The sequence below is a fragment of the Lissotriton vulgaris genome, chromosome 11 (assembly GCF_964263255.1).
Source record: "Lissotriton vulgaris chromosome 11, aLisVul1.2, whole genome shotgun sequence".
Classification (NCBI taxonomy): Eukaryota; Metazoa; Chordata; class Amphibia; order Caudata; family Salamandridae; genus Lissotriton; species Lissotriton vulgaris.
Genome location: NC_141699.1, coordinates 142919945 through 142992033, shown reverse-complemented (window position 1 = coordinate 142992033; position 72089 = coordinate 142919945). Strand labels below are relative to the sequence as shown.

At 45.7% G+C, this 72089-nt stretch overlaps 1 protein-coding gene across 1 annotated transcript; it reads right to left on the bottom strand.

Annotated features, from left to right (window-relative positions):
- Positions 1-18668: 18668 nt before the first annotated feature.
- Positions 18669-56116, bottom strand: LOC147679404 (hydroxycarboxylic acid receptor 2-like). The gene is made up of 4 exons (XM_086944719.1): positions 56026-56116; positions 29779-29824; positions 28813-28857; positions 18669-19609 (listed from the first exon to the last, which is right to left on the bottom strand). Exon 4 carries the CDS (start codon positions 19602-19604, stop codon positions 18669-18671), a length of 936 nt encoding a protein of 311 aa, XP_086800845.1. The 5' UTR covers positions 19605-19609; positions 28813-28857; positions 29779-29824; positions 56026-56116.
- Positions 56117-72089: the final 15973 nt, after the last annotated feature.

Here is a 72089-nt window from a genome sequence, read left to right as displayed (position 1 = left end):
GTGAGACGGATGGACTCATGAGCATGAGACCGGATCCTGAATCGACGCCCGTGACCCGGCAACCAGCCTGCCTTTCAATAGATGTCTCGGCGGTGTGTTTTGACCCGGCGCTGGAAGCAGTGTTTGCCCCTATTGAAGTGGATCTACCTGACTGTATTGTGCCTGGTCACCCTATGGAACCGTTGGAAACCCTGATTGTGTATCCCTTGGAACATTTACATGCCGTCCCCATTTTGGAACCTTCTACTTTCTATCCTTTGCTGCTTCGGACCGTGTCGATTCCCCTCCCCTGCCGGTCTTTCAAGATGGCGGATGGGGTAAAGCTTGGCTTCGGAGGCAGGGAGGGTCAACATTGGTACCAGCCATCTACATCGGGACTTGCCGTTCTTTTCCCATCTGTGTACTCCTGTTCGATGGACTTTGGCAATACTTTGTGGGAAGTGCTTTCCTTACTTGAAGACTTCAGTGAATTTGATCGACGGGGCCAGGGTTGAGATTCTTCTCCGAGTCTCTTATTGTGGTCCTATGTTTAACGGGATTGTTTTTATTGACCTAACGGAGTCCGGTGCGGGTTGAATACGACGGGGGAAGGAGACCAGGAGTCTGTAGAACTATGCCCTCCTCCATATTCCCTCATTGTGTGGGGTTCTTTGCCTTTTCCTTTCTTTCCCTTTCTACTATATTTCGGGTTCTGGTTACTGGGCGACAGGCACGCTGCGAGGGGTTGGCCGTAGTCATCAGCAGGGGTGCAGGGTGGGGGGGTGTGGGGGTGGGTGTTTCGTTTTTATTTTTGTTCTATGGCCTCTTTTCTTCCTTCTTTTCCCTTGCCTTTTCTTCTTTTTCCTTTTCCGGGTTAGTGTAGTGGGTTCGGCTTTCCTTACATCCTTGTTTCTACATCTGTACCTTGACTTTTCTGAGGTTTTGGTGCTGTGGGGCGGACAATATTGATGGCGTAGACGGATAATAATGTGCTACTTATCCTGATGTCGTATGTCTTAACGCCGCTGACCTATATGATAGCGAACTTATTTTGGACATGTTGTTCTTTTACTCGCCCCCTTTTGTGATCCGAGACACTGTACGACACCTGATCATTTCAACTTTTATATGTAAAATGAAAACCTCCTATCCTGTTTCCGAATCGAACTGCCTTTGCGACCAATGCGCTTTGTGGATAGAGTTCCTGTGCTCCCCAGGGAGGCTGGGTCTGAAGTTGGATTGCAATAACGTACTGAAATGCTTAGCGGCCAGCCCTGGGGGTTGTAGGCCCGTGTTTGTATTTGATTGCAATTGCTGAATAAAGGTTTTCAAAAAAAAAAAAAAAGCTCATCTGTAAAAGAATACGTAAATGAACACCAACAACAAGTTGGTGGTAATTTGCGATTTCTTAGTGTAAATTCGCAAAACCTGAATGCTTCATACATAGCATTTAAGGAATCGCAATTTGCGATTCCTTAAATGCTGACGCAAACTTAAGGAATCGCAAATTTTGCGATTCCTTAAGTTTACGATGCGATTTTAATGATACATCGCATGTTCCAATTTTTTTGTCGCAAACGCTGCTATTTTGCGATTTGCAGCGTTTGCGGCAAAAAAAACGTTTGATACATTGGAAAGGCGGGAATCTTAATCTAGAATTTGTATCAGAACTCTAGAATCCCGTCACAGGTCAATTAGATCTTTTTACCTGTCATAGAGTGTAGAAGGTAATCTTTTTCAACAAGTCAATTCGAACCACTTCCATCTCCTTCCCCAAAGAACCACTGACAAAAGGTCAAGTTTGAAAATTTATTATAAAGCCAAAAGCAGTTGTGTATATAAACACCTCAGTAAAAGGTTCAGCAAATACACAGGTACTAGTACAAACATAATCCTACGGAAAAGTCTCAAGCGACTGAGAAAAAACACTAATATAATTTCCAAGACCACCAGGCTTGCAAGAATTGCTATGATTTGGGTCTTGGTAGGCATGGAAGAAAAGAAGAAATACATCAAGATAAGTCTGTCCCTACACTATACTAAGTGTCATCCCTACAACCAGGTTCTCTCCTAACAAAGGTGTCAGCCGTGGTGACTTCCAAAGAAGTTCACTCACATATTTGGACTTAGCCTCTTGAGCTCATCTCGCACAGTAGCTCTCTCTGCCTACCCAGCATCTTTCTTCGCCCTCGTGCGCTTCTACTCTGTTCTCCTCCCGGGGTGCTGTCCCTAATACGAAACCCACAATTCGGATGACACGCCCCAAGGGACGCCCCTCTCAAATTATTAGTTTTCAAAGGGTCTTCATCATGATGTCTTCATCCTTGTTCGTTGAAAAACGGCCTTGGGTCCCACAGTCGTCTCCTCTTGAAGTTGCTTCCCTAAAATTCCACAGCCACTCCTCCGGGTCTGTAACTACCATCCTAACTCTCATACACAATGGGCCCTTCTCTACTATCTTTGGTTAACCTTACACCTGCAAAGGAACCCACATAAATCGATTCGCGGCCACATGCTACTTGCAATTAATTCCTTCTAGGAAAAAGGCAGTTCCATGATTTAATGTTAGCAGAAACATTCCTAGCTCGGCCTACACAATCCGCTATCCCCACCTGGGCCTCTGCACGTTCGAGATGTCACCCCCTAACATTGGCAAACACTTCTACTCGTTAGGCCTACATCATTATAGCAAAAGGAAGAATACATTTTCCAACTAAACGCTTCTATGTTGTTACATGAATAAAATAATGAATTACTAAACATGCATTAAAATACATCAATGCCCTTTAAGCATCCTTTAACTGGATTAGCATTACTTCACAAATACATTTCTAAGTTAACATGGCATTTGTATTTCAAAGAAACGCTTTACGTTATAATAATGTAAATTCTGTTACATGGTTTCACAGTTGTGCCACACTTAAACATGAATATAATCCTCTATATATGCGAGTGCAGATTACTTGTAAATATGATGCACCCCTACAATTTCTAACACAGTTTTGCGCTTTCTCAGTCCCCCCTTTGATTACCTGTGTCATCACCACCATCCCACACTCCTTTAGGGTCGGGACCGGTCTAAACAGCACTCGTTGCAACATTTCCTCGCCTGAGCACTTCTAAAGCTCTTAAGCTTCGGTATTGATTGTCCTGCAACTCCTCCATTCTCTGTTTCTGTGCCCTCACTGATCTATCCAACCTATTGGACCTTTAGCACTTGTACAATCTCAACAAACCCCATATTCCAACCACACAGGCCACTATGATGAGGAGGGGCTCCAAAATGTATTCAAGAAAACTCCTTCCCAGGTTTGCAAACCAATTTCCAACACCTCCAAAACCCTTGCCAACCTTTTCCCATGTGTTTTCTTGTGTCAAATCGTTAATCTCATAGTGGATTGCAGTAATGTTGCGTATATACTTCTTCAGATCTTTAGAATTGTCAGGAATATACGTACAACATTCCTGGACCTTCAAAAGTTTACAGACTCCGCCCTCTTTTGCTAATAGGACGTCTAAGGCAAGGCGGTTTTGTAAAACCATCGCTCGTATCGACAACATCTCACCATGTATCAACACCAGTGATTTTGCCGTACTCATTGATAATTCATCCACCACCGTTGCTAATCTACGTATCTTTACATCATTTAAGATCACTCCCAACATTGGTATCGCAGCTCCGAACACATCTCCCACTATTGCACCGGCACTTTCTCCTCTCTTTACTCTTGTCAACTTGCCACCCTCGACTTGAGCAAAATCCTCAGTGTGATATATCTTGGGAAAGATAATCGCCAGGTAACATGTCCCATACCACTTATCGGCAACCTCACGTATGCATTTCTTCCACAAACAAAATACACCGTAGGGATCACTTGCACCACACTCTTCAGAAAGTCTTTGGTATAATATTCTAATTTGAAAGTGTGTTCACAAGTTGTCTCACCCACATACACATTTTCGTAGTATGTCTTTGGCCAACTTCCCCTTCTGTACAACGTCTAAGGCTATCGGACCATAACTTCCCTTTGACTTGTGTCCAAGCTCTTCATCCGTCCAATCTACCTTACCCTGACCTGACGTCTGTAACTGCTTCTGTTTTTGGTATCTGTCCTCAACCTGTTGTACAAACTTCTTCTCTACCTCTGACAATGAGCAGGTCAAGTTGTGTCGGTGTGCATATGAGGTATCTATTGTTTTCGTTGGAATGTAAAAATATCTAAGTCTATCCTCAGATTTATAATAATCCCACTTGTTCAGGTGCTTATAATTTGGGACTTCTGGTAACACAGCATCATAATTCGAAAAGAAATATTCAAAATGAGATCTCCCGTAAAATATGCTAAGCAGCAAACTACATGAAATTCCATATGTTAATGGCAGGTGATGGTATCTAATACCCTCGTCTACTGAAGCTGGCAATTGCATACACACATAACAATCTTTCGCATCCATCGCATCAATGTACTCATACAACAATTTAGCGTAAGCATTTTTCCCAAAGTTTCCTTTGGACAGATCAGCATGTAATCTACGGCTTTCTTCAGCTAGCAAAGCTTTCTCTGCTCCTATGTTTACCTCCTTGTGGCTAGGGGTGGTAGGTGTAGGTGTTCCCTTGACCTCCACTTTCTGCTCTTGTGGTGCTAAATAAGAAACTAAGACTACTATAAATATAAAGAAAATCACTAACCCTAATAGTGTACCTATAATACATTTTGCCCTACGAGGCGGGTTCCCAGCCTCCATGGTCTCAGACAGTATGATTCGATTCTAGCAGCAACACAAAGTCTCAGCAATACAAAGTCTCTTGCTTGGCTTTATGAATTTCTCGAACCACACCTAGAAGCAGAGATTCCCTTTCAATTCTTCATTTCCATTTTATATTCAGGCGACCCTACCCTTCTCCGTCCTCTAAGGGATGTCCCTAAATTTCTTCTTCTTCCACTCGGCTCTAAATAACTTGAGCAGCTATTTACAAAGTCTTTATTGCGCATCAATGATAAGATTTTCTCCAAGTGCACAAATTACGTAGTCCAAGAGTTCCATGTGAAGGACTATTGATTCATAAGCAGGTATTTCAGGGCCAAATGTAGGAAAGGTCAATCTATTTAAGATCAAATCATTTATCTTGCTTAGGAGAGGGGGGCTAGGAACAGTGATTGTCAGTAAGCCTTCGATTTCCAGTCCAGGCACCAACAATATCACTTCCAACTTATAGTTCGGGGCTGTATCGGTCACCAGCACCGACCTCACCCTCCCGGATCTCAGTACACCTGGCATTTGTCAAAGGGTAGGTCCACTCCGGAGTGGCGTATCTTCTGCAAGGTACTCTCACCCTCCTTGATCTCCTTGGACCCTTTTCCTCTGACTCCTGGCCTTCTCCTTCCGGGTCTGATTCTTCAGATACAGGTGCAAGATCTCTTTCAGAGGTCTGCCTCACATTCAGCCTTTTTCGTCTTTCAGGCCAACTTGCCTCTGTACCTTTCACTCCTCTGTTCCTTGTCGGCACAACCTGCTCATCCCTGCCTTCAGCTCTTTCAGAGTTGAGATCACCTTCACAGCAGCTTTCCCATTCAGTGGCAGATTCAGTGTCACTGCCGCTGTGATCTCCTTCAGCTCTGTCGGATGGGTTACCAGCCTCTTCAGACGCCCCCACAGGTTGACTTGTCCCCTCTTGTGGATCTTCCTCCACAGCTGGATTTTCTTAAACGAGAGGAGCGGTTTCTTCCAGGGGCGCTGGGACTCTTCGGGTGTGGGAAGCGTGGATCCAGTTTGGCAGTCCACCACACTTCACAGCAGTATTCTTCACCAGGATGACTTGGAATGGCCCTCTCCAGCGGACGTCCAGACAGCTCTTCCTCACGTGCTTCCGCACGAGAACCCAGTCTCCGGGACACAGGTCGTGACAGAGGTCTCTAGAAGTCGGGATTTCTTCTGTCTGCACCTGATGGGACACAGAATGGATGACGTCAGATAGTCCTATGCAGTATTCAAGAATCAGATCATCTGTGATATTCAGCAAGGCTGCTGAGGGGACTTATGGCAATCTCATAGCTCTTCCCATTAGCACCTCATGGGGTGAAAGTCCTGTTCTCCTGTCTGGGGTACTACGCATGCTCATCAACACCAACGGCAAAGCATCTGGCCATTTCAGGGATGTGGAGGAACACACTTTCGTGCCTTGAGAGTTCCATTTATTTGTTCCACTATGCCAGAAGCCTCCGGCCGATAGCTACAATGCAACCTCTGATCAATGTTTAATGCAGAACAGAGCATCTTCACAACTTCACTGTTGAAATGTGTTCCTCTATCCGATTCCAAAGAGGTCGGGACCCCGAATCTAGGTACTAACTCCCTCAACAACAATTTAGCTACCTTGAGTGTATCGCACCTACGAGTGGGATATGCCTCGACCCATCTGGAGAACACACACACATTCACCAAGACATATCTAAGGCTGTTACACTTTGGCATCTCGATGAAATCCAATTGCATTCTGTTGAAAGGCCCTCCAGACCTCCCCACATGACTTAATGTAACTGGTGTCCTCTTTCCAACATTCATCTGTTGACATGTAACACACCTCTGACACACCGCTTCTGCCGCCGTTCTGAACTTGGGATTATACCAAGTCTGCCTGAACACTCGTATCATAGCATCTCTTCCCAAATGCACAGAGCCATGTATTTGTTGAGCCATCGGGCTCACTAGTTCATTCGGCAACACAGCTCTCCCATCTGCCGAAATCCACAAATCCAGATCCCCTTTGGTACAGCCAGAAGTCACCCACACTCTTTTCTCAAAATCTGACGCTTGTTCCTGCATCTTCCTCAATTCATCCCAAGTATCTGCCACTTCAAGTACCATGTTTAGCTCGGTCCCTCTGTGTATTCCCTCAACAACCTGGTCAGTAAAGGAGTAAGCTTGCTCGGCACAATAACGTGCTACCTCATCCACATATCTGTTACCCAGGGACACAAAATCAGCACCTTTACTATGTGCTGTGCATTTCACCACTGCAATTTCTGCTGGTCCCTGCAGATCTTCCAGCAGTAACCTGACAAATTCTCCATTCCTGATAGGGGAACCTGATGATGTCATGTAACCCCTCTGAGACCATAACTGACCGAAGTCATGAACCACACCGAATCCATATCTGCTGTTGGTGTATATGGTGACTCGAATTTTGTTGGCTGCCAAACAGGCACGCGTCAACGCAACTATCTAAGCCACCTGTGCGGAGTGTACTCCTTCTAGGCAGGCGGCTTCGATTATCCCATGGATCGTGCAAACGGCAAAAGCCGCTCGCAACTGTCCAGCATTGTCTTTTATACATGAGCCATCTACAAAGAGAATTTCATCTGGGTCTTCCAAAGGCTCATCAACAATGTCTGGTCTTGGTTTGGTACAAAGTTCAGTCACTTCAAGGCAGTCATGGTCTTCACAATCATCATCTAAAACATTTGGCAATGGCATCAACGTAGCAGGGTTCAAAACTGAGCACCTCTTTAGGGTCACATTTTCTGCGGCAAATATAACCTGCTCGTAACGTGTGAGCCTGTTGTTAGTCAGGTGCTGCGTTTTGGTCCTCGTCATTAACAATTCTACTGAATGTGGAACTTGTACCACCAATGGATGCCCCATTACAATGCTCTCACAACGCTCAATGCTGACACCTGTTGCAGCAACGGATTTGAGACATCCGGGCAACGCTGCGGCTACTGGATCTAAGGTAGCCGAGAAATATGCAACTGGTCTACGGGCCCCTCCGTGATCTTGGGTCAAAACTGCTAACGCGCAACCCTCTCGCTCGCAGCAGAACAATGAAAACAATTTGGTGTAATCAGGCATTCTCAGGGCCGGAGCATGACATAAGTCTTCTCTCAACACTAGGAAAGCCATCATGCAGTCTGTGTCCCATGGTACCGATCACTCACGTACTTGAGCGTCAGTTTCTGTAAAGGCTTCGCTTTTAGTGAGAAATTTGCAATCCACTGGCGACAGTAGCCAACCATTCCCAGGAACATTCTAACCTCCCTTTGTGTGGTAGGCACCATCATTTTCATTATTGCCTCTATTCTGTCAGGGGACACTTTTCGTATTCCCTTCTCTATTCTGTGTCCCAAATACTGTACTTCAGGAAGACAGTATTGTAGCTTGCTAGGAGATACCGTGTGACCATTTTCAGCCAGATGGTTTAACAAAGCAATGGTGTCTATTCTACAGGCATCTTCTCTCTCTGACGCAACAATGAGGTCGTCTATGTACTGTACAAGAACCGAGTTCTGGGGCAGTACTAGACTTTCAAGATTCTTCTTCAATAATTGATTAAAGATCGATGGACTTTCTGTATACCCCTGTGGGATACGACACCATGTTAATACACGGTTTTCCAGCTTAAAAGCGAAAAGAAATTGGCTCTCCTCATGTAACGGTATTGAGAAAAATGCCTGACATAAATCAATCACGGTGAACCACTCAGCCTGTGCTGGAATCTGAAACAGTATCACTGATGGATTCGGTACCACTGGACAGCATGGAATAACAATGTCATTCACTTTTCGTAAATCCTGCACAATCCTGTACTTCCCGCTAGGCTTTTGCAAGCCCATAATCGGAGAGTTACACGGACTGCCCATTATTTCTTTTAGGATTCCCTGTTTAATCATGGACTCAATCACAGGTTTTATTCCCGCGATTGTTTCTGGGGTCAGCTTGTACTGGGGTGTTCTCGGAAATTCCGCATCGTGTCTTACTTGTATTTTGACTGGTTCTAGGCCCTTGATCAATCCAATGTCTTCTCCTGTAAAATCCCAAACCTCCTGTCTGACTGTCTCCCTCAAGTCCCAGGGGAGTTCCTCCACTGTTAGTGCAGGATACAATTCTATGCACAGACGTGTGTTTGCAACCTTAAAGGCAGCATCATCATCATTTGTCTCCAACTCTACTCCCTTGGGTGTACAATAGATGGTGCAGTTGAGTTTACACAACAGGTCCCTTCCTAGCAGACACACAGGACTAGAATCACATACCACAAATTGATGGTTGTCCCTGAAGTTTCCTATTTTCACTGGAACTGGCTCGGTCAGTGGATTCGTCATTTTCCTATTTGCTACACCCACAACTTGAATGGTCTGTCCTGACAGAGGCAGGTTAGGGACCACTGCGGACCGTACAGTAGAACGAGTCGCACCCGTATCCACCAGAAAGGTAGTGGGGTGTCCGGCTACATCTGCTTCTACAAAAGGTCCTCTCTGATCTATCTCTAATGCTGCTCCTAAGGTGCATTCCTCCTCTCCATCCAGACATCTTCCTGTCACTGGGTTAAAGGCATAATACTCGTCTCCGTCTATCAGAAGAGGCATCTGTTGGTATATCTTGTTCCCTGCTCCGATCTTCGGTGGCTGGGCATCGGGAGCTCTAGGAGCGGAAATCCCCCCTTTGGCCACCTTGAGCTTGACCACTGTTGATTTCGGAACTTGGGGAGCCTGGCTCTCCTCTTCCTCCTCCTGTACTTGATTTTCCGGGTTATGGGGACACTCGCGTCTCCAGTGCCCGATCTCGTGACACTGATGGCACCTTGTTGTCTTTTTCAGAGTCGCCAGATCCACCCTTGGCCTTGGGCCATCCTCACTGTCCCTTTTCTGGCTGTTCGATCTTCTCCCCAATGTTCCACTTCCTGATTGACCCTGTCCTCCCGATTGCATTTGGACTAGCATCAGCTTATCTTTAAGCTTCTTAGTCTTAGAATCTATCTCATCACTGCAGTACCTCGCGTACCTCAGGATCTCGTCTAGAGGCTTGTTCTGCCAACAGATCAAATGTTGCTGTATCATTAGACAGATCTCGGGCCTCAGTCTCAAAACAAACTTGGACACAAACTGTCCCATGTCCTTTGGATCCATCACATCCAGGCCACTACACTGCTTGAATATCTGTAACAGTCTCTCATAGTATTCATGAACAGTCTCTTTCGGTTCTTGTCTAGTTCGGTCTATTTTTACCCAATCTATGTCTTGTGGTGGCACCTTGGTTTTTAACCACGTAATCACTTGCTCATATTTTACCATCACTCTTGGTGAAGGTCCATTAGTATGTGCATCCCGTTCTGGCTCCTCTGTGGGCCACTCGACACTAACCTTGCATGCTACCCACAGATCTCCCGGAACCACAATGTCAAACAGAGTGTTCAGATCAACCCACAGTACCTTTGAGATTTTGACAAACCTCTCTACCTGCTTGTACCATTCTACTGGGTTTTCCCTCAATTTTGGAAATGTGTTCGTAAAGGCAGCCAAATCTCCCCTACTCCAGGGTACATGTACATATCCTCCGTGGGCAACCTCTCTCAAGGGGTATGCTTCTGCATGCATTAGCCCTGTTCGTGGAGAAGTCTCTATAGTGCTCCGCCTAACACTCTTCTTTTTGGACCACCTTTCCTCCCACTTATCCAATTGTATCCATGTTCGGATACCCACTACTAGTTCTCTGATGTGGGTTTTCAATCCGATCACTCTCTTTTCGTCTAGATCCTGATCTGTATACTGCAGCCTATGGCCACCCTGTAACGCCTTTGTCCTGGTCAAATCCACTGAATATTTGTTCGCTAATTCCGTTAACTTCTCGTGAGCTGCTCTAGCTCGACGAGTAACATCCTTCGCTACGAACAGCAATTCATCTGGTTCATAAAGTTCTATTCTCTCCAAAGGGATTGCACCTTCCACTATCTCTTCTACTTCTGACTTCAGTCTTAGCACATCTATTCTCCTTGCCTTTATCACCGCTCTCAATGTGCCTTGACTAGAAGTTTCGCTTGGGTCTTTCCCTTTACATTCTTGACTCACTCGTCTGTCTTCCTCAGGGGAGTTATGGGGAACACTTCCTCTCTCCCATCTTTCGCAGTCCCACTCTTGTCTTCTTTCTGCTGTTCCAGGGGTAAACGTACCCCTATTTTCCTCACTCCCACGGTCCCCCTCCTGTCTATTTCCATTAAACCTGCATTGGGATCCTTCCCTATTCTCGGAACCCCAATGTCTACTATCGTCTCTTGACCTGTCGCTCTGAGTATCCGCGACTGTCTCCCAAGTTCTCAAATCTGGCCTTAGTTCCCTAATCGACCGGGGCCGTGGTCCTCTCAGATCCATCGGTCCTCTTAAGCCCCCCCTGTTCTCTTGAGGAATTCGCTGATGCTGCCAAAGGGGTGCTCCGTTCTATCGGTCTGGACCATTGATTCCACTCGTCTGCCACATTACTCCTACCTTCGCTGGTATTTCTTTCCCTGTCCATCTGTGGCAGACCCTCGGTTTGTGTTTGCTCTGGATTGTATACTGACACTATCGGACCTATGGTAACAGGTACCGTAAGGGCATCTGGTAACCTCTGAGCATTGGCCCCCTCTTCACAGTGTACCTTCTGTACAGTGAATCTTCCCACTACTCTTGCTTCCGGGGCCAGTTGAGGTACCTCACTTTCCACTGAGACGGCCCTGTTCCCTACCGGACCTAAGTCACTCTCTCTTAGGATGCTACCGTCCACTGTCGATGTTCCCCTTTCTGTTGGTAGTGGTGAGTTCCCTTCTATTTCTGGATTATACGGAGGTGGTCTGTCCGACAACAGCCTTTCTATCAGACTATCTTCTGTTTCACTGTCATCGTCTTCTGTATTCTTTTTCTGCGCTTCCTTTTCACTAACCAACAATGGGTACAACCTATCCCCTTCTATGGTCTGTACTCTCCATCTCTTGGCCAGTGCGTCCCACCTCGCGTCCTGCACCGCCCTAACTGATCTGTTCACTCTTTCTTGTATTCTGTCCCTATTCTTCTCGTGGGCTGCCCTGATCCACGCATTCAAAGCCTCAAACTGTGTTGGTCTAGGCAAAGGTCGCAGAGAAGACATAATCGCTTTTAGCTGGTACAACACCTCTAATCTGAATGTCCCGTACTTAGGAAACGTCAGTTCCTCATTCCCCTCATTCATCTTACACCAGTTCTCAAGCCACAATATAGTAAGTAACCCAACGTTCGTAGCCATGTAATGAGCTGGCGTATCCTCGGGTGGAGCCTCTTCCCCACCCCGAGGTTCTAGCCTCTTCTCTCCAGAAAAACAACTTCGCAATCCTTTTAAACATTTCATGATGATACCCACAACAATTTCTTGTTTACAACTTTCGTCCGTTTCCCAATGACATTCCACCAATCCCAGCGCCGCTTCACTCTGGCCGTTTTATCCTAGCGCGGCTCTTCGCTAACGTCACTCACTTCCCGCTAACCGCCCTATCTCAGCGCGGCTTCACGCTAACCGTCCTATCCCAGCTCGGCGCTTCCTGACGTCACTCTCCTCCGTTTGCAGCAGTTCCCCTCCTTTCTCTGCTCGTTTCTCGGTCATGCATGCATCCCAATCATACAAATTGAAATGATCACTTCCGACCAAGCAACCACTTCTCTGACTGTACGCCCACAGTCTGACTGTAATTGTCACCGACTGGCAAATGTCTGTCCAATTAAAGAGCAAACAATCGCCTCTCTGATAGATTTCATACACACGGTAACTTCCGACCAGCGTCTGTTACCCACGCATTCACACATTCATTCCCCCTATCTCGGTCCTACGGGCAATCAATGGTACCTCATGATCCCCTTTCAATGGTCGACAATTACTGTGGGTGTTCGATACACCCGAACCACTTAAACTCTCCTTGAGCTTAAGATTTTCACCGGTTGCGGGCGCTCACAACCTGATCTCCTTTCACACTACAGGCACTCAACTCCGCTAGACAATACAATACGACAACACAATACACACCGCAATCTAACACGCATGACCCTTTTTATACTCATACTCTTACGACCTGCTGCTTTCTGCCGCACCGTCACTTTCAGTCATCTTCCGTGGATCGCCATCCTCCGTCCGCTGCTCTATGGACGCACATCTTCGGATCTCTATGGGCCTTGGGGAAATCTTAACCTATGTGGATTACCTTCACTCCAGAAGATAAACCATCCTACTCTGCTACCAACTGGAAAGGCGGGAATCTTAATCTAGAATTTGTATCAGAACTCTAGAATCCCGTCACAGGTCAATTAGATCTTTTTACCTGTCATAGAGTGTAGAAGGTAATCTTTTTCTACAAGTCAATTCGAACCACTTCCATCTCCTTCCCCAAAGAACCACTGACAAAAGGTCAAGTTTGAAAATTTATTATAAAGCCAAAAGCAGTTGTGTATATAAACACCTCAGTAAAAGGTTCAGCAAATACACAGGTTCTAGTACAAACATAATCCTACGGAAAAGTCTCAAGCGACTGAGAAACAACACTAATATAATTTCCAAGACCACCAGGCTTGCAAGAATCGCTATGATTTGGGTCTTGGTAGGCATGGAAGAAAAGAAGAAATACATCAAGATAAGTCTGTCCCTACACTATACTAAGTGCCATCCCTACAACCAGGTTCTCTCCTAACAAAGGTGTCAGACGTGGTGACTTCCAAAGAAGTTCCCTCACATATTTGGACTTAGCCTCTTGAGCTCATCTCGCACAGTAGCTCTCTCTGCCTACCCAGCATCTTTCTTCGCCCTCGTGCGCTTCTACTCTGCTCTCCTCCCGGGGTGCTGTCCCTAATACGAAACCCACAATTCGGATGACACGCCCTAAGGGACGCCCCTCTCAAAGTATTAGTTTTCAAAGGGTCTTCATCATGATGTCTTCATCCTTGTTCGTTGAGAAACTGCCTTGGGTCCCACAGTCGTCTCCTCTTGAAGTTGCTTCCCTAAAATTCCACAGCCACTCCTCCGGGTCTGTAACTACCATCCTAACTCTCATACACAATGGGCCCTTCTCTACTATCTTTGGTTAACCTTGCACCTGCAAAGGAACGCACATAAATCAATTCGCGGCCACATGCTACTTGCAATTAATTCCTTCTAGGAAAAAGGCAGTTCCATGATTTAATGTTAGCAGAAACATTCCTAGCTCGGCCTACACAATCCGCTATCCCCACCTGGGCCTCTGCACGTTCGAGATGTCACCCCCTAACATTGGCAAACACTTCTACTCGTTAGGCCTACATCATTATAGCAAAAGGAAGAATACATTTTCCAACTAAACGCTTCTATGTTGTTACATGAATAAAATAATGAATTACTAAACATGCATTAAAATACATCAATGCCCTTTAAGCATCCTTTAACTGGATTAGCATTACTTCACAAATACATTTCTAAGTTAACATGGCATTTGTATTTCAAAGAAACGCTTTACGTTATAATAATGTAAATTCTGTTACATGGTTTCACAGTTGTGTCACACTTAAACATGATTATTATCCTCTATATATGCGAGTGCAGATTACTTGTAAATATGATGCACCCCTACAATTTCTAACACAGTTTTGCGCTCTCTCAATACATATCCCCCCAAATCATTTTGTGGTGGCCTGTCTTATACTATTTGTGATACAATTTAAAAATAATGACGCATTCACAGTGCTTTTTGTTGCAGGGAGGGATCTTGCAGTACTATAAATACACAACTCATCATTCCTCATTGCACCAATCAGGATTCAGTATTTTGGCCCTCTGAACACACATACAGACATTTGCAGTGATCGCATTAACCAACTCTGGATTCATAATGTAAGACTGCATTTCCCACAGATTAGTTTAACTTGCATTTATTTTGCTTTGAAAGCTTGTGCAGTTTTATATGCAGTTACCTGAAGGTGAAAAAAAACAAGACAGAATATTTGGCTCTTTTTAGTTAAGTCTTTGACCCCTCCACCATGGCATGGATTACAGTTCCCCCACTTTTTCTAAGCGCTTCAACCCTGTATGTAAATGAATGCAGCCTGAAAACTTGACAAATAAAGTTTTTCTTCCAGACCATCTTCTTTTACAAGTACTGACAGAGGCATATGCATCTTACTGGTAATGCATCCATAAATCTCAGGGGGTGCACCCCATAATTTGAAGGCCTCCTGCTTTAGAGGTTTTCTTTGAAATGTACCTAGAAATCCATCCACATACAGCGCTTTGTTGGACTTCAAGTCTCTGATCACCCGTCTCACTTCCTCAGTTGTAATAGAGGCCTCTACTGCCTATGTCTGTGAATAGTGGGCTCCGGAGATGTCTCGAAGGAGTGCTGCCTTGTACCGTTCATTATATATTACACCCTCAGGGTCTGCTTGCTTGCCTGTCACTCTTATTGAACTTTGCCATGGGTCTAGTTGTCAACAGTTGCTGTGCCTTTCCCACATTGTCTTGAAATCTTCACCTTAATGACAGCAGTGTCTTTAAAGCCTTACTGACCAGGATCACATTCAGTCATTCCCTAGTACTCACCATGGTCTTTCCTAGCCCAGAACATATGAAGATTGTTGCTCCCTGCTTCAGCTCCTTGTGCATGCTTTCGTACAGATGAACTCTTTTCCATTTGCATTTACTGCCATTGAAATCAACTTCCATCTCAGAACTACTTCATGGCTTACAGTCACCTTCATCCCACCCTCTGCCTCACTGTGTTCCAGGTATTCCCTAATAATCAATCTTATTTCAGCCCTGTTGGCCCTATGCTGTGGAAGGTACCCCCATTTTTCACCATTGATACACTGGATCTCCTCTAGGCTTTCAGTCAAGATGATGGCCAGCAGAAGATGTGTGTTAAAAAATTGTGATCGACCCAACTGAAGCCCCGGCTGTTTTACCCCACTGTTCTTTTCAACACAACAATGTGGTCAGTTCTTGAGCATGATCAATGGACATAGGAATAAAATGTGTAATCTTTCTCCACCAGGTGTGCCTCCTTCCAGACGTCTGTTACTCTGTAACCTGACTGTTTCCCTAAATTCAGTGGACCTCACCCTTGTTAAAGCCATGCTACCAATACACTAAATAATATTCTGCCTGAGAAATACTTTGAAAAGCGGAAAATAAACTCGCCTTTTGAAAGTGCTCAAAAAGAGTCACATATGAGCTAGACAGAAGTACTACTCACTACAGGCCAAATTAGGATTAAGTGAGATTTTTTTAATATCATAGAGTGCATTAATAATTCACAATCAATAGAAAAAGAGCAAATGTATCCTTATTTTTATTATGGATATCAAAACAATCACTACATAATAATAGAGCAGTTAATGAAAAACAGCACCAAGATCACACAAATATATCAATATATCTGATCCCACCCATCCATACATACGACATTCATACCTCAAGCAATATACACACACTAAAAATGAAAACAAAGAATCAGAAACTCTGAAAAGACCATCCCTTAGGTGAATTCAGAGAAAATCCTTACAGTGTGAAATTCATATATACAATAATACATTGATCTCAAGGTCTTCAATTAGTATACACATCAGAAAGAATTTCTTGACATGCAATCATGTTTCTAAATGGATGCAGGTCTCCCAGGAGGAAGTATAATTACTATTACTGATAAATTGATTCTATTTTTGTTGGTGTCTCCACAACATGTGTCGACGCGCGTTCAGGTAATGACCTATGGTAGGGTCGGACCTTCTTCAGGGAGCTAAAAACAAGGGGGGGATCAGGAGGTCTTGCCGGCCAACAATGAAAAATGTCTATCCATCTGGGGGACTAGGAAAATGAGCGAATGGGAGGGCTTCCCTGATGAAGCCGAGGTAACGCTGAAATGGCCCAAACTGGAGGGTTTCCTAGAACAGCTCTTAAGAGAGGTTCCTAGGGTCGTGGTCTACTTTGCAGGGATATGTAGGCGATATTTGGAATAAACAGAGTCGGATGTCAAGCCCTCAGGGAGGGAGAAAGGTAATATCTCGTTCTGTCCCACTGACTGGGTGGGAAAGGTACCGTACATAGAGAATAAGACCTCAGTGGTCTGTATCGGTAAAGTGAAACAGGCGCGCGGCTCCTGCCAACGGAGGCGCAATGCTGCCGAAGCGAAGTGACCCAACTGAGTCCCCAGCTTTTTTACCCCACAGTTTTTTTCAACACAACAATTTGATCAGTTCTTGAGTGGACATAGGAATAAAATGTGTAATCTTTCTCCACCAGGTGTGCCTCCCTCTAGACGTCTATTACTCTGTAACCTGATTGTTTCCCTAAATTCAGTGGCCTCACCCTTGTTAAAGCCATGCTACCCCTCAACTATCTAGGAGTGGTCCATTCCTTGGTTTAAATCGCCTACCAAAACTATCTTGGTTCTGCAAATCCTGCAATTGTGCATTACTACCACAGAGGGAACAAATGCTGTTCATGAATGGGTGCCTAAATTACTACAAAATTCATCACCAACATCCCACTTGTAACTTTGATCATTAAATATCTGCTTTCCTTGTCAAGTACAGTTTCTGTTACATTTAACTGAATCCATTATCGAACTTTTGCTTTGTTTCTTGTTGTCTAGTGCAACTGATTATCAGACATTCTGACAGTACCCGTCCCCACTTCTATTAAATGGTTTTGTTGCAGTGGCACCACCTTTGGTCCCTTGTTATTCAGAAATGTGTACACTCTAACTTTTAGCCTGAGCATTAAGCTCTTTGACATTGAGCTTTTGGACTGTGAACAGACGAGCTTAGATTTATGCCCCTATTTAAGAACATCTAGATAAAACCCTTACCTTTTTCTCCCACGTCCAAATCCCCACTTCCATACCCTCCCCACTGAACAAACTGAATAACACTACATTCCCTGTAATGGCATGTCTGTTGGCATTTCTTTCACAATTCCTTCCTGTGGCATGCCTACTTCTCCTTCAAGGGATCCGCATTGATAATCACATCACTGAGTAATCCTGTCCATGTGTGGGGATCCTGGAGCACTGCTACCAAAGTCACATTTTATATAGGATCTTCACCTTACTTTGAAAAGCCCAGGAACTATGCGTGGCACATAGGCATAAGTTTGCAACCTAACAGCAGGCTTCATTACCAATTCCATTATTTTACTTTAAAAGATGGAATAAATGACATCAAGCTTTAAAAAGGTCACTAAATAAAGAAAAGTGACATTTAAAAAATATCCTTCATAAAGCCTTTTCGTCTTCTTTTAAAGTCAATGATAGGTAAGGATAAGGCAATGTAACTGTATAGGTTGAAGCAATGTAAGAAAGACAATAGAATAATGCGCATTTAGGGACACCCCAACCTGCAGCGTCACATCACGCCCTGTAGGTGGCAATTGACTCAGTTCTGTTCTGCTGGCAGGATCTTGGCTGACTGAGCTTGGCTTTTTTCAGTTCATAGAGTGCTCAGTGACACTCGCCAAGTCTGCATTTTGTTGGCGTTGTTTGTTGTCACCCCTATAGTGATTCATAAAAACCTGGGTGGGAGAGTTAAAGCAGAAGTGTAGCACCGCCTTAACCGTCTTGATTATATGATTCTGTTCCTCCTGTACCCTGCTTGGGGAGTGGAGATTGAGGGATTATCAGTGAGGGAAGGGAGCACCATGTGGTCCAAGTCCACCAGAACACTAATTCTGAACAATTGCAGCCTTCTTCTTGGGGGATAGAAAATAAGGGTGCCTGGACTATTTCCGAGGCTGTGGTCTTTGCGGAGCCCGTATCACTCAGTCTCGGTGATACCAGCCACGTGGATCACATTTGATGTACAGGTTGGTATCCACTGCTGCTTTTTGAGGAGTTAGGACCAAATACTTTTCTATTTCAAAGACATACCATTACCTTGATTGTCTTCCATTTGATTTGATCATCGATTCCTACATTTCTTGATAAAGTTTGGGATGATGCTGCTATTCAGTGTACTTCGAAATGTGAGACTTGAGAAGTAAAAAACCAATGGATTGAGGACGCTGTTGAAGTAGGTGAAAGAAAGCGAAACAACGAACACCATGCAAGCAGTCTGAAAAGCATCACATCTGTTTAAAACTTTGGAGAAACTGACCGCAAAAGTGGCCAGTGCACTGGGGAGAAAGCAGAAGATGAACTCAAAGGACACAGTGGTGACCGACCTGACTGCCCTTTGCATAGTGCCCTGCCTGTCTCCCTTGCAGGTTTTAAGTTTGCGCACAATAGACCAGGTACAGAACAGTATGATTCCCAGGGGTATAAAAAACTCAGCCAGGAAAAAGATGTTGTGCCAGATTTGGATCGAGCTAAAGTTCCTGTTGAGGTTGAAGCTCTCACACAGAGTTTTGTTTACAATATCTTCTTTTATCAAATGGGTCTCTCCTAAAATGTAGACTGTCATGGACATGACCAGACTCCATATCACAACAGCAAACCATATGGCTTTCTTGTTTGTGATGCTGTTGACCATGTGGAAAGGATGCACCACTTTGAAGTATCGATCGACTGCAACTACTGTCAGGAAGAAGATGCTTCCACCTCGGTTCAGGGAGACCATAAAGAGCATGATCCGGCATGGGATATCACCAAAGGACCAGTTGTTGCCTTGCAAGAAGTAATGAGCCCGGACGGGGAGGCAAAAGATGAGCAGGAAGTCTGCCAGAGTCAAGTTGAAGAGATAAATGGTGCTGGGCTTCCATGATGTAATGCGAAAGCAGAAGATCCAGATGGCCAATGCATTGCCAAGTAAGCCGATTCCAAACTCAACCAGGAGTACTGCAGCTAACGCAACCGGCTGCTGAGCTTCCACAAAGAGGCAGGATGCATTCAAGTTCATAGTTCCTGAAACCAAACAAAAATATGGGTGAAATGCAACATTTCTTTTATTTTTATTCTATTTTATTTATTGAGTTTTATATAGCACAAACTTGACTTCACAGAGTCAGCAGTATATACTTGAGATACATTTGGAGTAAATGCAGATACATAGTGACAAAAATTGATGAGTTATATGAGGTAGGAAATTGCACAAGCCGAAATACGTAAGATACATTTGGGGTACAAATATATACGTGGTGGCATTATGTGATGAGGTGTACAAGGACATTGTTGGAAGATTGCAGGTCTAATTGTGAGGTAGTTATCGTATACAAAATACATATCGCTTTACAGAGCACAGCTGCAATTGTACTAAAACATTTGTATTGATTACATATTCCGCAACACAAAGGAGCAGCACCTTTGCTCTTAAACCACTAAGCATCTTTGGGGTTGTAAAAGAATAGCAGAAGTACCTCTATTTGACTAAGGGTGTAGACCAAAGCCATTCTGAACATGAGGGGAAACAACCAGAATTGATCTGTCTCCTTCTGATATGCCTTTGGTCGGAGTTTGTTGTGCGCATATGGGGTGAATTTACCTTTCTACCAAACCTGGCAAGGAAAAGTTGGAAGAGGCTGTGGCTCACTGCATATTTCTGGAAAGTTGGAGCAGGGGACCTGCTTTGCACTATGTTTTGAGGGCTTGACATTGAAGGGGCAGCAACTGCCCTTTTCACCCCGGTGCATGCTGAAGGAGAGTTGGACATCAGATGCCCCAATAAAATAAACAGCAAGCTCCAGTCAATCCAGTATTTGCACTATCCATTTCCTTTAAAACACAGTATTTTGTGGGGTGCAGCTGTCCCATATACAGTGCCACGTAAACAATAACAGAGCTCTTCCTCCTGAAATTTCTTTCCCTGAAAATTGACAGTTGTTCACCAATAAGGAGATATTTTGGGAAGTATGTGAATTTATTGCAAAGCTGTTGCTAGGTACATGACAGCAAGGGTATATGACTGTGAAATTGACTTGCATCACTACAGACAACCAGTGACGGTTCCTCCACTAAGGCAGAGGAGCGTCGCCCCACTGCTCGTTGAGCAGCTCAAAATAAAAATAAAATGATAATAACAAGAATTTATTATAAATGTATTTTTCTTAGCGGGACTCCAAATCCAGCCAGGTCGGGCGGGGCTGAACTCCCCCATGTCAGAGGGAGCAGGAGTAGTTTACACTCCCTCCCTAAGTGCGCATGACGGCTTGGTCGGCCATCTAGGGCTGTCCAAACATTGATGCACACTTGGCATGTTCTCCCCAGGGCTGTGTTGCACAGCCCAGTGAAGAACCTTCCCAGCCTCCAAATTACTGCCTGACCATCCGTTTTAGCTGATCAGACCAATCATGACGCTGCTCCTTCAGCGTCGTGGTTGGCTGGTAGAGTCTGGGAGACTGGGTGCTTATGGTGCTCTGCAGGACTGCGGAAGAGATGTGCAGCTGCGGTGGTGGCAAAGAAGGGAAAGTCCATTTTTAATTTTTATATTATGCCTCCTGCCCCCATGTAGAGGGAGCCGCCACTGCAGACAGCAGTGACGACAGACTCGAATGACATTTTTCCTAGAATAAGACTAAGTCCTCATCTTTTTTCATTTGTATTTATGTCGTCAGATTCTACCATTTTAGTAATTGCAAGAACTTTTACAGACTTTCTGTTCATAAAAAAACCTGGTATTGAAACCCAGGTCTGGTGTGTTTTATTTTGATGAAAATCTCTGAAAGAGTTTTCTGCAAATTGGGCGGTCATCAATTGATGTATTACTTGTGTTGAGTCCTGGGGAAGTCAGTCATGCCTGGGATGTGCCTAAGGCAGATGCCATAGTTCGCCACTGATGCCTCAGATACCGATACACTCCAATTTGGGTATCACTCCCTGTGTACACTGGCCTCTCCAGGGCTATCGAGGATAAGCAGTCAAGCACAGGAAGATAGCATGTATGTCCATTTCGTGTTGGGTGGAAGAGCTTCTGGGAGTGTGAGCTCAATCTGCTTTATCATGATATGTACTGCTTTATATTGCATATGATAGAGCGGCATGTTGCTTAACCTGCAGCCTTCTTTGTGCACCATTGTTGTACTTATGCCTGCTTCACACTGTCATTTTAGTACACATATGCATGTCCCTTACCTGTGCTGAAAACTCTGTCTGTGATGCAGGAATGTGTATCCGATGTTGAAAAACAAGCATGGACAAAACAGAACTGTAAAAGGGGGCCTGAGGGAGTGGGGAGGACAGCATCATGTATGTGTTCACCTTGGAACTCTTACTCCCCAACCTACCAGGTTTGCAGCATGGCATTGCCCATGTCAGAAGGGAGGTAATTGTAAGCATGTTCTTGTGATGGGTTTTTGTCTTACCCTTGTGCCTGCGTAATTGCTGTGACTGTAGCTAAGACATTGTTGAGAGACTTCATTCCTCACATGTAACTGTCCCGCTGTCTTTCCAGTGGTTGAAACTCAGAGTGTGCTTCCTCTGTACTTCAGAAAGTTTGTAAAGCCTTTCGGATCAAATATTTCCACTGTGCATCCTATTCATGCTCAAAGAAAGTTGAGAATAATAACTCAACTCTCAAGAATAAAGTAGCCAAAATATGTGCTGAGAATCAGTTAAAGTTCCCTGATGCTCTGTGTTTGGCACTCTGGCCAATCCAAGCCATTCAATCCCAGAAAACAAAATTTAAAATCGTCATGTGTAGACCAATGATCCTCCCCTCTTATCTGACAATTTCACCTGCTATTCTAAACTTGCAGCTGGATGATGCAGTTTTGGATTGCTGCAGGCAATTGATTTGCTGCCTTTGCAGTTTCCATTCTCAGGTCAGACCTGCCCTGCCTGATTGCCCAACAGAAGTCTGACAGGAGAAGGGAAGGAGCATACTGCTTCTCATCCCAGCATAGTTCACCCCATTGCATTCTAGTAAATGCAGTATGTTTACTTCAAGGTTGCTGTAGGTTTTCACCAAAGTCGATGCTGGTAGTGCTGTTATCTCTCGACACTTGTCTCTGGGTTTAGCCCTTCATCAGTAGAGAGCAGAAGTAGTGGAGAGCATAAAAAAGTAATCTAGGGTTACTCGCCGGACTTAAAATGAGGTTGTTCGGTGTTTAGTGAAGATTTACCATTGGAAGTCTGCTCTGCAGCTATGCCGGAAGTAGCCCCACCAGGTTCGACTCATCACCAGCACTCACACACTCATAACCAGCAGACTGGACTAGGGAAACACCCTCTACACCGGGATCAGCAAGTCTCTACACCGCAAACTCCAGACCATACAGGACACCTCAGCCAGACTCGTCCTCGGCATCCCTCGACACAAACACATCACCCAGCACCCGCTCAACCTCCACTGGCTCCCCGTCGAGAAAAGAGTAATCTTCAAGATACTCATCCAAGCCTACAAATGCCTCCACAACACCGGACCCCAATATCTCAACAACAGAATCTCCTTCCACTTACCCAAAAGGAAACGCCGATCTGCTGACCTCGCTTTCGCCGAACCCCCGCGCATCTGCAGGGCAATAACGGGTGGAAGAACCTTCTCTTACATCGTGTCCCAGACTTGGAACGAGCTGCTGATCCGTATCAGGCGTGCCCCCACCCTTCAGGAAGACCCTCAAGACCTGGCTCTTCGACTGACCGGAGCTGCTTCACCCCCCCTCCCCCAGCACCGTGAGACCCTCACGGGTGAGTAGCGCGCTTATAATCTCCCTTATTGATGGATTGACCAACACCCTGGTGAAATACTGAAGACTTCCTGCCTGAATCCATTCAACCCACTCACTCACTGTATGCTGGTACCTGCACCTCCAGATGTCCACCAGTCCACTTCTTCAGTGTATCCCTTCTACACACTTCCTTCTTCTAGTCCAGCTTGAGCACATTTATCTGCTATGATGCGAAAGAGAGTGGGAGCCCACCACCGACACCTGCCTGACCACAACATGCTATCACTCCTCTTCCTCACTACCACTTCTGTTCAAGATGATCAACTGACTACCAGATTCTTCTATAGGTTTTGCCTTCCATCTTTGCTGCAAGATTTGTTCTCTGATATCTGTCTGGCACCTCATCAAGGAAGGAAGCTATATCTGTGTGGTGAAGAAATGTACAAGATCTGGCTGCCTGATGATGAATGATAAAACAATCACCACTGTCATCTCCTCAAGGTAAAAAACATCTACAGAGATAATACAACCTGCACACACATCCCCAAGTAAGGTTTCCCCTTTTCCACCGGCACATCTCCTTGATGATGAGGATTCGTAGGACAAAGGTCCTTTTGGGGCAACACATAGTCCATCTGAACTGCATGTAAAATATCAAGAAGATGATGACCAGTATTTTGAGGATCAATATTATCAGTCCGGAGAACACACTGACCAGGACAGAGACCAGTATTTGGATTATGGTCGCCAACAGTTACAGGAAGATTCAGTACAAATGCCACTTGCTCTGGTGAATAATCTTCAAAGCATGCTGCAAAATTATTACAGAAGGTTTCCAAACCCTGTAACGGTTGCTTCTTCAGCACAACCAACAAGACCAATGCAATCGCCACAGGTTCAAACTCCTATTATGTGCACACTGTGCTCTCTTACTGCTCCTACAACTCAAATATGGACCAGTCTGACATTAGCAGATCCACCAACAGATGTTGCACCTACCTCGTATGAGGATAGGGAAGAAGGAAAGACATTAGATCAGGTCCCAATGAATGGGATGACTACTTAATCCAGACACCATCTCTGCCCGTGCCACCACCAGTGGACTCTCCCCCAGACAACATTGGCACACACTTTAGAATTCATTAAGAAAGCACCAAATAACCCTCCCCCGAAAGGGGCAACTCCTCGCCATCTGCGGGTGCTCCTGCAAGAAATATCAACCATCCTGCAAGAAAATCAACCATGCGCAACAAGGGTGCGATAGAAAAGGTAATGATTACCCAGAGAGGAATCGTGCTCTATTCTAATTTCTTTCTGATAAAGAAGAAGTCAGGAGAGTGGCATCCCATCTTAAATCTTTGAAAGCATATTTATGGAAGCAATCCTTTTGTGTGGCTACTCTTTAGAATATCCTACATCTTCTCAATCATGGAGATCACATGACAGCAGTAAATCTCCAAGATGAATACTTCCATATCCCCATTCATCCAATCATCGCAAAAGATTCAAGGTAGCCAGCCCACACTAACAATTCAAAGTTCTCCCTTTCGGATTGAAATCAGCACGCCGTATCTTGAACTGAAATGACAGATTTATAAAGCGCACAGTTACCACAGCCCTCAAGGCTCTAAAGAAAGGAGAGCTCTGAAATACCAGACCAAAGAAAAACTCTAAACCCTAGGAAAAATTACTGGCCATAAATTTAAGAATGAAAGGCCAGGTCTTCAATGCTTTAAGAAAACTATTGTGTTCCTGAAGATCACTAATGGCTTGTGACAGATAATTCCAGCTTTGCTGTGGACGCAGAAAAAGCCCTGCCACTTGGTCTTCTTAAATTTGGGCACAGTTACCAAATTGTAGGTCGTTGACTGAAGATGTCTAGTGGCGGTATAGCTCTGGAACATCTTCGTCACTCCTCTGGGACTGATTTTTTGCACCACTCTATGAACAATGCATAGAGCCTTGAAGGTAATGCATTTAGTCACCAGTAGCCAATGCAATTTGGAGATCCCTGCTGAGACTGATTGGTGTTTGGGAATTTCAGGTATCAGTCTTGTGGCTGCATTTTGTACAACTGCAGTTTAGAAGTTGCTGATTTATTGATCCTCAAATAGAGTGCATTGCAGTAGTCTAGTCTCGAAGAAACCAAGGCAAGAACTACCTGCTTGAATGCGTCTGGTGGTATGGAAGACACTTTCCTAAAGGTCCAGATAATCCAAAAACAAGTAGCTACCATACAAAACGCCTTCACAAAATGCCTGGCTCTAGTGACACCTCACTTGAGGCAAAAAGGTGTACAGGTATTCCCATAACTCAACGATTGGTTGAGAAAGGCAGACACGTCTCAGCAGACAACAAAGGCTATAGCAACTTGCCTTACACTCTTTAACAACCTGGGTCTCATGGTCCACAAGCAAAAGTCTTCCCTCAAACCTTCAACAACTTACATTTTCTTGGGAGCGGTTCTGGACATGCTCAAGATATGGCATTTCCCTCAAAAGAGAGACTAACATTACTCAAAAGAAAGACCGTTTCAGTTCACCTATACAAGTCACTTCTCGGAATGATATCCTCTTGTATTACACTAATTTTAAATTGTCGCCTTCAAATGCAAACTTTGCAAGAGGAGCTAGACAGCCAATGGCTATAAGTTCAAGCGTATTTCGACGATGCAGTCCAGATCACTCTGACTATGATAACATCCATACAGTCGTAGATATAGAATGCAAACCTATCCAACATATTAACATTCCTTCCTCATATTCCCAAATTTGGAATAATCACAGATACATTCCTGAAGGGATGGGGCGCTCACCTACAGGATTTAACCATCCACAGAAGTGGAACCAACTCCAGAAGACAATGCACTTAAAAATGGTGGAGCTCAAAGCCATAGCATTGGCTTTACAATCGTTTCTGCCCAAGCAATGGAGTCATCAGCACTAATTCATACGGACACCACCACCAGCATGCATTATATAAACAAGCAGAGGGCTACAAGGTCATCAGCCCTATTGCAACAAGCACAGGAAATTTGGGAATGGACTGTGCAACATCAAATAACACTCAAAGCAAACACGCTGAGTGGAACAAATACCAGCTGTCACAAATGGGATTTCAACCAACAGATTCTGGACAACATTTCTGATCGTTGGGGCAAACCAAACCTATATCTGTTTGTGAGAGGGAAAAAATAGGAAATGCCGGTTCTACGCAAGCTAGTACCTACAGCAGGGATTGTGGGGGAATGAGTTTTTAATCAGATGGTCAGGGATCTTTGCTTACCGTTTTCCACCAATCCTGGTGATCCCAAAGTTCCTCAGAAAATTGAAGAGGGAACCTTGTCAAATAATTCTGATTTCCCCCAGATGCCCCTGACACTTCTGGTTCACAAAGCTACTGCTACTCTCAGAACAGACACACATTTAATTGGAGCCAATTTTAACGTTGCTGATGAAGAACCACTAGCAGGTACTTTATCTGAACCCAACATCCTTACGCTTGATAGCCTGGTTCCTGAATTCAATGAGTTTGCAACCTTGGATATTCCTAAAGATTGAAGCGAGGTACTTGCTAGGGCCAGAGCTGATGCTACCAATAAATCATAGATGCTTAAATGTAAACATTTCAGTTTGTGGTGTCAGGAGGCAAATGTAAATCCCATTTCAGCATCACTGGAGCAACTTCTCCTGTATCTGCTCCTGTTAGCAAAAGCAGGCTTGGCTCACACTTCTATTAAAACACACCTGGCAGCAATCTCAAAATTTAGAAGATTGGATAAATCGCCTTCTCCAGGGACTAGCAGAGTGATCAAGCAGTTGCTCAAAGACCTTTTCTTTTCAGAGTGATTCCTTCTGTAAAGATACCTCCTCCGTCTGGGCACCTTATTATAGTGCTGGGGTGCAACTAATGAAAACCTCATTTGAACCTATCCACAAAGCAGATGTAAAATTGTTTACTCTGAAAACGGTGCTCTTATTAGTGCTCACATCAGCAAGGAGGGTTACTGATATTCAAGCATTCACAATTAAAGAACTGTTCATGCATTTCAGACAAAACACTGTGGTGCTAAGAACTAAACCTAAGTTTATACCAAAGGTTACTTCAGATTTTGATTTATATGAGCCCATCCTATTAAGAACCTTATTTACTAATCTCCAAAGTATGTCTGAAAAATCCTTATGTATTTTGGACCTTAAAAGAGGTCTCAAGTTTTTTGCTTAGTATACAACAATTTAGGAATTCGGACCAACTAATTGCCGCTTATGAAAACCTTTGTAAGGGATTCCCAATTTCCAAACAGAGTATAGCCAGATGGATTGCAGTAGATATCCAATTATATTACAAAGAAACTGGAAAGCTGTTGAAGAATAAAGTCAAAGCTCATTCTACCAGGGCTGTTTCTACTGCTACTACAGCTCTCTTCGCTGCTGTGCCTATTTAACACACATGTCGAGCAGCGTCATGGAGCAGAAGGCACACCTTCACACAGCACTACTGTCTGGATTCCTCTGAAAAGAGTGATTCGACTGTAGGACAACCAATGTTGCGCCATCTATTTTAATAAGGTGAGCAGCCATGTCAAAATGTACTTCCCACATCCGCTATTCTGTGATTGTATTATTGATTATAGATGTTTTAACTGCCAACTATTCCATTTCAAGCACGTGAATCTATTAAAGATCCAATACTGGAGACGAAAATAAGTTACTTACCTGTAACTGTAGTTCTCCAGTATTAGTATCTTTCATATACTTACTTGTGATCCACCCTCCTCCACATAGAGGGTCCCATTATTATCTGGGCATCTCTTATCCCATTTGTGCTAGAAAATCTGAGGGTGTGAAGCCTCTACAGAGAGTGTTCTACAGGGTGCTGTCGCCTAATTGGCTGAACTTTGCTCTCGATTAATGCTGTGGATAAATTATTGAGGTGAATGTTTTTTAGCATTAAGTGCTATGATATAATTGAATAATGCTTTCTATGGTACTGTGGGGTTCCCACTTCGACAACAGGGAATGATTCAAGCATGTGAATCTATGAAAGATACGAATACTGGAGAACTACTGTTACAGGTAAGTAACTTATTTGTATCCTGCCAATATGGTCCCTGCTATTTGTCACACCCCAAACACGCTTCTGCTTTGTAAAAGACTGCCCTGGTTCTAAAACCGGTAACTGTTTGCCGTTCTCTTCCCCCTGTAGGAGGTAGGAAAGGCAAAAGTAAAAAAATTGCCCAAGTGTCTTAAGAAGTCGACAGTCCATCAGTAGTAGCATTAGAACCTGTATCAGATTAATTACATGTTTAACAAACTGTTGTTTTACTAAACAAAATGACTCACATAGTTCTGGCTAACAATGGTGGTGTATGTGCTATAGTAGGATCTGAATGTTGTACTTACATACCCAACTCCTCACTCAACATTCATATACAAATAGACCACATTGGGGATCCTGTTAAAGAGTTGAACAAAGCACACAACTGTGACAAGTCGATGGATTTACCTGAGAGGTTCCTGCATCCAGGTTCGTCGCACAATCTTCGATGACCTATAAAACAAAACAGAGGCGTAAAAAGAGAAGAGGGACAGCAAGAAGAAAGAAGTAGTAGAAATAGGAAAATTCCTTCAGTTTCCTCCCCTTCAATATAAAACTGGAAGAAGAAGCACTGGGAAACGAAGAACTTTTAGGACTCCAGCAACGCTGGAACAAGGAGAATGTACTTGAGGCAGGAGTTGGCCAGATGAGGTACGCTGAAGGAAAGTCGCCTTTTTCCCTGACGGTAAAATACCAGGAAGAGACATGTTTGTGACAAGGTGATGAAACGACAGAAGGGATTACTGCTGTCAGCCACAGTGTCTCCCATCGACTGGATGGTCGCCTGGAGGAGAGTGGCTAAGTCAAGTTGGTGGCTGCCTTCTAAATTGGGACAGTTGGAGGGAAGCCCGTAACCAGAGAAGCACCAGGAAATAGTTTCTAATGGGCAAATGCGACTCTTAGGATTACCCATTTTTGACTCGAGCTCTGATCTATTGCATTGAATCACTTTTTTGGTCCTACGTTCTATTTTTCTTCTAGTGGGTTGTCCCGCTTAAACCACCCTCAGACACCAAGCTCATTAAGATTAAGAAAACTTGCAAGTTGGAGGAAGGTAGAGTCAAAAACAAATATTATATATATAGACACACAAAGCTTTGGTCAATTAGAAAGACAGCAGCTACTCCAGGTAGCAAGATTTAGTTATTTTAATTTTAAAGTTTGACGCACTGACGAGTTTTGGCAAAAAGCCTTTTTCTTTCCCCTCATAAGCTCACAGGCTTAGGAAACTAAGGCTCACAGGAAAGAAACAAACATTGAAAGAAAAGTGTATTTTTATTTTCTAAGAGAAGAGTGAATAAGAGAAGAGTGAAGGTGAGACAGGAGTTAAAAGGAAGATATTTATATTTGAACCAAATTATCACCTGGGCACACCTTTTTGTTTTAATCTGAGGTGGTTTTGATCCGAAGCAGTCTAAATCTGTCAAGGCAAGAGAAATAAAGATCAATACAATTATCTAAGACAAACTCAGACTCACATCCTATCCTTCCAGATAATACAGGTAATTTGAGAACCAAAAAAAAAAGAACAATCCGCCCCACCCCAATCCATTCCACACCAAGCCAGTTGAAGGACTGGGTTTTGCTAGACCCAGCGGTGCCAGGGGACAACACCTGAAACCTTCGTGGGTTACCTGTTCCGGCGTACAAATGACAGAGACACGGGACACTTCCTTCGGCGTCAAAGATCGAGGTTTATTTACTGCAGGGAACACAGAAGTCACAAGAAGTACAACATGTGTAGGTTCTAGGAGACTGCTTCAAATTGCATCTGTGGATCGCTCCTTTTATACAGTTTTTCGTCATAGAACAACATGGCAGACAAAAGGTTACAACCCAGTTCCCACAGTAAATTTCATCGGGGGTCGCTTTCATGTATTCAGAATCCCGGAACATAATTACAGTAGCATCGCCGGTTCCCAACTGTAAAAGTACATCTTCCCACCATTAGTGCATTCCATTCCGGCTGTAAACGAGTTACGGAAGAGTTAAAAACAGGTGCAGAGGAAAACAAAGATAGTCAACAGATTGAAAAAGAGTGTAAGGGGGTGATATCGGAAACACGATTGCAGGATCAAAGGAGACATGCCTAATGAATGCACGGCTGAAACAATAGACCGGCACGGCAAGATGAGCCTCGAGCAGGGCCATCTGCCTTTACAGTGTCATCCCCCTCATCATAAAGACACCCTCAAAGGAACACGTGTCTTCCGCAAGAGTTTGGGAATCCCAGGGTCACGAAGCGGACAGTGTCCGTTCGCTGGCTACTTGAGGGCAAGAGACAAAATGGATGCCGTATCTAAAATGGAACCCGTGTGTTCAGACAAAGAAAACCCACGAAACGGACGATCGGTTTAGGTCAGCATAGCGAAAACGCGTACACCCACTAAACTCGTCATTTGCGGTTCATAGATACCAAACTCGTCCATATTCGAACGAGTCGAAAACACCACTTACAATTGTCACGGAACCTCACAGTCCACCCCCATCCAATCCATTTCACTCCAATCTAACCCAGCCCACCTCAATCCAATTCAAATCCACTCCACACTACTCCACCCCACTCCAATCCACCATACACCAATACAATCCATGGTAAGGGCACTGCACAGTGGATCATTGTTTAATGCTATGGGCTCTTGCTCAGAAAAAAATTAAAGACTATATTTTGACTGTGGATGCTTTTGGAAGAAATGACATGCTTGGAATATCCCCATAGGCTTATCCATATTCGAGACAAATTGAAATTAATGATAGCATGTACTTGATACAACTCTTTGTGGTTTATATTTGGTAGGCCGTCAACTGTTAAAACAAACTCTTTTTCCCAAACATAAGACAAGTGCCCTTCTTCTGTTTTATGTGTTCAGATGATTTAGTATTATTTGATTACAATGCAGTGGAATTTCAAAATAAACTTGAGGCCCTTTTTAAGTTATCGTAGCCTAAATTACTTGACTTGACTTTAGGTCAGACCAAAATAATTGGCTGTTGGGGAAAAAACAAACTGCATATGGTTCCTAGGAGATAACAAAGGGCAAGTAAAATTATAGGTGATTTCACAAGATATCGAGCTGTAATTATCGTTATACCTAAATATCGTATCCAGATATCCTTAAACCAAAAATATTGTGTCACAGGATACTGTCAAGAATATATTTTTCTGGCATGTAATATCGTTTTAAGTAATATTGTTCTATTTAATATCGTTTACTTTAACATAGTAGAAATAAATATTGATTTTAGATTAACTATGTTAGTTAAAATATTAATGTAAGTTGTTTGTATTGTTAATGTAATTATTATTATTATTTTATAGTGAAGTTTGAAATTTTAAATAAAAAAAAAATTAAATTAGTAGTTAATAATGTAGAAGTGGGTTGTTTGGTTTGTAGGGGAATAGCGTGGGATGTACATTAAATTAAAAGTAATTTGTTAATTAATTTTATAATGTAAAACATTTACTTTATTTATTAATATTTATGTAAATTGCTTTATTGATTAATAGTCATTTGATGTATGTTATTTTTATAAATATATTTTAATACTTTCCTTAACAAAACAGTACAACAACAGTTAACCTTGCACACGCTATTTTCACTCAACTCCTCGTAGAGCTGAAGATACCGGACCCACTGAGTAGGGGCCAGGGCACATTCTTGCTGTAGGACTTCAAACAACTTGATCTGTTCCTCGACAGCACATTCCCCACTGCCTCTATACCAATCTGCTCCTAACGGTGTAAGCCAATGAGCCTGCAGATTTAGTGCAAGCTTGTGCCCCTCCACAGAGTAGTAACCAGTTCCCCTTCCAAGCCAGGTCCCTCTTGGCTTCATCTCAAGCTTTCGGCTCAGACCAGAGCCGCCTGTCCTATTTCTTGTATAGGTAATGGACGCAAGTCCTCACCCCCATTGCTTTGCTCTCCTCCCTATACACCAGCTCGTCATATGGGCTATGACCCCAAGTGTTAATAATTTGTAGCTTTGCTGCCCTATTATACACTTGCATGTCGGGTAACACTAGGTGTCAATTGTAGAGGGAGCAGTACAACATCCGCAGAGCCACTCTAGGGGTGCCCATCCCAGGGCAAAGTTCAGAGTGTGTTATCGAGGCTAAGAAAGTAGCTGTCCAGGACTGGAAATGGGGTGTTCTGTAACACATACAGTAGTTTGGATAGGGTAATCATTTTGTACAAGGTGGGCCTGCCCATAAGGGTCAGAGGATGTGTGCGCCATCTCTCAGCATTTTCCCAGAAACCTGCAAGGACTTTACCTAAATTAAGTTCCAGGAAGCGTTGTACCTCACTTGTAATGTCTTTACCCAAATTATCGGAAGCCCATCCTGGTAGCTGGAGGTCACCGAGCAGAGCTTGCTGACCCTCCCAGTTGGTAAAGCACTGACTTTCTCCATTTAATACGTACCCTGAATATGACTCAAACATCCTGAACACTGATCGAACTTCTGGAAGCGACCACCTTGGATCTGGCACTTACACCAGCCCGTCATCGGCATATAAGGCCATTTTCCCAGGGCATCTGCCACCTGGGGAAGACCACTATATCTGCACACCCAGAAAGCCATTGGTTCCATGCAAAGCACAAACAGAGACGGCAAGGGACACCCCTGCCATGTCCTAGCTCGAAGGACTCTGAGACCACCCCATTAAATTGCAAAGCTGCATTGCATACCTTGTACAGAGGGTCCACCCAGCAACAAAACCTAGGCCCAAAAGCAAAGCACCTCAGAGTTCAAAGCAAGTATCTCCAGTCTGTGGTACTGAATCCTTTTTCCACATTCAGAGCCGGTATCTCTTTAGGTTCGCTGTTGGCCTTGATCTTGTCTAGCCACAACTGCAATTGCTGAAAGTTCCACCGTGTCACCCGTCCAAGCATAAAGCCAGCCTGATCTGGATGGCTCAAGACGGATATCACCTCTATAAGTCTAGTTGCTAGGATCTTGACCAAAATCTTACTTTGTGTTTAGCAAGAAAAAAGTGCTATAGGAAGAGCAAAGATTGGGTGGTCTCCCCTCCTTAGGGATCATCACTATGATCACATGGTTGAGGTCTGGAGGCAAACTCCCATTATACCGCGCCGCCTCACATACATTGAGGAGGTGGGGGGAAGTATTGGAGCCAGGCGCTTATACAGCTCCACTGGAAGACCGTTCGCTCCAGGCATTTACCTGAATTAAATTGCTTTCTCTGCCTCCACTATCTCCACCATTAAGTCTGCCTCCAATTCTCCCCCGACCGGCTGCTTCCAGGACCGGAACCAGTAGTAAGGCCTCAATATCGCCTTCTCTTCAGTCACTACATGGTGCGTACAATGCCCGATAATAAGCTGAGAATGCCTCAGCTATATCTATATCAGTCCGGGTGAGTCCCCCCTGTCTAAACTTTAGGCACCCATTGGCCTGCTTCCTCCCTCCTCCTCAACCAAGCCAAGAGACTTCTCCCTTTATCCCCTGTATCACACAGCTTCCATTGAACCCCCAAGTAGAGGTGTCCGGCAGGCTGGTGTACGAAGCTGGTTTTTATGTGGTAGTGCCATTGTAAAGGCACACCATGCAAGAAGTACAGAGGACCTTTATTGGTTTACAGGGTGTAAACAAAAAATTCCTAGTGCTCTATTTGTGGTAGTGTGGTCGAGCAGGTTAGACTTATCAGAGGATAGTGTTAAGCATTTGTTGTACATACAGAATCAATAAATGAGACACACTCAGAAAGAAATTTGAGACTAATTTAGAAAAATAACAGATTTTTATATATGTTTAGACACCAAGATTATCGGAATCAGGTTGAGACATCAAGATTATCAGAATCAGTTAAGTATTTTCGGAGTTTTAGATTTTTGTAGATATTGAAAAATACAGCTGAATACGGTTTTGAGGAATGAGCATCGAAAGTAGTAAAGTTATTCTATGGGAGAAACATACACTGCATACATATACTTGCGAGCAGTTCTTGGTGTGCCTTTTGGGACTTAAGGTGCTTAGAGGCCAAGGTCCAAGAAATGACTAGCAGTTTGGTTTTACCTCCCCTGGTGAGTCCGGGTGCAGAGGTGCTAGTCGCACTGGTAGCCTCAAGTGCTACATGATAAAGTCAGTGGTAAAAGTACCTGAAAAAGGCTGCAAGTGGGGACTTGGGTACACATTTGGCAGAGCATAAAGGGAGTCTCGGCTCTTGAGGGTCTCTGGAGTACAGAGCCACAGCTGGTTTACGTGAACCGGGGCTGGGGGCTCAAGCTCATAGGTGTTTTGTCCCAGCGGGTCGCTGTAGTTAGAGACTCTCACTTAGTTTGACAACCTGGAGAAGGATCCTGAGGTCCCTCGATGGCAAGTCAGTGTTGGCGTTGATGGTGTGTCCGGACTTGACACGCAACAAGCCTTGGTAGTTGCAAGGGCTCCGGTACCTAGGCTATTAGTGCTGAGAGGCTCTGGGAAGGTTCAGCATCTCAAGAATTGGTGAGAGCAACTTGGCTGGCCTCCTAGACTCACGAGAATCTCTTCCTGGTGAGTTTCTCCCTCAGTGGGCCTGATGGCCAGCAACACAAAGTACCGGATCAATACAGTCGGTGCCTGCAGATGCAGGGGGGATGGCTCCTCCACCTGCTTGGTTATTGAAAGGACGAATAGTCATTCTAGGTTTTGGGAGGCTGTTCAGCTTCTGGGCGAGTTTGTCTTTATGATTGTCGCGGTGCAAGCAGCCGGGCAGGGTTTGGTGCCAGTTTTGGTGCAGGACCTCTGTTCCCAATCTGACTAATCCGAATCCTGGTGCCAGGGGGACCCCTAAATGCTGAATTTAGGGGATTGTAGGGTAGCAGCCAGTGTTCTACTTACCCCTGGGGTGAGTACACCCCCTATATGACCATTTCCTGGGAAGAGTGGGCATAAACCTCACCCAGAGTTCCTAGTTTTCTCCAATTTCAAAATGGTGGAACCCTTCTTTGGCTGTCTTCTTCAGGTGGCCCACCTTAGAGGTGTGTCTATCTAGAAAGGATCGTCTACCGGGAAGTCAAAGTAATACGGCTCCGTGGGAGAAAAATAAAAAGTGATTGTATTTGCGGCACTTTCCCTGGATACATCCATACATTCTCCACCGGCTGGTGGATGAATTGAGATCGGTCACCTTACCGAAAGATATTAGGATCGATTCCTCGGTGTCAGACAGTGTCGGCTGACACATTGTTTCTGCCCTGCTGCCAATGAGAATTACACGCAGGACATCGTTCAAAAGTAACAGGTTGTCCACCTGTAATATAGTCCTGATGAAGACCCGCCTCGGCTGCGATAGAATCAGCGCCACTGTATAGGGTCGAAACGTCGACGTTAAAATTTGGATCAGTCCTTATCTAAGTTTCAATACGAAGAAGAAAAATGTATCTGTTGAAACTATTGTTTTGAGTTTGGGACTGCCACATTGAAAATGTTTGTTTGTATATATCCGTCAACTCACAAATCAAAACACTTGTCACTTTTCAATAGAACACAACTTGTCACACATATATTTTTACGTCAATTTTGTTTTGTTTAGGACAGCCATTTTAAATGTGTATATTTGATATATTGATGTCAAAATTCCAAAAATATGATACATTTTGATACATTGCTCTAAAAGAGGTGTGTGTGGTCCCTTCCTATAGGGTAATTTTCTTTTCAAAATGTGTTATTAGTATTGGATGAAATAACTTGTCTAATAACAGTGTAGAAAAATTAAGAGATTTACCTACATATGAGGTTCATGAAAGAGATTGTTTTCCCGACAGAACCATTGTCTTTATATAAACTTGGAACCCAGGTTCTGAGGGTCACTGGGCCACCCCATTATATTTAATGGGTATCTAGAAAGTGTGACACGCCTTCTGACTAACTAATTTCCTACATGCTCTGGTGCCAAATGGGTCTCAGGGCAGGGGGTAGCATTCCCCAGGTCAGGGTGGAAGCCTTTGTCACATATCTAAGGCGGCAGAGGCTTTGAAGCCTCTGGCCTTGACATGCTAATTCACTAGCCATCCTGCTTGATGAGGTGTGAAATCCTTCTTCCAGAGCAGGCATTGTTTCTGGCATCTAAGACCATGGGCTCTCACCTACAGTGGGTCAGAAACTCATCTGTGGTGGCAGATTGGACGATACCAGCCAGCCAGCACACTAAAAGGACTAGTAGATTCCCAAGGTGCCCTCTGGGTGCATGTCATAATAAATCTAGCACTGGCATCAGCATAGATTTATTAAGAAAAGGTGTTCAATACCAAATATCATGTGGTTCAGTGCAGCCATCATGCAGCTGGGTAAATGACCAGTGCTCCATACATGTCCTTAAGATGGCTGCCTGATCACTTGATACCTAGTAATGGAACTAGCATCACAGGGGCCTATCTGCTCATGCAGGTGGACCCTCACATCTAATATAACGCACCCTGCCCTTGGGCTCTAAGGCCTGCTGTAGGGGTAACATATATAATATATGCAGCGTACCTTGGCATGGCACACAGGGAGTGTGCCATGTCATGCTTTCAAAACGGTTTGCACCATTTCATGCCTCCTGCAATGGCAGTCTGCTTGCAGTTTTTATTTGGGTCCCTTTGGATAACAATTCATGCTGTATCCTACAGGGACCCTCTTTAGTGCCCATGCCCTGGGTACTAGGAATACCATTTTCTAGGGACTTATAAGGGTGATAAAGCCCTTGCCAATTGAGTTACAATTAGACATTTACCTTGTTTTAAGCAAAAGAGATCTGGCACTGGGGGAGTGGTTAGCAGGGGCCCAGTGCACACTTCAGTCAAAAAGCATCAGTACTAGGTCAAAAAGGGCACTTTTTTACACAACCCTCTCCCCCAAAACGAAAGGGAATAAGACTTACCTTTCCAAAGAGAGTCTTCATTGTCTGAGTGGAAGAACCTGGAAAGTCGATGTGCATTAGCATGGTCAGTCCCAGGTCTGTGCTCCACTGTAAAGTCCATCGCTCTTCATTTTCATCAACCATCTGGGAGGCCGGTGGTCTGTTTGTACAAGGAAGTGAGTACCAAACAGGTGTGGGCTCCGCTTGTTCAGGGACCAAACCACAGCAAAGTCTTCCCTCTCAATGGCACTCCAACGTTGTTCTCTGGGGAGTAACCTCCTATTAATAAAAGCAACAGCCTGGCCCTGGGCATCATAATTGTTCTGTGATAGGACTGATCCTATCCCATGTTCAGAAGCATCAGTCTGCACAATTAATTGCTTTGTATTATCTGGAGCTTTTAGACTAGGTGCTGAGAATATTGCTTCCTTCAGAGTGTCAAAAACATTTTGACAGTTCAAGGTGCAGTTTGCTTTCTTGGGTTGTTTCTCGGGTTTATTTCTGTGAGAGGTGCCACAGTAGTACCATACTCCTTCACAAACCTGTAGTACCCACTCAAGCCAAGGAATGCCCTGACTTAAGCCTGGGTTGTTGGAGCCTGCCAGTCCAGAATAGTCTGAATCTTGGGCTGCAAGGTGGCCCAAGTATACAACGGAGCCCTGCCCTTTCTGGCACTTGCTTGCATTGATAGTGAGTCCTGCTTTCTACAGAGCCTCAAGGACCTTCAAAAGGTGGATCAGGTGATGCTGCCAAGTAGAGCTATAGATAGCAATATCCTCAAGATATGCTGCACTAAAAGACTCCAGCCCAGCCAGGACTTTGTTCACCAGCCTTTGGAAGTTGGCTGGGGAATTATTTAAACCAACGGGCATTACAGTAAACTGGTAATGTCCATCTGTGTTTGAGAATGCTGGTTTTTCTTTGGCTCCTGGGGTGGGACCGATATCAAAAGTACTGAGAAACTTGGCTGCACCCAACCTGTCAATCAGTTCTTCTGCTCTTGAAATAGGGTGTGCATATGTCTTAGTGACAGCATTGAGACCTCTATACTCCACACAAAACCTCAACTCTGGTTTACCTCACTTGAAATGAGGTTTGGAGATGAAGACCACTGGGCTGGCTCAGAGACTTTCAAAGGGCTCAATCACCCCTAACTGGAGCATCTTGCTAACCTCAGCTCTGATGTTTTGGCTTGATCAGACTGCCTGTAAATTACATTTTTGACAGGTAGGCTGTCCCCAGTGTCTACATCATGTGGACACCAGGTTGTCTGACCAAGGATCAAAGAAAAGGGCTCAGCATACTGCCTCAGGTCTTTCCGTCAGTCAGTTTGTGGTTGTGCAGTGAGGGTGCCTAAAAAGATAACTCTCTCAACAGATCCACCTTTAAGGTTGTTTGGAGAATAGGTCAGGGAGAGGTTCACCCTCTTCTTCCTGATCCTCATCAGTGAGCATCGGCATGGTCACATCAACCCTGTCATGAAAAGGTTTCAGGCGGTTTACATCGATGACCCTTTGAGGGCTCCTGCAAGGGCCTAGGTCTACCAAGCAGGTGAACTCCCCCTTTCTTTGTAGGGTAGGGTAGGGACCACTCCATTTGTCCTGGAGGGCCCTAGGTGTCAAATGCTCCAAAACCCATACTTTCTGCCCTGGCTGAAACTCAACCAGCGCAGCCTTTTGGTAAAACCATTGCTTCTGGAGATCTTGGCTGGCCTCAAGGTTGTTAGAGCTAGATGTATGAAAGCTGTTTTCATGTCTTAATGGGCCGATTTGCAATATCGGCCCATTAAGAAATGCAAAACAACCTTTTCATATCTATAAAGCCCAAAAAACGGTCACAATTTGCGATTTCTACCCGATAGAAATCGCAAATTGCAACCGCCATTTAGGAAACGCAATAGGGATTACCTATTTGCGATTCCTTAAGCACATGTACAGAGCATTTTCTAAATGCAAATTGGGCATTTAGAAAATGCTATTACCATCGACTGAAAGTCAATAGTAACCATGTGCAATATTTAAAACATGCATTTTTTAATGTTACCTGAAGCGCACCTATGTCTTAGGCCTATGCGCACTTTCATGTGCACTATGAATTTTGAGGTGCCTCCAGGGGAGCGTTAGTCCCAGAGGCACCCTTAGGTTTGGATTTCCTAAATTGCGATTTCAATCAATCAAACAATCAATCAATCAATCAATCAAGACATTTATAAAGCGCACTACATACCTGTGGGGGTCTCAAGGCGCTGTGGGGGGGAACGGTTGCAGCTACTGATCGAAGAGCCAGGTCTTGAGGAGTCTTCTGAAGGCCAGTAGTGTTGTAATTGGCCCGTCCGTGTTAGCGATTAGCTGAACCTACACGTCGTCCTCCTTAACTTGGCTGTATATGATAAACGCCATTTTGAATATTGTGGCGGCCATCTTAGATCATGAGCGGCCTCGTGGCCGACGTGCCCTTTAGTCCTTTGTCCGTTCCACTGACCACTTACATCTGCCCAGCAACAGGCTATTTTTAGTACTGGTCAAGCCACACATGCGCAGCTCTCACTGACCCGTATACCTTCAGGAATGTGCCGCTAACTGACCAGCGGGTTTGAAACCCTCCAATGAGCTGGCAGTATTCCAAAACATGACCATGTATGTCTCTAAAACTGTGTCTTAACTCGTGCCGCCTATCTTTTATTGCCCCAAAATTGTATATAAACGGGGTCACACCGGTGTTCGGTGTGATACCTCTTGCAATACCGAAGGGTGCTGTTTGAGTGTACCACCACCCCATGGGGTCTTAATAAACTTGTTCTTTGCCTTTTACAGCTTCCGTGCCAACAGTTCTTTTGTGTATGTGGGTAATCTCTGGAGCGTGTAGGCCTTGGGAACCCCGAAATACTTCAATTGGCGACCACGAAGGGACTCATCGGCGACTCGGATGCCCGAAGGAGAGGTCGTGACGAAGGCTTGGAAACTCGCCATGGACGCGCACTGCCACGAGTGACCCGAGTCTTGGCTGCCAAGGGGTTTTTTCCTTTCCTTCCGATCTGACCTTCCAGGTGGCGCCGGTCTCCGACTGAGTTTTCGAGTGTCCGCTTCACTGAGAAAGTGCCGTTTGGCTGATTTGGCTTACAAGACCTTGGCAGTTGGAATCTGGACTTTTGAGAATTGGTAAGCTTTGTGGTCGGTAAGGTAGTCTTCGGACGCTTACTGAAGTCCTGAGATTTGTGATCGGTGAGGTAGTCTTCGGACGCTCGCCGAATTTTGTGAACTTTGATCTGAGTTAGCTAACATTTTGAATTTGTGATCTTTGAACTTATATGTGTAGTGCACTTCACATAGGCAGGCATGTAGAGATGTTTCTCTAACTTTGTTTTTTCCTTTGAAGCGGCACAATCGTGTGAGGAATTGTAAGTGCCATTTGGTCTGGTGTCACGCTTTCGTGATACTTTTTGAACATGCCTGTTTTCAGCAAACTCCGGGGAATGTGTTGCTTAGGAGATGATGCATCAATTAGGTTAGCGGAATCACAGCCGGCTCCCCCAGAGGGAACACCAAATAGGGACATGTATATCAAGCACGGCCTTCCACCTATTATGTACAGTAAATTATGGCATAAGTATACTAAGGCCGATCCCGAATTGCAATGGCCCCTACACGGGTCATACGATTTGAGTAAAATCCAATTTGTTGAGCAATGTATGTTTCAACGTAGGTCTAGACAAAATATGTTTGATTGTGTACGAATGTGGGAGAAAGCGGCGCGTGAACGAATGAAGCGTGAGGTTGCCTTGGCGGACAAAGAGCAGCGTAAGGCTGCTCGGGATAAGGCTTTACAGCTTGAGGAGAAGGAGGCTCAGGAGAAGAAAGAGAGGGAGGAACGGGAACGTAAATTGCAAACGACTGGTCAGTTTCCTATTCGCCGACCGCTTTATCCTGTCCTTAATAATGAAATTGATGATTTTTCTTTGTTAGATCGGTCACCGCCTCCGTACGTTTCACCGACGGCTCCGGCTGCGGACTCCGAGGATGATGGGCAGATTCAAGTGAGCCAGAAAGGGGTATCGGCTCTCAGGTTTACTGCGGAGAGGTCCGCTCATTTACGTAGTTGGGCTCGTAAAGTGAATAAGCATTGTGTTACCCAGGAACAGTTGGTAGCGGAGAAACAGGGGTGGTCGGATCTTGAATTAATGTATTTTCTGTCCAGTTTGGCGGATGAAGTTGTAAACGCATATCGTGAACTTTCTGATACGCTTGAGCCTAAAGCGTTGTCGGTGTATCGTGAGAATTTGGCTAAAGGTGATTTTGATCTTACAGATGGTGATGACCTGTTCAAGCATTTGATCGCGCTGCGGGATGAGGCAACCCATTTGCGACAGGAACGGAAACGGAGGCAAAAGGAGTCTGAGCCGGGAAATGACGAGGCGGTTAAGGAGTGTTCTCTTCGTGGTTCAGATAAGAGCTCTGCGTTGCATGTTATGCCTATGCGTGAAGCCGCGCCTTTGTATGTTCCACCAAAAGGGGAAGGTACGGATGATGATAAATTGTCAAAGGATGCGAAGGGATATTTTGTGTATAATTGGGTGTATACACCATGGAATAGAGCAGATGTCATGGCACTTAAAAATTCTTTACCTGATCTCCGAAAGAATCCAGCGGCATTCTATGAGGGGGTAGAGGGGGCTATATCGTCTTGTGTGATGACTCTTGTAGATATTGATTTGTTTTTTGGGTTGATATTACCACCTGATATGTGGCGGCAGATTCGTAAAAATAATGACGAGACAATATTGGGAGGGACATGGAAAGAAATAAATGCGGCAGATTTAGACAGGGCACCAGCATGCAAGCCTTGTCAGCTAATCCTAGAACTCCCGGCAGCTATTTTGCGTAAATTGAAAACGCTTGTTCCCGCCAAAAAGATTGATTGGACCATGTTAACGTCGTGCAAGCAGAAACATGATGAAACGGTTTCAGATTTCTTTACGCGTTTTGAGGAGGCCTTTCATGATTACAGTGGTCAATCTTTAACAGACGATACGGGTCGGCATCTGTTTGTAGATAAGTACGTAGCTAATCTCCTACCGGAGATTGCTAAGCGATTGAAATCGAGTGAGAGTTCCTGGGCCACGGCAACCCCTGCGTCCTTGTTAACTATGGCTCAGTATTATGAGCGGCAGGAAGTGGAGGCTAAAGAAAATGTAGAGAAAAAGACGAAGGAATTGAAAACGAAGGTGATGTTGGCACAGGTTCGGGGAACACAGAGTAGAGGGAATGATAGAGGTAGACGAGGTGGAGGACATGCGTTGTATGGTCGTACGGACATTGCGGAGGATCAGTGTGCTTATTGTAAGGAGTTTGGGCATTGGGCCGATGATTGTCCGGTACTTCGTGAACAGCGTAGTCAGCGTGGTCGAGGCAGTGGAAGGTCAAGAGGAGGTTATACTGGAGCGAGAGGTGGCGGAGGTGATCGTAGACAGGTTGAGGAGAGGGGCCGTGGCCAGGACGAACGAAATACGTTTGATAGACGGAATCAATATCAGATTTTGGAAGGGGAGAATGTGGAACATCAGGATTATGTGCATGCATAGGACTGCGTAGGATGGGGTAAGGAATCAGTCGAAGTGCCAGTAGATCAGCAAGGTCCATATGTAACAGCGGGTATTTTGGGTTCTACTGATCAGTTTCTAGTCGACACAGGAGCTACTCGTAGCGCTCTGTCGAAAAACTTGGTTCCGAGGGCTCCCCTGTCTGGCGAAATGATTACGTGTGTAGGGTTTGATGGCACACCCTCCCCCAGCCCATTGTCCAAGCCCCTTGCACTATGCATTGACAAGTACTTCAGTTTTGGCCAATTTTTGCTATCGCCCCATACCCCAGATAATATCTTGGGCATTGATTTGCTTAAATATTTTCGAGCAACAATACGCTGCGCTCCAGAAGGAGTGCGGGTTATTCTGAATGACAACTACCCTGATCCTGATGATTGCTCTGGACGTGACAGATTTTGTGTCATTTTAGATATTCCCGCTTTGGCCTCTCTGCCGTACACGTTGTGGGCGACATCAGATACGGATGTGGGAGAGATGCGTATTCCACCAATACATATCACTGTTAAGGAGGGGGCCCCTCTACCGCGAGTGCCACAGTATAAGATCTCGAAGGAAGGCGAAATTGCACTAACACATATTGTTCAGGATTTGATTTCTGCAGGGGTAGTGGAGGAGGTCCCTTATAATGTCTGTAACAGCCCTATTCTACCAATTCTTAAGAGAGACTCAGATGGCAAGATCTATCGATTTATTATTGATTTGCGTGAAATAAATAAAATTGTCATTCCCCAATACCCAGTGGTGTCTGATATCACGACTTTGCTTACTTTGGTTCCACCGACAGCCACCACTTTTAGCGTTATCGATCTAAAGAATGCATTCTTTTCTATCCCTGTTCACCCAGATAGCAGATATCTGTTTGGTTTTACACTCAATAATAAATCGTATAGATTTTGTCGTGTTCCCCAAGGTTATACTGAGAGCCCTAGCATCTACAGCCAGGCTTTGAAACGACAGCTAGATTCCTTCGAATTGCAGTCTGGCGTTGCGCTCATCCAGTACGTGGATGACCTTTTGCTTGCTGCTGACTCCTATATACAATGTGAACAGAGCACGCTTGCGTTGCTGTCCTTTTTGGCACAAAACAATCACAAGGTCTCCAAGAAAAAGCTTCAATACTGTAGACCCCAGGTGACCTACCTCGGTCATCTGTTGTCTAAGGAGGGAAGGGCATTAACATCTGATCGAATTCAGGCGATTTTAGATACACCAGTCCCCCGCACGCAGAGAGATGTGCGTGCCTTTATAGGGTTGACATCTTTTTGTAGACAATGGATCATGGGTTTCTCACATATCATAAAACCCCTGCTAGCATTGTTGTCCAAAACTACACCGATGCCTCTTGAGTGGACACATGAATGTCAGAAAGCCTTTGAACAGTTGAGACAGGCCCTTTGTTCTGCACCCGTGTTAGGAACACCGGACTACACGAAACTTTTCACATTGTACGTGCACGAGAATGATGGGTGCGCGTTGTCAGTATTAGTACAGTTACACGGGGATAAGCAGAGACCATGTGCATACTTCTCTGCCATTTTGGATCCTGTAGCACGAGGGCTGCCTGGGTGTTTTCGAGCAGTAGCGGCAACAGCAGTAGCCATACGACAGAGTGAGGGCATAGTGTTATCACACAAATTGTTGGTGTTGGTTCCTCACGCAGTAGATGCCCTGTTAAACCAAACAAAGACCCAATACCTCACGAGTGCACGACTTACAGGATATGAGCTGACACTTTTAGCGCCACACATAACATTGAAGAGATGCGCTACTTTGAACCCCGCGACTTTATTGCCCTATCCGGCCGAGGAGGGTCAGGAAGAAAAACATCATGATTGTGTTTTCCTGACTGAGGAACAGACAAAGGGTCGTGTTGACTTACAGGATGTGCCACTTTCAGATGTGGATGGGGAACTGTGGGTTGATGGATCGTGTTTGAGGCTGCCAGATGGCACGACTTCCGCAGCATATGCGATCACGACTCTTAAGACGGTGGTAGAAACAGCTAGAATACCACAAAAATCGGCTCAGGCAGCAGAGCTGATAGCTTTAACAAGAGCCTGCGAATTGAGTGCTGGCCTATGTGTGAACATATACACAGACAGCCGGTACGCCTTTGGAGTGGCCCATGACTTCGGGCTTCTTTGGAGGGAACGCGGGTTTCTGACGTCACATGGGGAGCACATTATGCATGGAGAGTTAGTGCGTGATCTCCTAAATGCGCTGCTTGGCCCTAAAAAAGTAGCGATAGTGAAGTGCAGTGCCCATAAGAAAATTACGGATAAGGTGGGCCAAGGAAATGCCTTTGCAGACAGCATAGCAAGGCAAACGGCTATGTCCCGAACTAGCTCCCCCATGTACGTGGTACAATCGCAGGCTGAACGATGGAGTGATGCTAGAGCAGAGATACGGGATATACAAAATTCAGCTACAGAATCTGAGCTTGCGGCTTGGGCAGCAGATGGGGTACTAGATGACGAGGGGTGTTGGAGAAGCAAAGACATGGAGAAGTGGAAATTGCCTGCGGCTTATTTACAGGCGATGGTCCAGATGACACATGGACTGGCGCATGTCGGAGCTCTTGCAATCACTCGGCTTTTAATACGAGTTTGGGAACATCCCGAGATTGCGAATACTGCGAAGAGAGTAGTGCAGACCTGCCTGGTATGTTTGCAACACAATCCTGGAAAGGGGGCCTATACTCCGAAAGGAGGGTTCGTTCCACCTTCTGCACCATTTGAAGTCCTTCAAATGGATTACATTCAACTCGAGCGCTGCAATAATCTGAAGTACGTCTTAGTGGTGGTGTGTGCCTTTAGCAAATGGGTTGAGGCCTACCCCACGAAAGACAATACGGCTTTGACAACAGCTAAGGTGTTGCTTAAGGAATTCTTTCCTCGCTTTGGAGTTTGCAAATTTTTGTGGAGCGATAATGGGCCCCATTTTGTCGGAAAGATTGTGGAGTATGTACTGAAGGGGTTGGGGATTCAGCAAAAGTTCCACGCTGTATTCCACCCTCAGTCAGCAGGTTTGGTCGAGCGGTACAATGCAACGTTGAAGCTTAAGCTGGCCAAAATTGTGGCGTCTACATCATTGAAGTGGCCAGATGCGTTGCCGCTAGCATTATTGTCTCTTAGATCAGTGCCCCATTCACGAACTGGCCTTACACCTTATGAGGTGGTGTTTGGCCGCCCCATGAATATCTGGGGAGTGCCCAAGCCGCGATTGATACATGATGTGCCTTGTGTTATGATGAATGATTATTTGGCACGATTAACAAATGATTTGCTCGCCATTCATCAACAGGTTCGAGAAGCGCTCCCTGACAACTCTACTGGAGAAGGCCACGATCTTCGTCCTGGGGATCATGTGATGATCCGTTCGTTTGAAAGAGCAAGCAGTCTGGAGCCCAGGTGGAAGGGCCCCGAGCAGGTCCTTCTGGCAACCCGCACCGCAGTACGAGTGACCAACAGGAAGCGGTGGGTTCATTCGACTCACTGTCGCCGAGTTTCTCCGGATCTGGTGACTCCTGCTGTGCTTACTGATTATAAAGAGATCTTGGAGAAAGAAAAGAGCCCAGCTGTGACGTCGGCCGAAGTAGAGGGAGCCTTCCCGGACCAATCTGCTGCTGGAAGAGAGCGCTACAATCTACGACCGCGATAAAGAAGATTTTTTCCCTTTTTGAACTGGTTGGTAACCGCTCCAGGTTTGTGAAACGGAAACCGGGAATTCCAAGGGGGGGGGATCAGTTCTGCCAGAGTAGCGACACCCGTCTTGGCCCGGAGAAGAAAACAACGGCTACCTCGGAGTTCAGCACCGCATTTTTCTTTTTAGGTATACACGTACGTGTATCAGAGACTATTTGTGAGAAACTGTGAACAATTTGTGTTCTTTGAGACTTTGCACAAAACTTTCTTGAACTATGGCATCGATGGCATTGCGAGATAAGAAAATACTGGGTGCCTTTCTTTTTGTTTTTACGATTGTGGTGATAGCTATTATAGCCTGGGTAGTCGAACTTGTGGTGCCTGTACGTGAACATTTGCTGCCGACTACCCCGGCACCGTCTGAACATTTTCATTTTACACTGCCATTTCATGAAGAGCGCCACCGTCAAACGTACTTAAATAACAGCTTCATTCAGATTCTTCACCACACACATAATATGACCAATACCTCTAATTGCTGGGTGTGTGGAATGTTGCCTGGGCACCAGAAGAGAGGGGGCACCCCACTTATTCCACTCCCGTTTTCGCATAACGGGTCTTGCAATGCCTGGTACACCCTCCTCTTTACCTTGAGGTGGCCAACAAAAGGGGGGGTGCTTTTCCGTCTAAATAAAGAATGTCCCCATGACAAGGATGGGTTTCCACGGGCTGAGGGTACACGTTTTGAATGGGAAGAGTATAAGCCCGACAATGTGTCTGCTCCACGAATATACAGCAATCAGAGAAATGTGAATGTATCAAGTGCTCATGTTATAAATGTCATTGCTACAAAAGCTGATTTATGTATCCGAAATAAGGGCACGATTGCAGTGGGGAAAAGTGAATGTAACGTTACTCTCACGTTCGATAGCCCGAATGGCATTTCATTTGTTGCATCCAGAAACACCTACTTCATCTGTGGAACGAAGGGGTACCATCAGCTTCCAGTGGGGTGGTTGGGCACATGTTATGTATCGTTTGTGCTACCTCCTGTATTCATTGCCCCACCGATGTATCACAACGACTATACTCTGTACCACGACTTTGTTTTGAACAGAGTTAAGCGAACTGTTACACTAGAGGACATTGATCAAACGGACACTGCGTTGCAACAATATGTGGATTTCAATCTGGGATTATTCTCCTTTGTGGGGGCCGCACTGAACAGTCGGAAGATCAGACGCCTGACACGTGTTGTTGAGGCTGTTGCAAATGACACTGCTATTGCCCTGGGGAATATTACCGAAGAACTGCAGATTTCCAGAATTGTCACCCTCCAAAACCGGATGGTGCTGGATGTTGTTTTGGCTGATCGTGGGGGGGCATGTAGGATTATTGGAAGCAGCTGTTGCGTTTACGTGCCTGATAATTCTCCATCCGTGTATGATGCGATTTCAAAGCTGCATAAAATAGCTGCCGAAATACACCCGGACAATGGAACTTGGACACTTTCTGGATGGTTCTGGTCCATGATTGCAACTTGGGGCTGGAAACTGTTGACAATTTTCTGTATACTTGTGGGAGCAATGTTTTTTATCTGCTTGTGTATCCAATGTGGTCCTGCATTATGTTCAATGTGCCTATCGGCCTGTTTGCCATCGAGACGAGCTCTTGCCCACGATAAAATGATGCTACATAAAGAGGTGACACAAATTATGTTAATTGACATCGAGGACGAACATCCAGACTATGTTCATTATGAGGTAGATTCAGCTGAACGCTAAAAGGGTCGTCTGTTGTAATTGGCCCGTCCGTGTTAGCGATTAGCTGAACCTACACGTCGTCCTCCTTAACTTGGCTGTATATGATAAACGCCATTTTGAATATTGTGGCGGCCATCTTAGATCATGAGCGGCCTCGTGGCCGACGTGCCCTTTAGTCCTTTGTCCGTTCCACTGACCACTTACATCTGCCCAGCAACAGGCTATTTTTAGTACTGGTCAAGCCACACATGCGCAGCTCTCACTGACCCGTATACCTTCAGGAATGTGCCGCTAACTGACCAGCGGGTTTGAAACCCTCCAATGAGCTGGCAGTATTCCAAAACATGACCATGTATGTCTCTAAAACTGTGTCTTAACTCGTGCCGCCTATCTTTTATTGCCCCAAAATTGTATATAAACGGGGTCACACCGGTGTTCGGTGTGATACCTCTTGCAATACCGAAGGGTGCTGTTTGAGTGTACCACCACCCCATGGGGTCTTAATAAACTTGTTCTTTGCCTTTTACAGCTTCCGTGCCAACAGTTCTTTTGTGTATGTGGGTAATCTCTGGAGCGTGTAGGCCTTGGGAACCCCGAAATACTTCAGTAGGTCTTGGGTCTGCCGTAGTTTAGTCGGTAGGGTGTTCCAGGTCTTGGCAGCAAGGTGGGAGAAGGATCTGCCACCGGCAGTCATTCTTTGGATGCAAGGGACTGTGGCGAGGGTGAGGCCTGCGGAGCAGAGCTGGCGGGTGGGGGTATAGAAGCTGAGACGTCTGTTGAGGTATGTTGGGCCGGTGTTGTGGAGAGCTCTGTGTGCGTAAAGGAGGAGCTTGAAGGTGACCCTTTTGTTGACGGGGAGCCAGTGCAGGTCTCTCAGGTGGGGGGTGATGTGGCTGCGGCGGGAGATGTCGAGGATCAGGCGTGCCGAGGCGTTCTGGATGCATTGCAGCCATCTCAGGAGCTTGGCCGGCGTTCCTGCGTAGAGGGCGTTTCCGTAGTCCATCCTGCTGGTGACAAGGGCCTGGGTGACTGTTTTTTTCGTTTTGGTGGGGGATCCACTTGAAGATCCTGCGGAGCATATGGAGGGTGTTGAAGCAGGATGAGGAGACGGCGTTGACCCGTTTAGTCATGGAGAGGGTGGCGTCGAGGATGACCCCTAGGTTGCGTGCGTGGTTGGTGCTGTTCCCAGTGATGTCGGCCACCAAGAGTCTTCCCAGGCTGAGGGGGTGGGGCCCTGGATAAGGACCTCCATCTTGTCTGAGTTCAGCTTCAGTCGGCTGTTCTTCATCTATTCGGCGACGTCCTTCATTCCTTCGTGGAGGTTGGTTTTGGCGGTCTTTGGTGAGGGAGATGATCAGCTGGGTGTCGTCGGCGTAGGAGATGATGTTGAGGTCGTGCTGTCGGGCGACGTGGGCGAGGGTTGCCATGTAGATGTTGAACAGCGTCGGGCTGAGGGAAGAGCCCTGGGGTACGCCGCAGATGACATCGGTGGCTTTGGAGCCGAAGGGGGGGAGGCGGACGCTCTGGGTTCTGCCGGAGAGGAACGATGTGGTCCAGTCCAGGGCCTTCCCTTGCATTCCAGCGTCGTGTAGGCGTATTCGTAGTGTGCTGTGGCAGACCGTGCCGAAGGCAGCTGACAGGTCCAGGAGGATGAGGGCTATTTCCTATTTGGAAATCACAATTTAGGAAATGCAGACCAATTCCTATTTGGCCCATGGGTGGGAATGCATCAGCATTTCCTATTTGAGATTTCCTAACAGCGATTCGTACTGTGTAGAAATCGCTTTTGGGAAATTGCAAATTTTGTACATACCATTTTGCATTTCCTAAATACCGATTCTGTAGGAATCTCCATTTAGGAAATGAAAAATAAAAATTTCGTACATCTGGCCCTTATTTGCTTTCTCCATGTACTCAGTGTGGGAAACTGGGGGTTTTGTTGCTATTGTCCCACGACTTTTTGCCCCCTTTTTAGCTACTGGATACTGGTTTTGAACTCTGACAGTGCACCGAGGCCTGCTAAACAGACCTCAGTGCCAATGCTCCTTCCGTAAGACAAGGTATGTCTGATTGCAACCCAATTGGCATGGACTTTAGTACCCCTGCAAGTAACTATTAAATGGTACCCCTGGTACATAGTGCATGGGCACTGAAGAAGGTCGCTGAGGGCTGCAACATATCTTATGCCATCCTAAGGAACCCACACACAAATTCCACATAGACCGTCATTGAAGGCTGCGTGACATGGTGCAAACCATGAGTGAAAATATAACATGGCACACTACTATGCACAATGCCACAGTCATTGCATTTAATATAAGTAATTCACCCCCTAAAGCAGGCCTTTCAGCCCTAAGGCAGGGTGCATTATATTTTATGTAAGGACATATCTGCATGAGCGGACGTCTCCCTGTGATGTCTAATTCTATTGCTGTATATTACAAGTTATTAGGGATGCCATCTGAAGTTATGTACCGGGCATTAGTAGTCAAAGCATGTTTCTCACCAACATTATGGCTTCACTAAAACCCTTGGTGTTTGGTATCAAACACCTCGTATTCATAAACCTATACTGATACCAGTGTTGGATTTATGTATACCTGCACCGAGAGGGTACCTTAGAGGTACCCCCTGAAACCTTCTTTTCCTCCAGTGTTCTGGCTGTCTAGTACTGTCCAGCCAGCCGCCACAAACGAGTGTACACCTGCTCCAGCTGGAAGGCTAGTAAATTTGCATGTCACGGCAGAGAGCTTCGAAGAGCACACTGCCTTTGATATGCGAGCCTGGCTTTCAGACTTGGAGGATGCTACCCCCTGCCCTGAGGCCCGTTTGGCACCAGGACAGGCAGGAAATTAGCTATGCATGGAGACGTGTTGCACCTCCAGCCTACCAGGCTAGTCACCTCTTTAAGGTGGGCTACCTGAAGTGAACACAACAATTACGATTTCACCATCTTGGTTGTGGTGCAATTAGGAACTCTGAGACAGGGTGATGCCCACTCCCAACAGGAAGTGGTCATCTAGGGGGTATTTATTTATTTATTTATTTATTGACATTTGTAGAGCGCGGCGAATACCCGTGGGCGTCTCGGCGCTAATTAAGGGATGGATCAGCAACTGGGGTAAAGAAGATATACAAGGCTATTGGTCAAATAACCACGTCTTTAGCTGTTTGCGGAATGTGAACAGGGAGGGACTTGCTCGGATATGTGCAGGAAGGGTGTTTCAGAGTCTAGGGGCGGCAACCAGGAAACGCCTGTCGCCCCAGGTGACTGTTCTAGTGCGAGGCACAGCCAAGAAGGTCTGAATAGAGGAACGAAGAGATCGGGTTGGGACATGATGGAGAAGATTCTGTTTGAGAAAGTGGGGACCTTGATTATTGAGTGACTTGTAAACAATACACAGCGATTTGAATTTGATACGGCTGCGTATCGGGAGCCAATGGAGATCCCTAATGATGTTTGTAACTGGTGCGAACTTGGGGATCCCAGCCAGCATTCGTGCGGCTGCATTTTGGATTGACTGCATCTTATTTGTCACTCGGACTTGGGCATTTAAGAATAGAGCGTTACAATAGTCCAAGGAGGACAGGACTAGTGAGCTGACCAGTGTTTTCCCGGCCGTGTTCGGTAGGAAAGGTAGTATTTTCCTAATCATTCTCAATTTCATATGAGCTGAAGCCGCAGTTTTATTCGCATGTGCCATAAAATTGAGGCCAGCATCGAAGAAGACGCCTAGATTTCTCACTTTGCTAGCTGGACTCGGCGGGGGACCGAAAGATGGTGGCCACCAGACAGGTGACCAGCCTTGGGAGAGGTGACCGAAGATGACCACTTCAGTTTTTTCTGAATTGAGTTTCAGACAATTCGTGGCCATCCAGTCACCTATTGCCGTCATTCCTCTCGTGAATCGATTGGCCACTTCCTCCCCGTCCCCTTTGATAGCCAGTACCAATTGGGTGTCATCGGCGTAGGAGGTCAGGCTCATCCCAAATGCTTTGATGACATTTGCAAGGTCTGACACGTATAGTAACCCCAGTGGTCAGTAGCCCATTGGCTACTACCCCTCACTGCCCTTAATACCTCTAAATGGAGTATTTAGTTGGCTTACTGACACCAGGAAATCAGATTTGTCTGTCTGGAGAAGAAAGGACAAAGAAGAGCCCATGATGCGAAAACTGAGGATTAGCAATTGACTTGGCGCCAACCCTGCCATCCTGCCTTCTGTCATCAACAATTGCACCGATCCGGCTCGTCCAGAAAGTGGTGTCACCTCGAAAAGCTGTGGAGGAGTGACCCACAACTTCAGCTTGCCAGCAACATCTCCCTTTGAGCTAGGAGTTTCTTCGCTTCATTATGTAGGCACCAAAATAAACAGACGAGAGCCTCTGCCAGGGCGACCCCACCAGATAAAGCCTCACTGCACACAAGCCCCCTGCCCAAGTTGTCATGAATCGGCGGCGCCCCTAAGGCACATAGACCCTCAAGAGTTATGCCCCCCCCTTGGGCTCCACCGGACGGAACACCAGCGCCCACTGGCAGCTTCTCTCTCTGCAGGATGCAGGAACTGTGAGAACCTCTGGACCATCACAACCTGACACCAGAAAGCACCACTGCACACAAGCCCCATAGCCCAAGTAGAAGCGGCTCAATGGTGCCCACAAAGTCTGGAGACCCTCCAAAGCTGAGCCCCCCTTTGAGTTTGGCCGGACTGGTTCCCCAGTCCCTGCCTGCAGCCGGTTTTTGCAAGCAACCGAAAACCACGAGTGCCTCCCACAGTGCGTCCCTGCCAGAGAAAGCACCACTGTGTACGAGCCCCCTAAACCGAGTTCAAGTGGGCCAATGGTTTCTCTGTGTGCCTGAGACCCTCAAGGATGGAGCACCCCCCTGTCGGTTTGGCCGGACGCCTCTCCCCCCCCCCCCCGCCCCCCCCCAGTCCTTACTTATAGCCTCTTTTGTACAGGGCCTTTCCACATTGAATTATACAGTGGCTCAACACTGTAACTCACATCTGCATCCAGACGCCCCAGAGCTGACCGAGAGACCTGTTGGTGCTCCCTTGGACCTTCCTACATACTTACTTTAAATCCAGAAGAACATTCCCATAAGTCGTTGCTAAGTACCCATATGCAGAATGTTTCTTTCCCATAGGATAACATTACTGCTTTACCGATACAAGTGCCAGTGTATTTCTGTATACAGCATGACCTTGATAACTCACCAAATGCAAGTGTATTTCTGGGATGTATGACGTTAGCACGCATACTATTACCACGCATACCATTACAACGCAGTATTTACAACGAATACCGTTACAACGCATAGCGCTTTGAGGTGCTGGATAGTGGTAAGTATAATTTTATATTCCAACTCCAGTCCCCGTGGACACTAGGGAAGGTGTTGGATATAAAATTAAACTTATTCCCTATCCTAGAGCGCCCCCCAGCGCAATGCGTTGTAATGGTATGCGTGGTAATGCCTGTGTTGTAAGGGTAGTGCGTGGTAAAAAATGCGTGCTAAACGTTGTATACCGTATTTCTGTATAATTTCAGCACAGTGGTATCTCAAAACAAAGTACTTACCCAGTTATGAAGTTCTTGGTGTTAAAAATATATCTCAAACAAAGTGTTATTTATCCAAATTATAGAGGATCTGCTTTTTAAGTGTGTGCATCATTTATTGACTGTGTGTGTAGCATATGTCTAACACGCCTCTCTGATAAGCCTAAGGCTGCTCGACCACACCACCCTAGATAGAGCATCTTGGGATTGCTAGAGGGAGCCCCTGTCCACTCATAAGAGAATACCTGGACTCTTTATACAGCACACCTCTTTTTGGTATACTATATAAAGAGCCAACTTCCTATCCTCAGACATCCTGGAACAAAGGCCAAGCACCTTAATCCATAATGTCAAGTTTGGACTCTCAGAGGTTTCTCCCAGCCTTCCCTCACTAAACTCAGTTGTCTCCTAACAGGTTGACCATACGAATACTCAGAGGGCCTAAAACCCACTCCTTTCTGTGACACCTCTCTGGAAAAGCAGTCATGCTAAAGGACATCCCATCTCCTTCTGTCAGGGAGTGCCGTGATCATAAATTTAATCAAATACATCGAGGGTAGTGTGGAGTCGAAATCGTGATACAAACACTCAGTATATTATTCATCCGGTTTTTAAAATATTTTTATGTCTCAAAACAAATCAGTATGATTAAATAGTATTTCATTTATCAACATTGATTCAGTATACTTCAGTTATATTCTATCCATCAATACAATAAAGTTCATCACATACAATTCAGCAATAATGTGACAAATATATCTAGTTGAATATTTAGGGAATCAATTAGTACTGAAGTTCCCAACACATATTTTGCGGAATACTCTCTCCGCTTCTTCAGGGCATTAAGAAGAAAAAGAAGAAGAAAAAAAAAGAAAGAAAAACAATATATAAACAAAAAATATAGGCAAAACGTTTTTCTATATTACAGATATACTGGATATGTAGAAAAGGTATGTGGGAGCAAAAGGCAACATTCCTCACATAGACAGGAGCCTCTACAAATAAATGAATTTCACCAAAAAGGTGAGCCAGGAATATCAGTAAAACGGTATATAAAGCTGTAAATGGAACAAACAGATTGAAGCGTAGGTGCAAAAGCAGATAGACCAAAATAAAGCTCAAAGTTTACCTGAAACATAACACCATCAAAATATAGGTGTTCCTAAAGACCATCAAAAATGGAAACTGTAACTGATCAGAATTCAAGACATAAGGGCAAGTAGAAAGATACAGATATAGAGAATGGTGACTAACAAATAGCCCAAACAGACAAAAAGAAATCAATAGGAGGGAAGGAAGAAAGTATCGATAAGGCCAGAAACAACATGAGTGTTACTTGAGAGAAATGTTTAACTAACCAGAGATTACATCAGTAATCTAATAGAGCATAAGGAAAACCATCCGGGAATTTCAAACCTTGCAATGCAGTTGCACGAAAAACTAATATGGTGTACACAGGAACTCCCAAACTGGAACTCCCAATCTAAAATTACAATCAACATAAATAAGCATCCATACCTAGCCAAACACATAACATAACATAGCAACTTATGTTAACAAAGCACATTATGAAGGTACATTTCTCAATCTAAATATCTGAGTCAGGAGATCCCCATATAAGCAACGCTGCATACTCATAATATATGGTACACAGTGGCCCATGTTATTAAGGTGGATATAATGAAAGCTATCACCAATTCAACCTACAGCTTCCAAAACGCAGGTGCATTATAATAATAGAAAACGTGGTCTGCCTAAATCAAAGCAAGGCAACAGCTTATTGATAGCACATTGTAAGTAAAAGTGGGAACAAATAAACACACAAAATTAAGACTATTGGATACTATGCAGCCAATATTAGGACAAAGTTGTCCCTGGTACAAACATTCACGAGTAGGGGAAACAGCCATATTGCCGTGCCCATGGATGCTAAGAAAATTTAAAAAATTGGGGTGATTTGTAGAATGGAAAACAATAAAAGCATACCACCTACAAAAATGCCTAATGTGATTAATTGATTATACTTTCAATTAAGCTGTGCATTTCACATATCTACAGTTTCAGCAGAGGTATATCTGTCTCGAGTTAACATGCAACTTCACAAGATCAAGGAGAAAGCAGAAAAAATGCCAGCTAAATTCCTGAATCTCAAAGTGATGAAAAAGGATTAAAACCCCAGCACTAGAAGACCAGCCCTGTGTGCGCAATACTTACAATTATCCAGCGCGTTCAAATAACCCTCCTTCAATCGACCACAATTGTTCAAAGACCTCAGAGGCAATATATAGTCCACCCTTGTTCAAACAATTTGAACCTGCTGGACAAACACCGTACTATGCGTCAGTACGTATTCAAAATATACCGATTAACACTGAGCATTCAAGCAAAACAAAAACTGGAAGCAAGGCAAGCACAAAAAAAACGAACCCACAATGACATGTCATCCTTCAAAGGAAATAAAAGTCAAACTAAAAACAACACCTACGTTTAAGAATACCCCGAAAAACAGAACAGCTACAATGAAAAAAGAATCGAACCGCAAAAGTGACTGGTTCCTCATTTACGGAACTCCAATATTGTCTCTGCATTAACTGATCTATTTGGAGCCAACACTAAACCGCATATAGAGATAAAACTATACATGCCAAGCCTTCATGGTGATCTGTTCCTTATTGTGCAATCCAAATCTTTAACTAAAAATCTATGTTGAAATATCTATCAGTAGGCAAAGTGGCAGAAAAACAGAGCAGCCACGGCCGTCGAAAAACAGAACATATTAAGCATGCAGAGTCTGGAATCGAACCGCAGTGACGAGGGCGTTGTTGGGATGGCATAAGGGTATTTTATGTGATGCCGCTGTTGGTACAGTGCAATGGAATTTTATGTCATGGACCTATTAAGGAGGGGGTTCGAATCCGACTTACCATGGTTTGCTGGTTACATTTGTATAGATCTTTTATTGTTTTTTCCTTTGGTATTTTTCTTTTGATGGATACCATTATGCTATATAGGTCCACATGTGTGAAAGTTTTTTGCATTTGCAAATGGTGCGAATCGGTGCAGATGGTGTGAATCTGTAAAATCGTCTGTTTGCGAATGCAAAATTGCCTTGCCGAATGCGTGAAAAGCATTCGCAGGTCACACTTAGGTAATCGCTAAAATAGCAATTCCCTAATTTGCGAATCCATATTGTGGCTCGCAAAATTCGAATCGCAATTACGTAAACGTAATAAATGACATGTAGGAACCATTTGCAATTTTCGAACGATCGAGAAAATGCAATTTTGCACATTCAAAATACCATCAACTAAAATCAGGTGGTAACCAGGTGCAAGCTATTTAAACAGGCCCAGAGGGCCTCAGCATGTTCCACAATGGGTGCGTTCTATGTCATTGTGAGGAGCATGAGGCTTCAAGCAGCAGCCCAGAGAAGGAGGAGACAAGAACGCATTTTCAGAACACGCATCACATAGCCGCTGCTGCTACAGGTAAGAGCGGTGGGGCCCCGTGGGGGAGATTACGAGAGGCGACCACAAGGGAAAATGAATTATTTATTTAATTTCCCCTCGTGGTCGTCACTCGACATCACTCCCAACTGGCCCACCGCTCTTACCTGCAGCGGCTGGCATCAAATTGGGCACACAGAGGATGAAATATATGACAAATATAGATTAAATTCCGCTACAATCTTAGACATAATAGCTGACTTGCAACCACAACTGCAGTATCACACTCGCAGGACTAATGCCATTCCCAGCCATGTGCAGGTCCTATGTTCCCTACACCTCCTAGTCTCAGGGACCTACCGGGGGGGAAATAGCAGCAGCAGGAGGGGTTTCTCAAAGTGCCCTGTCACGCTTTTTTAATTTGTTCCTGGATGCAATGTTGCAGAGGATATATCAGTACATAAGATTTCCTACATTGATGGGACACACGTAACCATATGTCCCCCCTCGGTCAATGAGTATGTGTTCAGGAACAGGAAATGCTACCATTCACTTAACACCCAAGTTCTATGCAATGCCTCACACATCAACACAGACAAAGTGGCAAGATATCCCGGTAGTACGCATGATTCACTCATCTTTAGACATAGTGGTGTACATACACGTCTCCTTGGTGGTGAATTTGGAGAAGGATACCTACTAGGTAAATGCATGTAACACAGTCCTGCAGACTCTATGGATTAACTGACACATTACTGTGAGTAATCTCTTGCTCTTTTCCCTGTAGGTGTCAGTGCATATGCTGTGCGCTCATTCGTCCTCACTCTATGCCTGAATACATCTACTCCAAATCAGCACTGTCACAATTCTGCGCACAAAACTACAAGGAACGTGATAGAGAGGGCATTTGAATTACTCAAGAGTAGGTTCTGCTGCCTACATTAAAGTGGAGGTGCACTGCAGTACAGTCAAGAAACTAGCTGTAAAATGGTGGCCACGTGTGCCATGTTGCATAACATTGCACACTTCCAGAGGCATACCCTTGGACCTTTCAGATACAGATACAAATAAAGACGTCGGGCCATGTAGAGGACAGCAACCTGCAGGTGGTTCAAGGGCAGCAGATGGCCGACAAAGACGTGCAGAAATAACACAGAATTATTTTTAGGGGGAGTAATGAATGATGAGACAATGCACTACACAATTTAACTCCAAATGTATTTTATTTACCTTAATCTCACGTACAATGCATGCACACATGCCTGATAATGAGACCTATTTTTCAACACTGGACACTAGTAGCCATCATACCAAACAAGCAGCACTGACTAACACATGCAATAGGTTACCTCACCTAGTGGCATTCCAAGGTCCAAGCCTTTGTCACTTTTTACAGGCGTGCACAACACTGTACCAGTAAGTGGGTACACTCTCCTCCCTTGACGAGGCCTCAGACACAGTACCATGCCTCGTACTGCGCCGTCTGCTTTCTGTCACTGGGGCATTGACGCTGATGAGGCTGGAGGCCCCCTCACTGTCCCCTACACCCAGTTCCCTTGTCCCAGCAACTGTAGCTTTCTGCAACTGTTCAACAGCATTGGTGGCCTGCACCAACTTTTGGCCACGTCACCGCTATAGTGGGTAATTTCCACCTCCATGTACACAGTACATCTGGACAAGACAGTTGCAGCAGTGCCCAGGCGGTTTATTGCTCTGGTGGATCTGTCTTAACTGCCCAGTAGGTGGTGCTGCCTTGTGCAGTGCAAAGTATGTTTATTTGCATGATGTTACAGAGATTTCTAATGGCATCTGTCATGTCCCTTACGTTCTCCGCATTTTCCCTCTGTCCTGCCACTGTCATGTTCAGCTCTCTGATGCTATCCTTAATGTCAGCCATGTTATTGTTTAAGGCCACCAGCTGGGCACTACACCTTCACCACTGTGCCCTCCAGGCCTCCAAAGACAGAGGATCCCTCTCCTTCCTCAGATGGACCTTGTACTTTCCCTCTGCGTCTCCTGCTGTAGATGTCGCTGTGCCGCATGTGAAACTCACCTCTTTGGGTGGGTGGCTGCTCAGATGTTGTGGAGTGCAGTTCCTCTTGGGTCGCTTGACCTTCTACATCAGAGTCTGGTAGTGGTAACACTGTGTTCCTGCGTGTTAGTGGTGCAGGTGTTGGTGGTTGTGGGGCCACTGTGTCATCTTCCCTTGCCTGTGCCTGGGTTCTCCTCCGGGTCAATGTTTGCTGTGTCGTCAGCCTGTGGCACTGGTGTATCTGTGACAGTAACAGAACTAGTTCAGTATGATGAGTGTACAACTTTGTTACGTTTTGCATTAAAATAAAAATAGATTTATCTTGCAAAACACGGTGTGCATATTTGTCACTTGCATGTAGTTCTTAAATGTACAATGCTGCTAGATTTTGTCTGCTCGTCTTACATCTTGTGTTCCTGACTACACCTCCCATGATGCACTGTTGGGTGGCAGCTAAAAAGTTAACTGGAATGACAGTTAAACAGAATTACCTGGTCTCACTAAGTGTGCTCTTCTTCGCTTGTAGGGGGCAAGTGTACTTTAGCATGCATCTTACCTTGGCTGGTGGTGGGGCGTCTGAGGTCTCGATGTCCGTGACACCAATGATGGGTTCTGGCTGTAGGGTGGACTCCAACAATTCCTCAAGGGGTGTAGACACAGGCTGGGTGGATGGCCCTCCGCCGGTCTTCTTTACCTCAGCAAGCCTGCTTGCCACCTTCTCTTTCGCCCTTGTCCTCAAATCATACCAGCACTTGCCTATTTCTTCTGTGGAGCGCTGTGTGATCCTCCCTGCGCTGATTTTTTCTTGGCTTTCCAGCCAGGTTTTGCATTTATCTGACTCTGGAAGATTAAGGGAATTGTTGCCAAACAACTTATCGTGGCTCTTGACCACTTCCTCTATTATGACCTTCAATTCTTTTTCGCCACATTTTAGCTTTCTTCTTCATCCTCCAGCCTCCTTTCTGTTCCCCTGGGATGCCATGCTGGGTAGCTGCGCCTGACTCTTCACTCTGGATGGGCTCCTGGGTGTTGAGCTCCTGCTCTCTGCCTCTGCCTTGGAAACAGCACGGCAACCCTCACTTCTTGGTTGTGAGGTCATCGTGCTGCTCCGAAGGGCGACATTCGCAATTAGCGATTACCTAATTGTGATTCGCTATTTTGCGAATCGCAAAATAGATAATCGCTAATTATGAATACAAATATTAGGTAATCGCTGATATTTAGCGTTTTTTTTTTCATGCATCACATTTTGCGATTACCTATTTGCGATTCAGTAAAAATCACTAATAGGTAATCATAATTTGTTATTTTGATACATGTGGCCATTAGTCTTATAATTTTGGGTTTGTCAATTGATGGTTTTCTTACTATACATTTCGAATTCAGGATTTATTTTAAGTAGTGTAGAACAGATTACGGTGTAGGTCTGATATACACATTGTGGCCTTATATCTTGCTCTTGAAACCTTTCACTCTAACACGTTAGTATAGAGGTAGCGACTGTGACCCGAGAGTGAGGAACTAAGCCCTACTGTGGTTCAATTCCAGACTCTGCATGCTTCATATGTTCTTTTTCGACCGTCGTGGTTGGTCTGTTTTTCTGCCTCTTTGTGTCTTTTCCCGTTGTGTCTGCTCTGTTTTTCTGTTATTCTTAAATGTGGGTGTTGTTTTTAGTTTGACTTTTATCTCCTTTGAAGGTTGACGTAATTGTCATTGTAGGTTAGTTTTTCAGCTCTTGCCTTCCTTCCAGTTCATGTTTTGCTTGAATGTTCAATGTTAATTGGTATATTTTGAATACGTACTGACAATTAGTATGCTGGTACTAATTGTTTGAACAAGGGTAGACTATATATTGAGTCTCCGGTCTTTGTACAATTTTGGTCGATTGAAGGAGATTTACGTGTGAATGCGCTGGATAATTATAAACCCCCCAAGCTGTGTGTGCAACTCACAGGCCTAGGCCTTCTCCCGCTCCTTCTTACCCATCAATTCAATTATGCACGCCAAGGCCTTTTGTAGTGTTAGAATGGCCGCAGTTCATTCACATCATAAGTTGCTACACACTTGTCATGATGGCATTTGTCAAATACATGCTGACTTCTGGCTTATCTTGGGCTACAATGTAAGGCATTTTCATATCAGGTTATGCATTTGCTTACTATACTTTATTCCGTATTAATAACCATAACTTGCCTAATCCTGCAGTTCATCATTTCAGGCACAATGTTTCTTCAAGATGGTCTTAAATCACTTTACAACTGACGTGACAGCTGTACTTCTGACACTTACTTGGTATAGAGGGTGGTGGCTTTCAGGCTTCAACTTGCTATGTAATGTCTGGCGTTCGTGGCCCCGTGGCCATGCCTAGGCTGCAAGTGCTGTGCCCACCCAGCGCTGACCATTTTTTACCCTTTTGTCTGCCGTCAAGTATCCCTCCTGTGAGGCATCCCAGGGATCTTGTTGGGGCAATTGCCCTTTTACATCTTTATATGAGGACATTTATTGTTAAACCTTGTGACTCCCAGCCCCCTCATCACACTGAGGCTGCAACGCCCGCATTCTCTGGTGTACGTTGGTGGGAGGAATTTCTTCCGGCGACAACATTGGCGACTGCTTGTCCTGGTCGCCTTTTAAGCTGTGCTTGTGGCCACGCCCTCTTTCTTGATTGGGCCCTTTGGACCCAAACTCACTTGGTCACTCGTTGACCTTTATCTTGGCATGCTCTTGCGCCCTGCTGTAGTCGTGCCCTTCGTCTGCCGCCCTTGGGAGGGAGTTAGCCGCCCTAGGGTCGCTGCTCCTCTTGGTCGGTGGTAAAGCCCCACCTTCTGTGCGAGGAACTCACGGGCCCTCCTGCTGTTCCTTCTTCCCTATCAATTCACTTATGTTCACCAAGGCATTTTGTGATGTTAGAACAGCAGCAGTTTATTGACATCATAAGTTGGTACACACTTGTCATAATGGCATTGGTCAAATACATGCTGATTTCTGGCTTATCTTCGACTACAATCGGCACAACGGGTGATACAGGTGCCTACTATACTTTATTACATATCAATAAAAATAACTTGCCTAATCCTGCAATATATAATCCTTCCAGTCACGGCGTCTCTTCAAGGTTATCATAAATCACTTTCCAACTGACGAGACAGCTCTACTTCTGTCACTTACTTGGTACAGTGGGTTGCGGCTTCGAGGTTTCAACTTGCTACTGAATGTCTGGCCTTCATAGCCCCATGGCCGTGCCTGGGCTGCAAGTGCCGTGGTCGCCCAGCGCTGACCATTTCTTACCCTTTTGTTTGCCCTCAAGTATCCCTGCAGTGCAGCATACCAAGGACCTTTTCCAGGCACTTGTTGTAGGAGGCTGGCTCAGTATATGTGGTACACCTATTGGTGATGCAGCCTGCACTGAGTCCAGGCAACCCTAAGAGATGGTGTAAGAGGTCTCTGATAAGCAAAGCGCTCAAAGGGTAGCTGTGGAGGGCAGCTAAGGCGTATCCAGGTGGATGTAAAGCAGGTGCATTTATCACACAAGTCAGTCAATGAGAATCACACAGAAAAGAACCACGCCAGTGCTAGGAAAATACTGTAGTACTTATTGCACACCAACACTAAACTACTTTGGTATATGTCCTACCCAGAGATATGCATACACAAAAAAGATATCAGAAAAACAGGTAAGTAAACACATAAAAACACATGGGCCCCTATGGGAGGGCCAAACTATATGCTAAGTAAGTGGAATGGGAAAGGGATACGTAAGCAAGACTACCACCCAAGCATCTGTAGGCCAGGGGAAGCATGGAACCACCAAAGGTAAGGAACTAGGAGTCCCTAGGCATCCAGGTGCAGAGGTGATGCCCCAGGTCAGTGTCTATAGAGCAACATGGGTAAGTCACAGTTAGGATTTTCAGGATTCAGGACCCTTCCCAGAGGTCGCTGAGGAAACCCTTTGGAACGAGGGAGGTTGGAGAGCACGCCCACCTGTGAATACCCAAAGAAGCAGGATACCTATACGAGGGAGCACGGGTGCCTAGGTATGAATTGGTGTCAGAACCACCTAAGTCAATAGGGATCTTTGGAAGTCCAGCTGCTACCGTGACCTGTGGACTAGGTTGGTGGAACCCAAACATGGATTCCGGAAGAGGCACAACTGGGGAGACAGGAGGCCAAACCACCCAGAGTCACCCAGGAGGTGAAGGGGCACAATGCCCACCCTTCTCGGGGGTACTACATGGCAGGAGGAGGCCTTGTAGTTGCAGCTGTGGATCCCAGATAAGGATGCAGAAACAGAGGAGCCATCCATGAGCTGTCCCACAGCGGTCGACAAAATGCAGGAGGTACAGTGGCTAGCAGAACCACCAACAAGCCTTCGTAAATGCAGCAGATGTTGCAGGAGGAGTTGCAAAAAGAAGAACCAGCAAGGTCCAGGGAACTCACCCAGCATAGGTTAGTTAGGGTCGGGCCTCAGCAAGAAGGAGAGCCAGCAGGAATCGTTGGCGACCCCAGAAGTACTCTCTGGCAGCAGGCACTGGGAGTCGCATGGAGGCTTCAGCAGCACAGCAAAGATGGAGGCCCATGTCGCAGGAGATGCAAGAAGGATGTCTCTTTTGTAGCAGGGTGATGCTTGAAGCTGGGGCGTCTTGGAGCTTGAAGATCTTCAGACTGGAGAGTTAGCAAACCTTAGCAACTGCAAACAGACGCTGTGCACAAGGACGCAGTTCCAGCAGCTCCACAAGGGATTGCAGTCTTCCAAGTTGCACAGAAGATAGATCAGTCCTCCAGAAGTCTACCAAACCACCTCCAGTGTTGTAGATAATTGAAGAGTCCGTGAGACTGCAGGATCAACAGATTGGTCATCACCATTGAGAAGCCTGCGGTTGCAAGGGAGTGACTCCTTCACTCCAAGGGAGTTTTCTTCCACCTGTCCTTGATACAAACATAGTCCTTGTGACTCTGGAGGATGCGCGGCCATGGATGTTGCAGGATGGGTGCAAACCACGAGGACAAAGTTTCAGTAGGAGCCTTCCTACCAGGTGCAGTCGTCTTGAGTCCGACACAACCCAACATCAAAGTTCAGTGTCCAGCAGCAGAAGAGACTTGTGGAGGTTCCTGAAGAAAAGTCTTGCAGAGGAGTCTTTATTCCAGACGAATCTGGTGTCCACCTTCAGGAGAGCCCTTAAGTAACCCAGGAAGGGGGTTGGGCAGCTTCTGCAGTGACCCACCTATGGGGGTCTGGGACGCTACTCTGATGGTCTGACCAGTCTAATGCTCCCAGGGGCCTCTGCTTATCTTGTTTTCAAGATGGCATAATCAAGCGGTTACTTGGTGGAGGGAGGTACTGGGCATGGGGGTGGTCACTCACCTGTTCTTTGTATGGCTTAGCACCAGAGCAGGAGCCAAGGGCTCCTAAACCGGTGGCAAACCGGTTTATGCAAGGGGGGCACCAAATGTGCCCTTTAAAGCAGTCTGGTGGCGCCCCAGAAGTACACCCACCCTAGCCCAGAGACATCGAATTCTAAAGGAGTGGTGGCTACACCTCTCTTTACAAGAAATCCGTTGTTCTGATTTCCCCTGCCCGACTTAGGCTTATCAGCAGGAGGGCAGAACAGTATCTGGGGTCAGCGGCAGCACTGGCTTGCATGTAGACCCTGCAAGGCTACACAGGTAGATATGTGGAGGGGTCCTCTAAGGAGCCCCCCAGTATATGGTATAATGCAACTACCACTGGAATCGGTGTATTTGCAGGATTCCAACATGTTTGATACCAAACATAACCAGGTTCGGTAAAGCCATTATTTAGTTGTTCTTCTCCAGTTTGCCAGTGTCCACTACATTCCTTAACATGGCTTCCCTGCACTTACAAAGCCCAGAGAATGGAGTCTGGGGTTTGTATAGGTGCCTCTGCTCATGCAGGGGCACCCTCACACTTAGAACCATGCAGCCTTCCCGTGGGCTGAAGGGCCTACCTTAGGGGTGACTTAAAGGTTTTAAGTGCAGGGACCATGATATAAGGTAAACCTTATATCTGAAGTGAAAGGTAAAGTGAAGTGAAAGGTGCATGCACTATTTCACAAAGGCTGCAATGTCAGACCAGCAGCCACGGGACACCACGAGAAAGCGGATTGCGGAAGACAAGCACCCTAATACAGGTGCTCGGTGGTTAATGCCACGAACACCGCACTGCTGTTCAGATTGGCTGCGGTATCGCCTTTATATTCGGCCTTTCCCGGGATACAGAGTCAAGAGGAATATATTAATATTCCCACGGGAACCAATAGACCTCCCGTCGAATTATAATTCAACTGTACTCATCATCTGATCCTACACTCAATACCGGTCAGCTTTGGCGAACTTGGGAGTCTACCTTAGGATTCCAACTGGACCTATCTCACTCAGTGAGGACACCGTCTCTACAGATCATACTACTTTGACCCACTATTGGTAACCAATCCTTTGATCCTCACATCTTTGTCTAACCTTGTTGACAGCACTGAACTATACTTTTTTTGCCCTGACGAAGTTCCTTAAGGCAAATGGAACGAAACGCGTTGGCTGTGCCTATGTCCAATGAATACCACTAAATAAAGAAGAAGATATTCAATACTTTACTGCCTTTTTTGACTTTAATTGTGTGCACCTTCCATTTTTTGTTTTCAGCAGCCACAGTTTGCATGGGCTGCCATGGGTGACATAATACATGCTACAGACCCCTGGTGTACCAAAGCCCTGGGGATCGTAGTACCATATACTAGTGACTTACACCAGTATGCCAATTGTGGGGTATACAAAGTACTTACTAGTCAATTTAGAGGAAATAACACCAACACTGGGGTCTTGGTTAGGAGGATCCCAGTGTACTTCAGTCTTAACATACTGACCGCAGGCAAAAAAGTGGGGGCAACCATGTCAGATAGATCCTACTTTCCTACACTTGTCTCAAGAGCTGCAGCCGTAAGGCCTCCCAAGAGCCTTGTTCCAGCAATTGCACTTGTCTCAAGAGTCTCTGCTGGACTCCATCCCAAGGACCTTATTCGGTCAATTGCCCTTTTACGTCCTTATGTGAAGATATTTATTGTTAAACCTTGTGATTCCCCACCACGCTGAACCAGCAGTTTAAGTGTCCCTACAACGTTCAGGGGGAAGATGTCGATCACTCCACTGGACAGATGAACCCTGTCATCTGTGTTATCCCCGGGGAATCCCAAAGGCAAAGTCACATGACTCTTTTTGGGGGGACCCCGCACACCCTTTTAAACATGTAGCTCACCCTGGGAGCACCCCGCCGACTCATCATTTTAAACCAAGATGACCAATCCTCACCCAGCGCCTCACTGTAGGGGTTTGTCGCTAGCCCCTCACCGGTCCGGCTGTGCCTCTCCGGCCTGCATGCTATCTAAAGACCGGTGATCTCCAGCATTGCGATACTCAGCAGAAATAGTGAGGTGTGGCGCCGCGGCTAGGGTGACTGACTCCGGGATCATGGTTCGATCCCTGGCACCGGCGGCAGATTAGCCCAGCATCATGTGACTCTGGGCAATAGCTTGCTTAATCTTCCTGACGGCCCCCAGCGCCTAGAGACTCTTACGGGTGATTGTGCGCTTTACAAATGTGGATTATTATTATTATTATTATTGTTATTATTTGCCCTTCGAAAAGACCCATGTCAGAAGCTGTGGTTTCACTGAAATTATCCAGCAATAAGTGGCAATTATGGCATTTCATATTCTTGTGGCCGTATTCTAGTTATTTTTCCATATTGTCTTTGTTGACCCTGCCTGGCCACAGGCTTCCTCCCCATCCTCTCTGTACCGTACTTCAATGCCACCATTGTCAACGGAAGGGTGGTCAGTTGTAACCTCAGTACAGACTTGGCGCTGTGCGTCGACCTTTTTTAATTTCTGTGTAAACCGGATATGCATTCTAATAGTTATGCGGCAGGTGTGGTGAATCCATCTTTATATGGCAACTCACTTGGCTCACCTGACTCCAGTGGCCTTGGGTGTAACGCCTTCACACACAATCCCTCTGAGGTTCCTCTTTGGGATATTCTGCTCCCCTCCTTAGTATCCAGATGTGTTCCTTACCATAGTTAAATGTAAATGTAGGATACTTGTAAAGCGCACAGCTGCCCATCACCGGGGCGTCCCGGCGCTGTGGAACCCTTCTTGGCTCTCCCTGTGAGAAGCCCCTCCTGGGCACCCCCAAGGTGAAGCCAGGCATCCCAGTGTTGTAGGGGCCGTTGTGGAGATTAAGCAAGCTATTGCCCAGAGTTGCAGCGTGGGACCCCTTGATTAGAGTAGGCGCCGAGGCGAGAATTATCGAGTCCGCAGACAAACGAGCCCAAGACCCTGCCGCGTCGGGTATTGAACCCTGGTCCCGGGCCAGACCTCTGCATCAGGGTCTGCCGCTCTAACCATTGAGCCACACTCCTCCTTGCTGTCTGTGGCATCACTACTTTACTTGTTCATCTGCATTTTGCCGCAGTTTCTGTAGGAAGGTGGATATCTGACTATGGTTACCCCCAACTTTTTGCCTGGTGTTTTGCTGGTTTTTCGACTTAGTTGACCTGGGACCCTGCTATTCAGGGCCCCAGGCCTACTGCTCTCTCTGTAAAATGGATTCCATGTACCTTAGGTACATATCTAATTGGATACTGAGTCCCCTTATCAGTCCCTGTGTAGCATACCTTAGGTATCCAGGGCATAGGTGTACCCAGGGCCTACCAGGGACTGCAGCATGTATTATGCCACCCCCCGCTGGCCATCCAAATCTGACACAACTGGCTGCACGACAGCTGGAGCAAGGTGGTGTAATCACCCTTTGCTTTAGATATAGTATCTCTATATCTAACCCTAAAATGGACACATATATTCCTATCAGTCACTCCTATGGCAGGCCTTAACAGTCCTGAAGGCAGAGTGCTTGGAATTATGTGAGATGGTGCTCTGGCATGAGCTGAGCCCGTTTGCAGCTTGCGGAACCGAGTCCTAATAGCTGTTCCATGATAACGCGTACCATATACTCTTAAGTGCATTATAATCCTCGCGGTTATTTGCTATCTTTGGTATCGCTTTATCAAAACATGTCGAGTAAGGTGTCATACGAATTGGAATACTAACCCCTCGCCAATTCTAGCGACTGGTTTAGCATTCCACCCTTCTAGAGGGACACGACATGTATGTAACTGTGAACCCCGGTTAAAGCTAACTCGAGCCTCAGCATCACAAAATGGATGCTGCCACCACAGACACAAGTCTGACGTCCTGCTGCTGGGTGTCCTTCCAGCGAGGAGAGCTTGGACAAAGGGTTTCCTGTCAGGGGCGGTGCTAGCACCATCCCAGACAGGGTTTTGTGTATCCCAGGTAGGCAGGGCTGAGAGGAAGGTGACTGCAAGTGGCACCCCGGTGCTCACTGTGCATATGCCGGATTAAACCAGTTCCAGGGGCACACCAGCCCCTGAGCTGGGGAATGTCCGGACAAGGGAGAGGGGTGTAACCACCCCCCTCCTGGTCCCACCCATGGGCAGGACCTAGTCGCGTGCCAGTCCCTTTTCTTAGAATAAAGGTAGGAGCAGGCCCCCTTCCCAAATTAGATAATTCTGAATCTTGAACTACTTTCCACGAAAGGAACTCTTGATACTTTCGGAAGACTCTCCCTTGTGGCTAAGGAGTAGCCACCCTGCACCCGCAGGCACCATCTAAGCATCGCGGTTTGCTGTAAGTCCATCCTCCGGATCAAGACTGCCCAGCTCGACGAGACCCGGATTCCCTGGCATCTCTGACCTCTACCTGCATCATCAGCCCAGCTGAGATTCGTGGGTGTGACGAGACCTGAGGGACCGGCCATCTTCAAAACTGCACGACGCTTAACCAGCACGACCGCCGAGGGATCCTCGAGTGAGTGCTTTGGGGTTTGAGAAGCCCTAACCCTGAGCAGCTCCAGCACCGAAGTCCAGCCCCCCAACATCCACGAGATCTGCGTGGGGCCCTTCTGCTCTTTGCTGCTCACCGCGTTGTCCGGTCACTTGCCTGCTGGCTAGTGGCCCTCCTGACAACGTACCACGACGATTTCACCGCTGGTCTGGTTGCTCCAGACTGGCCCTTGCTCCCTTCCAAAAGAGGAGCACCCCGGACCCTCCTGGTCCACTCCAGACGCCATCTTGACTCCACCGCGTGGGCTTGCCTTTGCCAAGGCTTGTTGCTCCAATCCTGGTTCCAGCATCGCCGACAGCAGACACCTTCGTGGGACAGCTCGCACCTCCAGCCTGGTCACCGACAACGCCTCCTGGTCCGAGGGACAGCAGAGTCCAGCGTCGCCCATTTACCTTGTCGAGGTGACTTCATCCGGTGCCATCCTGGTGCCCACACAATCACTGGCTAGTGATTAAGAACTGAGTCCCCTCTGCTTTCAGGTCATCTCCATCACCAATCCACGCTTGGATCACTCCGAACATCTTCACTGGTCGCCTGCCAGCAACTTCTTCTTTCAGGCTCCATAGACTACAACGAGGATTCCCGACGTCTTTTGAACCCTATGCAGCCGCGGCCCCTGGGCTAGGTAACCTGAGCATTTCGGTGCTCCAACGTAGGTTCACTATCTAAGTGTCCAGATCCTTTTTCGTTTTTAGTCTACCTAGTCGGATTCGTCCGGAAACAGTGACTTTAGAAATACTAGCCTCCATAGACTTTGTCCCGCATCCCGCGTCACACTCTGCACCCGATCTCCCTAGGCCTCCTGCTCCTAACCTTAGGGTTCAGTAGTGTAGTCCTAGCGATCCTGAAGCCTCTGGATCTTGTTACTTACCTGCTAGTATTTCGCATTCCACTTTTAGTGTATATGGTTTTTCGTGCCCCTCGGGCATTTGTGTAAATTGTGCGACTTAAAGTATTTTCTTAAGAGTTTTGTATTGTGCTTAGCTCCCTGACTCATAAAGAGTTCAGGGTAGACTTGTTATAAATAAATATCCTTTATTTTCATAACAACTTGTGTGGTGTCCTTTCACTTGGTGTTCAAGGGGTATATGTGATGGTATAACAGCTGGCTTAACACGCCCTCTAGAGTTTAGCCTAAAGACTGCTCTTGCCCATGTTACTAGGATAGCTGGTCTATAAGGTTGACTTACAACCAATCATCAATAAGGGTCGTTTGGTATGATACACAGTGATCACTAGAATAGTGAGCACTATATATCAGGCCAACTTCTCACAGTTTCTATGAGCAATGTGAGTTTAATAATGATAACCTTTTTTAGCGAGTGCTTCACGCTATGATGTCACTTAAGCTAAAACAAACCCTCAACTTTGTGGGTATTGGAACCTGATTTGTCACGTCTGAAAGTGATGCTTGTTTAATGCATTAAGATGTGCCTCCATCAGCCTGATAGACAGTTTCACAGGTGGGATAAAAGTAACCGAGGCCATGTATATACCTACCAAGATGTTTCTTTCCCCCAAGGCATTCTTATAGGTTTGGGGGTGTTGAACCATCTAAATTATCACACTTGTATCTGTGTAGGTACTGTAATTGACAGTATTGGAGGTGACAATAGGTGTGCATGCTGTGGTGGCCTCCTGATGAGGGCCCTGGCACTTTTCCTCTTCATACCAGTGTAGGGGGTCAGAGCACTTTACACCACACATGTTACACTGAGACAATCAATGATATGCATGTAAATTAACGTATAGGTAATGTCACATAATACAGACGACTACAAGGTGTAGTAGTCACAAGCCTTCCGTACTGATTGGCAGTATAGTTTCAGAGTGCTTGGTCTGGAAAAAGCACTTGTCACACCTAAACGTAACACCATGGTTGGGGGTTCTCTTTATCATAAGAATTTATTTCTACCCAAATGACCCCTTTCTGCAACATTAGTAAAACAAAGGTCTGGGGAAATCATAAAGCTCTAATCTATACTTTGCAGTTGTATTCAGCTCTTTGCTGACAGGTAACTGCTCACATGTCTAAACTAAGATTTTAATCTATAAACTGCAAGTAACACAAGGATCTCTCTGACAAAAGCAGTAACCCACTGACTTCTTTACCTCAATACACTTTGTGATATGCTTGGTATGTGTTCTTTGCGGCAGCCCTATTGCCTTCTGCACCACCTCACGATGAGTCAACACCCCCACAAGCCAAAAATCCTGCCTCTTTCCAGAACAATCATTGATCACCGGAGTTATTTTTACTTTTTTATTGAGGCTTGAAGTTGTGTAGGCAGAGAATGTGGCACAGGTGCCTTTTAAAACCCTAACTGTACTTGTAAATACAACGCTTCCACTCGAAGTCAGCGCCCATTGAGTTGACATCAGTGCCAGAGCCAGCCCTGATCCCAGGTTTCAGGTAGCGCTTTTCTGACAGGTAAAGCCCCGCTTTCAGTCAGCCTGCTGTCCTATTTCTTCAATACTTTGAGACCCACTAGGATGTCGGGCGGATTGCTCCCGCCAGGCTGGCGGTAGCCACCGCCAGCCTGGCGGGGCAAATCCGCCCGACATCCTTCCCTGAATTCCCCCCGCCATATTACAATGGCGGGGGGGACCACAGCGGATAAAAACACCGCCCGCCACTTTTCCGCCCCGGTCGCCTTGCGGCCGGTGCGGAAAATGTTTAATATGGTCGCGTGTCTATTAGACACCGCCAGCCACATTACAATGGGCTTTGGTAGATGCCTTTGAAAGGTATGCGGTCTTTACTCTGGGGGCCCCCTGCGGGCCCCAGAGTGAAGGAGAGTACGGGGGTGCACACGGTGGGTACCTCTGGTACCCCCCTGCATTTGCATAATCAAAGAAGCAGGCACC

Bases quoted from the DNA above. Each gene is read 5' to 3' on its own strand.
- LOC147679404 (XM_086944719.1), bottom strand. From the start codon at position 19,604: ATGAACTTGAATGCATCCTGCCTCTTTGTGGAAGCTCAGCAGCCGGTT.